The 72,089-nt window shown below is 34.9% G+C and overlaps 2 protein-coding genes across 3 annotated transcripts in view; both read right to left on the bottom strand.

The window, feature by feature from the left end:
- Nucleotides 1-14,104: 14,104 nt before the first annotated feature.
- PRPF4B_1 (Serine/threonine-protein kinase PRP4) lies at nt 14,105-42,209 on the bottom strand (the record flags this gene model as incomplete). 2 transcript variants are annotated; one of them, XM_051210735.1, is made up of 16 exons in its annotated part: nt 14,105-14,671; nt 14,872-15,063; nt 22,287-22,603; nt 24,921-25,026; nt 27,469-27,582; nt 28,633-28,952; nt 31,926-32,234; nt 35,266-35,461; nt 36,612-36,844; nt 38,435-38,841; nt 39,023-39,170; nt 39,508-39,756; nt 40,188-40,374; nt 40,421-40,508; nt 40,541-40,879; nt 42,141-42,157. In XM_051210735.1, 16 exons carry the CDS (start codon nt 42,155-42,157, stop codon nt 14,480-14,482), a joined length of 3,414 nt encoding a protein of 1,137 aa, XP_051070751.1. In that variant the 3' UTR covers nt 14,105-14,479. The 2 variants fall into 2 exon arrangements, with proteins under 2 accessions (XP_051070751.1, XP_051070750.1); XM_051210736.1 differs by lacking the exons at nt 14,105-14,671; nt 14,872-15,063; nt 22,287-22,603; ... (2 more) ...; nt 28,633-28,952; nt 31,926-32,234 and adding an exon at nt 35,974-36,127 and having other exon boundaries at nt 34,104-35,461; nt 36,612-36,850; nt 42,141-42,209.
- A 14,686-nt stretch (nt 42,210-56,895) lies between these two features.
- The window catches only part of CAF1_1 (CCR4-Not complex caf1 ribonuclease subunit Caf1), a 16,281-nt gene continuing 1,087 nt past the window's right edge, over nt 56,896-72,089 (bottom strand). The window contains exons 2-8 of the mRNA XM_051210733.1: nt 65,012-65,096; nt 64,815-64,972; nt 64,429-64,783; nt 63,096-63,461; nt 61,557-61,634; nt 60,266-60,511; nt 56,896-58,249 (exon numbers count right to left, since the gene is read on the bottom strand). Coding sequence (XP_051070749.1) covers nt 58,184-58,249; nt 60,266-60,511; nt 61,557-61,634; nt 63,096-63,461; nt 64,429-64,783; nt 64,815-64,972; nt 65,012-65,017 — 1,275 coding nt within the window. The 5' untranslated portion in view covers nt 65,018-65,096 and the 3' untranslated portion in view covers nt 56,896-58,183. The remainder of the gene's footprint in view (nt 58,250-60,265; nt 60,512-61,556; nt 61,635-63,095; nt 63,462-64,428; nt 64,784-64,814; nt 64,973-65,011; nt 65,097-72,089) is intronic.

The raw sequence follows: 72,089 nt of genomic DNA, 5'->3' as shown, positions 1-72,089 counted from the left end.
ATTATTAATCTAAATAATCCAAGTTATCTAATGATTAATTCCTTATAGTTTAGATTATAACAAAAATTGTTTGGTTCAGATTTAATGAAAACACTTTATAGAACGTTTCATGTTAATCTTTCAACCTGATTAACGTCTGTATAAGTAAAGTAAATGAATGTATTAGAGCAATTCCATATAAGAACTAACTCTTAAATTGCTACATTGATAAATGCATTTATATTTTACTATGGTCAGTAACAAAATAAGCCTTAAAGTATTATCTCTTATCCATCATCTTCATTAAATTATCTACATAGAATTTATATACAAAAAATGTTTTTTATTAATTTAAGTAATACAAAATATTTATACAAGATAATAACTTACATTTGCAGTGCATTAGCTGATTCATAAATATTTGATATTGTTAACAGTATTAAAAACAAAAGTGTAATTAGTTTCATGTTTTCAACTGACTGCCTTTGAAACGTTTCACAGATATCAGTTCACGCACCAGATTGACTGCTCTATATTGTCTGAAAACCTTTATATATATATATATATATATATATATATATATATATATATATATATATATATATATATATATATATATATATTCACACACATTTTATGCTTGAGTTAACTTTCTGAAATTTGTATTTCTTTTGGCCTCACTAATAAAATGCAATTGGTTAATTCAGTTAGTATTATTTTATTTGTTTCTTTTTTTTCAAAATGTAATTCTTATTTATTTTCATTTGTTTTTCTATCCTTTAGTTTTGTGAGAAAACTTTTGGTTAGGGGAAAAGATAGTTTTTGTATACAATTCATTTCTTTCATGGGATAGAGATTATGTCCCACATAATATATAATAGATAATTAATGACAGATATAATAGTATTTAGTTGGATCATTCAACATGAAAATAGTGTTTGTAATTAGCTCACTAGAAATTTTTTTGTTTTTACTTCTACTAATAAAAAAACAATGAATATGTCGTTGTACCATTTACAATTATATTTGAAAAGATAACATCTTAAAATGTATAAGATATAATGTTTTATTGTAAAAACAATAAACAGAATACATATGATGTTTCTACATTAACTGATACAATTCGATAAAGCTTTATTCAGTCTTAACTTCTCTTCATGTTTTGTGTATTGTGAATGATTGAAGCATAAGAACAGTTGATGAAGAGAACACCGTAACATTTATTTAGCTTTAAAGGTGTTAACCTTATCGTTATGTTTTGCATGCCTATAAATAATAAGTTAGTTGAAATATTTGGCAAAATTTAACCATAACTACACACAGATTTCCATGATCAAATTTTATACTCCCCTAGTGATAAACAGATTGCTTAGTTTTAGTCGTTTGTGATTTTTAGAAAACTAATGTGTTAGTTAAATGTTTCAGTTAGAAATCACTTTGTTTGCCATCTTAATTCAAACATGTGACTGTCACTTAAGTGTTTTATCTTTATCAAAATAACCACTAGACATTTGATGTTTATATGAAGAAAACATTCTACAATTCTCGAAATATAAGTTATATCCATAATTTTCAATTATATTTAAAATCTTCATTAGTACCGTTTAGATTAAAAAAGTAGTTCGTTTTCAAAACTTAGTAGTAGAGAAAAATTGAAGATAATTGGTAATACTCAATACACAAGTAGAAAAAGATAATTTTAATATTTCATTTACTGATAGCATGAATCTTATATTATGAGCATGAACCACTGGTTTCAGCAGGATTGCTTGAGAAACTCAGATTGAAAACTGATTATTCAACTCACTGTTTTATTGAAATATAGACATAATAATTTGATAAAGTAAGCTTTTTCTTTAACTGCATAATCTACTAAAGATATCACTATAAATATGCCTATATAGCCTTAATAATAAGATTTCTATTATAAACAGCCACACAATGGTTGTACTATCTTCAGATTAAAAAAATCGACTGAACCAAATTCGAAATCCAATTATAAACTTGCAATATACATTTTATGCTAAATTATCCTTGTATTATTTCGTGTTTGTCATTACAAAAAAAGGGCAAAAAGAAGTGATTCATATGTGTAAATGACATGTTCTACATCACTCAGAGTGTTAAAGAGCATATATGACGTATTCGTTCAAATAAATAAACTGTTTTGAAATGTTTATATTTTATAAAATACTATTGTCAGTAATCGTTTTTTGTGGTTTATTAGATAACTCCTACTTGTTTGATTAGAATCAATCAGAAGCAATTGACAGTTAGATTTTGGTTTACTATAACTTTTTAGATTATATCAATACACCGATTTTACTTAGACATATGGTTATTATTTATGGCATCAGGAAAAATAACTGCTGTACTTTGGACATAGCTTCTTGTTATGGCTGTTGATAAACTTCTGCTTGTTACTTGGATAGGATAAGACTGATATGACTCAGAGCAAAAAACGAATGCAAGACTGTAGAAGGTTTATTTATGCACCAAGCACTGATTCTAAAATCCGGTTAATAGTTAGGTACCAATGTATTGAACTGCTATTATTTGGCAATAGTTAATTGATAAGTCAATGCATGTACATAGTTTACAAAACTAATAAATTAATTGATTTCAGTGACAATAATAAATAAACTTCTGAATTACATTTTTCTTCTTTCTAACAATGTTAATTTATGGAATAAACTTCAGTGATTCTTAATGCATCATGAAGAAAAGTATTCAACTAATACTACTGAAGTAATTAAAATTTTGTCAAGTAATTTGAGTTAAATTATTTATGTAACATCGTTGTCGACTTCATAAAACTCACCAACTGATTTTCAATGTCTTTATTATTCTAATCAGTCATTTTATTCCAGTTCGTAAAGTTTCGTGATAGATTACTAATGATTTAGAGCTGGTATTAATGTTCGTTAACGATAATTAAGTTGAAATTACATATCTGTCATATAAAAAGAAGTCAGCTTATTATTAGTAGTAGTATTAAGATAACACACCGTCTATATAGTTGGAAGCGAAACACTTAGATCTCAAATGGTCAACACATTAATCTAGAAAAAATAGGACGAGTTGAAAACAGTTCATGTTTGCTTTTTACATTTCGGAAAAGCACTAAATCTCGATGATAATAATAATAATAATGATAATATACCATCTAATCTAATTGATATAAAAACATATACTGAAATGCGGAATGTAATTTGGGAAAGAATACTTGAACAAAATAAATATCTAAATTTACGTAGAAATATTAATTCTTCAAACATTATATATGTTTATTTGCAAGATACATAATGAGCAGATAAAACATACTTCATTTTACTATAATACAGGTTATTTCCATTTCCCTAAATAAAAGTCACTGATTCAGTGAAGTCTATAAATGTATTTTCCACAAATTACACTTTTTTTTTACATTCGAAGAACGCAATTGAAAATGTCTTTTACGATAGTTATCCGATAAAAATGATTCAAATGGTTATTGTAAAGAAAACATGTTGTAAAAGGATAACACTTCACATATTAAGAATTATATTAACAGAGGTTACCTTTCAGAGATCTATTCATTGTGAAAATTGTGTCTTTTAACTTGACAACTAATATAAATAGATATTTTTGGTCTCGTTTTTGAATCCCCGCCAATTAGCATTAGGGCTCCAAAAAAAGATAAATATTTCTTCCTGTTTCATTCAGAACTGGAAATTATAAACATATTTTTACAAGCAAAATAATAGTTTATATATATGCACTCATGTAATTTGACATGTAGATATGTGCTTTATCGAGCCAAACTGTACAGTTCATACTTTAAAGATATTCGATACAAATAAATAATTGTTTTCATTATGAAATCATAATATTGACAAGGATTGTTATAATGAATAACATAACATCCTACAAACTGACCACTTTATAATTCCATATTCCTTTCGACACAAACGCATATCTAAAAAGGGAATTCGGTTGCTACTTTCTTTCTCATATTTCATTACGATATTATTCTGTACTCTATTGAGTTTATCTAATAACTGACAAACATCAAAATCTTTAGGACAAATGTGGTGTTTGCTACTTGCCTTCGACATAAGTAGCATGTTACACCAATCGGGAGCGGAATGCCTATTAGAAGAAGGCTAAGAAGATCGAGGTGAAGAAAATAGGAGGGTAAATAGGAAGGAATTGTAAATTGTCAGAATTATACAGAATGTGAAGGACAATTGATGAAAATTTGTGAATGAAGTATTTAATGTATGGTTCGCATATTTTACGAAAATATTCTGCAATTTTAAATTAAATAATAAATTGGTTGTTCCCACCTTAGATCTCGTTCATTACACATGTAACTAATATGCCGTTCCTGTATCTCCTATATAGAGTTACCTCGTTGATGAGGTCACTCATCATATTTTCAACATATGAGATAAATATATTAGCTAAGAGATGTCCCTATGAGCTACCCATTACAACACTATCAAGTTGTTGAAAATGTTCACCTTCAAATGTAACTTGAACTTTTGCAGTAGATAACAAAATCAGTTATTCCAACAGTGTTGTCTGAATAAGAAAAAGGTGGAAATTATTCGATCTATGGTCACAAAAGAAATCAACAGTCTTGATTAAAGGTACACTCGTAAAAAGAGAGTTTACATCAAAAGAGTGCATGTCTTTTCTTTGAAATTAATATTATCAAGAAGATCAATTATTTCAAATGTGTTTTTTAAGAAAAGCTTACACAGTTTATTATAGATTTGGTTTACTAGTTCATGTGTAGATGAACCTCACTTAGATAATATTGGTCGTAATTGATTATTAGGATTATGAATTTTAGGCAATCCATTCAAATTCAGGAGAACGGAACGGGTGGGTTTTAGCATGTTAAATTCTTATTTGTTTATGACATTCATTTTAAGGAGCTTCATTAGATTGAAATTTACTCTGGATTTCAATTTTCTAACATTAATATCGGATGGGATATCCACCAGGAACTTACTCTGATCATCAAGTATAGATAACATTTTTACCTTACAGTTACATTAATTCATAAAGTTTCTAAAAACACTTTCCGCGGAAGAAGAAAATTATTTTTTATGTTTACTTATAGCAGGTCTGATCGAATGGAAACGATAGTATGTTCTCGCTGAAAGTGAGGATTTCAGTTTCACATTATTTGGCGTCTGTTAAGTTCTTTTTTATAAAAATGATGAGAAAAATAACTAAACCCAATATCAGTTTTATCATACATTTCTTTAAAAAAGATTATGCAGCCATGTTAATGAAATATTAAAAGACTGATAAAAGACGAAGTGGTTTTGGTGAACTACTCTCAATTAAGTATTCTTATTCTTGTTAAAACAAGATAACGTATCCAGCCATAAAAAGGAATGAGATTTCAAAACACAGCAAGACTGTTCAGAATAACTTGTTGAACCTAACCCATTGATTATAGTTATATTAAAGTGGTGACAGACACGTCATAATAGAATCACAACTGTTGAGATTGACCGAACAATACTTCAAAATTATATTTATGAATAGTTGAAAAGGATTTTCTGTCAGGTTAATGATTTAGGTAGCGTTGTGTCCATTATCTTTCCACATACTATCATCGACACAATTTTTAAGAATTATGAGCCTTTTAAAGTTTGTGTCAATGATATTGTTTATAAAGTTAATGAAAGACAAAACAAACTTTTCATTTCAGAGAACACACTACCGAAACTTTACATTCAAACATATAACTATTTATTTGTTTAATTCCGTAAACGCCATTCGTTACACAGTAATGACAGTACATCATGTCAGTTATACCATAAACCTATGCTGATTTACTAAAATAAGAATTCCAGTATAATTAGTTAATGAGGTACCAAAGTGACTATAGTTGAGTAAAAATTAGCTTTGTATCAAGTTTTGGATCGTATGATCTGATTAGTATTCACATGTTGGCATGTTTGAATATATAATTTTTATACAATATGTACATTTTTGATAACAGAATACTAATGATAATATATATCGTATGTAGCTATGCGATTGTGTAGTAACACTTAACAAAATATTTAATCAATACATTAAAACAGAATAGGTCATAAACGAATGATGATAATGATTGAAGACTCAGTTCTTACAAGCTGAAAAGTTAGACCGGTACGTGGAATGTATCTTTTACAAACTTACTGAAATGATACTGACTACCTTCAACAGTTCAACAAATCTGTCAAAATATCTAACCATACAAAGTATATCAAACAGTTTCATAAGATTTTTATTCAAATATATCTCATGATGAATAGACTGAATAGACAGAACGAAATTAAATAGGTTAATTTTTTTTAAAAAAAACATCACTCCACATGCACATGACATTTCCAAAATGGAAGTCTTCTAAGTACAAATTTGCTTTTAGTACAACCATATCTAAAGACTATGAATTCAATTTACTAAGTATAATATCTAGTCTAAAAATGTTTTCTAAAGTAAATAATAAATTTGGAGGTTTGTTCTCTTTCTAGTTCAGGACGTTATGATCCAGTTATTTATCTTGTTTTACCATTATATTCAGAGAAGTAAAATGCACATGAGCAAGTAAACTAATTTTATTAACATAAACAAATGGACAATGTGTTAAATGTTTAATTTAAATGAGATAACTGTGTTTACAACACAAATGTATTAAATATTTCATTAGGTATGTAATTTTTCTGATGAATAAATGAACTATAAATTTGTTTGCATTTAGTTAATTAATAAATGGAAAATTTTCAAATAAATTGCTTTCACAAAATGTTGAGAAATTAAAAGCCTATCAATTTGTAGATCCCTTTGAACATTTCCTCATAAACTCCAAGAATATTGCTCTGGTTAAATAATCTTTCTATATTTCTATTTGATAAGAATATACAATTTAAGGTAGATCTGGTTTGTGCGATTTCATGGTATTTATTTTGGTTGTCACGAAAACCGGATTAAGTAGTTACTATTTTCATCCTAAAACTTTAAAAAAGTTAGCTTACGTAAACGTATAAAACATTAATCGATGACTTGTAGTGATTTTATGAGCACAAAATCTACAGGTACTTGCTTGTGAGTCTTACAATGTATTCATAATTATTGATTACTGTTTACACTTAATTCTCAACTTAGCGAACTACCAAATACTTACATGATTCAGTTAATTGAATATCAGTCAAAATATTAAGTTGATATTTTGCTATTAATCTTCCCTTGTAATAAAGTATCAGCAAATAAACTAGTAAATCACAAGATTTCTGAAGACATTAGACAAATGTAATTTTCTGTTAAGATACTTGTATAATGTTTTACTTACAAATGGTACTTTATACTAACATCTCAGTATTTCTAGTCATTCCTAAGAATTCAAACCACTTTGATCTACTACAGTGTTATGCATGAACTGTAGGAGAATATAGAAAGCAACTATGAAATATGACCGTATTTACTATCATATATTAGTTGGATCGTTTTAACCAATATATATTCTTCACCGTTTTTGTACACTGACAAACATAATAATATCATAAATGTCGACGTTTTTGGTGTAATTCTATGTTTTATTAGGCGGTTGTGAGATTTTCTACTTTTTATATGATAACACGTTCGCTGATAACATATCTCTACAAAATATCTTTCGGTAATGTATAGTTCAAAAATCTATTTTATTTAACCATCAAAGCCACTTTGCTTTATTCTGCCAAGTGTACTAGTAAGTCGTAAAATAAAGTGTAAAGGTGATTGATAAATCTTCCGATGGAACGCTCGAATCTATTTCCTAGATGCTCCTAATAACTCCAGACTAAATATGCACAGAAATGTGAATACAAAAAAGCCGCGAAGTATGAAAGCATTGCTTTACTCCAAGGTTAGTCTATGTACAAAAAAAACGAATATTTCAGTTAGCCCGGAACTTCTGGAAGTTTCTGGAACCACACTATATTCAGTAGTAGCGTAGGTAATTATCCAGTCACAAACGTGACTGTTCACTTTTTTAATATTTCTGGGAAGCTTCTCTTCAATGCTGCTTGGATAAAATGTACCCCACCGTTTTCTGGGCCGCTTTTACTTTTCAAAGGAATCTTTGGATATATTCAACAGTGATCATTATCAACTTATTCAATAAAGTATCTAATCAAACCTTTATTTTCAGTAAAGAAAACGAGTTATTAAGACAGTGGGTGAAGTTCTCAGTGTTTGATGTCACTATACGAACGTCAAGACAGTTCTACTGTACGGAGCTGAAACTTGGAGAACTACCACAGGCATCATCGAAAAAGTACAACTATTTATCAACAATTTTCTATACACGATACTCAGTGACCGTAGGTCAGATACCGTCAACAACCGTTTGCTATGGGAGACAACAAACCAGCTTCTAGCTGAAGAGGAAATTAATAAAAGATGGTAGAAATGGATAAGACATACATTGCGAAAATCATCAACCTCCATCACGAAACAAGAGCTAACTTGGAATTCTGAGGGTCAAGGGAAAAGAGTAAGACCAAGGAACACATAGCGTCAGGAATTGGAAATTGAAAACAGATGGAAAGAATTGGCCAGATCAGAGTTTGATGTAGAAACCAGGTCGAGGGCCTATGCTCCTCCACGAGGGGTCACAGTCGTAAGACATCGTTCGGGATATTTACGTACACTTCAGATCATTTACGTTTGTATATTAATAATAATAATCAAACGATGCCAACTAATAGTTTTTCATTCATAATGCAACAATGATATCAAAAAGTTAACGAATACTACAAGGGTCTTTTTGACAGCTTGGGTCTGCCTACTAAGGAATAAGTAACACTAATATAAAATTGGGTTTAAAACCGTTTAAAATATAACTATACTGTGCACAATTTCTTGTAAAGCTTTAATCAAATTGGTTCACTGGTATGAAACATTTATTTGATGTAATGATAATTTTATAGTCAGTTTGTTTTTTTACATATCTTAGTTGAAAGAGTTAATTGATGAATTGCCAGCACCTGATATTGTTGTGTTCTGCTGTCTAATTCAGTCACTACTCTCTTTGTTAACTCGACCAACAAACTAAGCAAAGAAAAACTAAGGCTACGTGGTGGTCTTCATTACCGAAAGGTAAATATTAATATCTACTTTTCGTTTATATTTCTGCTAGAGAGTCAGCAACTCGTGAGTAGTGACAGGTAAGTGAATAATATATATGCTCGTAATACCACACCCACACTTAACTTTCATGTTGCTTTGTGATAGTTTATGGTATATAATGCCCTATCAGACTTAGTCTAAAAATATTTTTCGAAATTTAAATTTTACTGAGTTCTTAAAGCCTCTGTAAACATGAATACTGCATAGAATGTGATTTTTTTGTATAAATACAATTCTCACTTACTAGTCGAAATCGTCCAATCGAATTTTGAAAATAAGTTGCACATACAATTGTTGCCAAACACTGATTTTAATTCATAACTGTTTGGCACCATTAGAGTTATAAATTGGAAGAAAACTGCTATTCAAAGCCCTATGCCATTCATACTTCTTCAGTTGATTATTATATTTGATTTAAATCATCTTTAAAATATGGAAACCTCAATAAACTATTTATTTGAATACATAAATTTTAGTAATTAGTTTATTATTGTGTATGTACATAATTAAATTATGAATTTTTTCCATTTGTTTTGTTAATTCATATTAGTAACAGAATGCTCAACTGTTTATATTTTTCTTTGAAATGACATATTTGACATCACCAGTATTCTTTTTTATTTGTATCATAGAAAAACTAGTTAGACCTAGTTTCTGGCCATGATTTTTTTAATGATTCGGTATTGCTTATAAACTAAGTAGAGAACACAATTGATGAACAAAAGTCAGCTATTAAATTAACATTGATCGCTAAAGCTGTAGATCTCACTTCATATGGATGACGCCTCAATCAAAATTCCTGCAATGTCCGGTAAAATTTGAAGGTAAGGTAATCAGTGTTAATGGTACATATGGAAGTGTTTGATTTTGCTGATCAGGTATACAAGTGTTTTCTTTATATTGATTGAGTGATTTTGATAATATTTCAACCGCTCATGTTAGGGTGTCCTTTTACAGTCTTGACTTTTCAATCCATACAACATTATAAATAGGGGTTGAAACCATTTAGGGTACCTGCAATACCTTTCAACCTCTCTTAATGTTTGTTTCATTGGGTTTCCAGACCATCATTATTCTGTCCTATCAGTTTGACTTAGCTAATTTATTCTACCAAACCTCCGAAGCACGTTTTAAAACACTTAATCGAAACAGATGAGTTTGATGACTGAATTATTCTGATAAGATCTATGATCTTTTGTCACCACTGCAAATCGTGTCCAGTAATATATTGTGCTTAAATATTATCAGAACTATTCTGTAAAATTATTTAATTCATGGAAAATCACTTATAAAAGCATCCTACGAATAATAGCAACGGTCAACGCTCCGACAAACTTGACAGTGGCCCAATTTTTCATTTGCTACCATATATTTAGTGCTAGCGGTTAAATCTTTCACATCACCGGATAGTTTACCAACATTAAATTCACTTTACGCGTCATCAGCACATCATCAAGACATCTAAACGTTATCTTTTTTATTACCTTATACACTCAGTGCAAGTGGGACAGAAATAACTGCTTAATGAGCAGCTTAAAACAGTACATTTAGCAAATATTTATTAAAATATATATATCGAAATTTCATTCGCTCACTTTTTCAAGTAAATATGCATAAAAGCATGCATCAACAATTAACTGAAAAAAATTAGAATGAGCAGTAACCACACCACCAAACATCGTTCGTGCTTCATCTAAGTATTCTATCGGTCAAATTGATTTAATTAATCTTTAACAACAAATGAATGTATATGTTATTTTATTTAAATTGTAGCAAACAAATAAAGAAAAGTATGTATATATTTCACTGAAAAGAATCGAATTAACAAATGAATGAAGCAATTCTATTCATTCATCAACAAATATTGTTCTCATTGATTAGATCATTCCATTCAATATTGTTTAATGAAATATGGTCATTAATATTCTTTTGATTTAATAAAAGAACACCTAATCAACAAAACTTTCCTTTCCATTCAACAAATTGGTTGCAAAAATCTATGGAATGCAATACTGAAATCAAACTGTTGTATGCTGGATAATGTAATCACGTTTATACAGTGATTGGAATTATGCTGGTCTAATATGAACAGAACATTTTCATTGAATCCATTACTCATATAATGGATATTCAAAGATTGAATAGATATGAGTCACCAGCTTGAGACTAATGACTTTATTGTGTTAGTCATAATTATGTATCTAAACTGAATATTAGAGATGTTTTCGTACTATTTTGTATCAGGGATGGAATATTTGATGTGGACGTATCCTAGCTGCATCTTGTCATTCAACCATGAGCAATAACATAGATTACATCAAGAAGATATATATATATATATATATTTGTAATATAAGAAGAAATGTACAAATTTTTGGAGAGGGGTAGAATATCAATGTAAAAAAGAACAGATAACAGGTTAATTGAATTAGCGAAATTGCTTATTTGACAAACCAGCTTGAAGAGTTATCCAATAATTCTTTGAATGTTTACATACCTATGGATCGATTTTAAAATCCTTAACATTTACTCAGTTTAAGTTTGATCTTACAATCAATAGCTTTTAACCATTTCAAAGGTTTAATTTTCATACTATTACTGTTTACTTATTTTTAAGTCAGTATTCTAGCAGTATTATTGAGTAGTGGACAAACAAAATGAATGAATGTACTATTTATTTATCCATGTAATAATAATTATGAGCTAGTTTTCAGCACGAGCTACCTTTTGGTGGTACACCATCAAAAACCAATTGTTTCGTCTTTGAATGGAACTGATTTGGAAGACGATTTTACAACAAACTCATCAGATAATAATAGTGTCCTTATTACTGGTTAACTTTGAGATTAATACCGAATGGTGTGATAAGAAGTCTTAGCTGATGAAATTTAACCACATCACCGACTAGGTATTACCAGTGATATGGAATGGTTGTTACAGTATATCGCGAACTGAGTGATGTTAAAAATATGGGCAACAGGGTATTGATCGATTTGTCTGACAGGAATACACTCCATTCGAGAGCTGAAATTCCTCGTACGGATACTGAGAGTGCACTACTAAGCAGTCTCGAATATGAACAATATAGATGTCTGAATTTTCTTCGTTTCTAGTTTTTCGGAAGCTGAAGTTTATTCATTTTGATTTTATCTCCACAATCAACCAACTAATTATTAATGGTCTATTTACTAGACACATCAAGAGTTATGATAAATTTGGATTCTAAATCAGATGAATGAAGTTCAACTATGATGAATTATAGTTTATTTATTTTCAGAATAATTTTAACAATGACTTATGAAAAACAGAAATGTGTTAGGGAAATCTAGATAAAGTAAACCAAAGTTGAATATACTATTGGAAATGGGTTTTTTACATGAAAGATAACGTTTACTGACTACTTCCATGACAACGTTTAAAACGTAATCCTAAACCGAATGATTAAGAATGTTCACCAACTTGAATATAGAATTAGTGAATATATTTTATCTAGAGAAAGTTAATTAAGTATTTAAGAAATAATTGATACAACTGTAAACAGTCTAGTTTCGTCTGCTATTGATTACAAATGTAAGTTTTCCAAATACTTAAACTATGTTACCCAACTGAAGAAAGCGAATATTACTTATTAATATCTACCGAAAATCTATATCCTTTCACTTTTGAAGCTTTTTGATCCATATGCAATATTATTTCTACACGGTATAACTGTGGTTTATATATTTGATCATTTCAAGTCAAACTTTACATTTTACGATAACAAGGGTACATCCAATAATCAGGAAAGAACAAAATGCTGAATACTCTTACTATTCTCAAATAAACCTGATTTTTATTCGTTTTAATTATTGGATTGTGGTTGTAAATAAATGAAATCGTGATGTGTTTTTCGACAGAAATAACCTATGACAATGATCGCTGCGCTCTCCACTTTCCAATTCTGAATGCGCTTCATCGGTTCTTAATACTAAATACAAAATCATTTTCACCTTAATGCTTGCGTCCTATTTCACCATTAGAGGTGAAAATTTGTCTCATCTGTTTACGCTTTATGAAAATATTTAGACAATTATCTTAATTATTTTTATATCCAACCTACAAACCCCTCACGAAATAAAATTAAAATACTTATTCGTCCAAAAACTAAACTTAAGGATTCATGAACCGTCAGAATCAGTATATCTATTTTACTACATAATTTTTAACTGAACCTAGTTAATCTCATTTTATATCATAGACAAATCAACAAACTACTAATTTGTGGTTTTGTGGAAATTGTCGAATTTTCAGTTGAAATCACAAAGTGAGCCCGCATCCAAAAGTGTTGATGTCCTACTTCAATCACTTCATGATATTGCGCAACCCTCGTCCACAGCCTATGATGGATAACTGTCTCACAATCGTCACAGGTTGAACTTCACTGGTCATGGTTAATCACTAGAAATCCATAAGTTGGATCTTCAAGGTAGTCACCAGTGAGCAGATGGTTGTTATTAGTTGTATAGGGGGATTTATGGTTAAGCGTTCGTGCGCGAAACCAAATGTACGGGGTTCAATACCTGGATGCGGGATTACCTCTGCTGAAGTGTTCCATACTACAAAGAACCAACGGTCTAGTGCTCTCATGTTTTTAGTAGTAGTTTAGCTAAGATTAGTTCGTTATTTAAGTTTTGAAAATCAGAAAATGATTATCTACTTATTAGTGTAATGCTTGATGTAGCTATGATGAGTATAAATCTTCTTTTTATTGATTTAGAAAATATCCCTGAACTTTGTCTGATTGTGATGATTACAAATCATAACAGAGGAAGTGGTTATAAACTACCGGACTCCAGATTCCCATGCTGTCATCACTTGTGTCTTTCAAGGTCATTTTGACTTTTGTTCTTGCAAGGTCAATTAATATTCTTGTTAAAATGAAGCCTAAACGGAGTATAATCTTCACTGTAATAACAAAAGTTATAAATTAACATAATTTATTTAAAGACAAGAGTAAGGAAAGAAGAAAAACCACTCATTTATTTGTCTTTTATACTGAACCACTATTTACATTAAAAGTGTACAACTGACTTGTTGAAAAAAAGCTGTAATAACTAAGTATTATTACTTATAAACTTGTACAATAGTATTCTGCTTATCTATTAAAAAAATTCAAGTGAACCGAAATTTCAGTAGTACATTTTAGTTAATAATTATGTCTCTGCGAATAAGCTGATGGTTAGAATGGATTAAATCTTTTATTTATTTGAGCACTTTTAACCTGTAACCCATTGATTTACTGTATTTTTATGATTAATAGATTTGACATTTTGATTAATACAGTAAAAAATACACTTGAGATATATCATAACGTCTTGTTTAAATCTGGACAATGGTGCTTATACAAATTTAGGAATTTCAATAATATAGCTACGAATCCCACATAAACCAAAGTGTATAACATTGCGTTTTCACTCCATTGTGTAAAATCATTCCATGTTATTTCTGAAATAGATGCATTTTGTGTAAAAGTTATATTTGGTTCACATAATCGTACCTAAGGTGAAGTGAAATGTAAACATATATAAATAATTGTCAAGAAACACCAGAAAAAAGTTTTGCGTTAGTTACCATTAATTGCATAGGTAGGCGTTTTCTACATATTACATGTAAAACTGACTTATCGTTATGTTTTAGTAGCTCGACAGAGAATAGTTATATACGAAAGAATGTATTTTAAGAAGTCAAGTGATCTACCTGTTCCAATTCACCCACACAATCCTCTTCATTTTCATATAAACATAAACGTATCCTTGTACTCTGTCCAGTAGATCGGGAATCCTGTTCACAAAATGTCCACTCTGACCAATGTGACCAAATACTTCTAGGTATATCACATTTTTCACCTCTATATCCTTCCTCACAATCACAGACACTGTTAGTAAGATCCTTCAAAAAATATTAATTCATTACTTAATTAAATAATCAAATTATGATCTGAACACAATAAAAGATATGTAACTTCAGACAATTTTATTTTATAATGATAAATTAAACTTCTTTTGCCAGCTGGAAAAGTTTAACAATTCTATTGTCCAAATAAACTTGTCTTCAACCGATGAAATTATGAGCTACCCAAAAAGGAAGAAACGATATGTTCAGTTGGTTGGTTTTAATGTGATATATTTTGTAATGACTCGAAACAAAAATAATATCCTTGTGGTATTGTAGTGTGTGCTACTGATGTCGACAGATATAAGTAGCATGTACCATCGACCGAAAGTGAAAGGCCTGGAGGCAGAGGGTTAAGAAGATCATAGAAAAGAGAACGAGAACAAAGAATGATTGGTGTGGAAACGAAAGGACAATGAAGTCTGAGACGACTGATTGACATTTTGCAAATGAAGTATTCACTGTATGGTTCTCAGATTTTACTAAGAGGTTCTATAATTTTGTAATCAGTTACATTCGATTGTCCCCACTTGTGTTCTCGTTCACCACAGTATTAGTTGAATTATATCTCGGTTATTGCTACCAGTACGACTATTTACTATGACTGCAGAATAATGGCTACCATCTACTTGTTGAAACGGAACGAAACTGTTATGTCGATGCAAAGAAGTAAACATAATGTTGATGAAGACTGCTTTATTCAGCAACCACTAATTAAACGAAACCCACAATAATAATTGTAATTGTACATAGTTTTAAATGTTTAGTCAATAAATAAAACCGGATGAATCGAAATAGGAGTTAGTAAGCAATTTTATTTGTGTATATAATTCGCAAAATAAACTAAGTAACTGACTTACTTGGGACATATACTTCATCCCTGAACTTTATATTTGTTTCCTTTTGAACACAGCCCTATTGAGCCAACTAGTTTTATACGTGTAGTTTCATGTAAAACTGCAACTAAGCTTCAAGGAATCAGTATCAACGAATTTATTATAAATCCTTATCTGTTTACTAATAAATCACATACCACGAATAAGATTTAATAAAATATGGTTTAACTATTTATGTAAAATGGGAATCTGAGAGTTCGTTTATTGGTAAACAAAGTCAGAAATTTAATGAACGTGAATACTTTTTACAAATTTATTGATAAAAATGTGAAATATTGTCTAAACTACTAGAGGCAAAATGTTGAATAATAACCCACCTGGGTCACAGACAATGTCTGCATATTGAAAGGAAACACATACTTCTGTGACCTTTATTTATAATCTTTATCAGGTATATGCTATTTGGTAAGTAACACATAATCAGAGTATACTAGTTGAATATTTTGCGTATAACTGAAAATTTTGTTTTCGCGACTCATATTAAGCTTTAAGGAAGCAGTTATTTACTCTAAAAATCTATTCCACAAAGATTTAGGGAAGAACCAATTCTACCACCTTATTGTGCATATAATTTGACCAGGATTCATGTAAGGAATTTTCAAATCAATCGACCTATCATACAGTTTACGTAGAATTTAAGATAAATAGTCACTTCGGTCCCTCCTCTGAATAACTAAAGTAGCTATAAATACTGTTTTGTTTTAATGAACTAGTATTGAGAATCAATTCAAACATGCTCAAGAATGAGATAGAATATCGTCCATATTCTTATCAATGTTCATTTTTAAAAATTCCTCTCAAATGTCAGCGTTAATTTTACAGTAAACGTGGTTGAACATTTTAAATCTATTCAACTGAGACTAATCATATTATCGGGACATTAATGGTGTATTTTATTTATTCGGTAAATACACAAGATAATTCCCAAGATAAAATCCCTTTGATTATAATCTGTTCCCAAAACCGATAGCCTCATATCCACGTTTCATATATGAGATATGATATGATGGGAGGAAAAAGAAATCAATTTTCGATTGATTTACTGATTACGAGTTTTGTTCAAGATTACTTTCGTTTTCATTCAATATAATGATTACTCAATGTAGTAATTGTTTTTCTTTTCTCTTATGATATTTTATTATGTAATAATATACGATATTCTTGTATTCCATTGACATGAACTATACTCAGTAAGTGATTTGTTATATGTGAATTACATTCTAATTATTAATCAGAACTGAGTGTAAAATCAATATATAAACCAGTATATTTTAGACTATTTTGATCATCGTTCGTCGTCGTGTTTAGGGGCTAATAAACCATCACTTATACCAGTTTCGTGTTCATACTTCGCATCGTGGGAATTGCAGGGATCCCTCGTTCCAAGTATAAGTGATCAGCAATCAGTACAGCAATCAGCGACGACCAAATACAACAAAATCATACATCGGAAAAAGTCGTTGGGAACCGGAAGTCATTGAGAAGAGAATGGGGAATGTTTTATACAAAGTGCGTTGGACTTTCGGAATGTGGTTTAGACATATTATTCAAATACACAGAGGGAAAAGGACTCTAGATAGAGAAGATAATCAAGTGGGGCTTCCATTAGATATAATTACAGACACTACAATGACGGGAACCCCAACAGACACTCATGAACTCTGGAGACCAAGAAAGTCCGAACGCCTCAGGAAACCAGTTATAAAGCTGCAAGTAGACCCGAAGAAGAAGTCTTATTTTTGAAAGGGGGGAGTGATTTGTTATAACTCTAAGTATTTTTTCATATATGTGAATTACATTCTAATTATTAATCAAAATGCGTGTAAAATCAATTTATAATCCAGTGTATTTTAGACTATTTTGATCACTGTCGTCGTCGTGTTTTTGGGGCTAATAAACCATCACTTATACCAGTCTTTGTGTTCTTACTTTCGCGTCGTGGGAATTGCAGAGGTCCCTCGTTCCGAGTATATGTGATAAGCGTTTCCGAAATAACAATCAGAGACGACCAGATACAAAAAGTAGCATTAAAAGAGCCAAGACATTAAGCATTCAGACGACAAGTTATAACAAATACCTTATTAGATTCTCTAGAAATACCGTTTCAATATTATAATTAGTTAACTGATTTTTGATCGAACAATGAACCATGGGATATCATAAGCAAAAGATTTTCGTTTGAATAATAACGATTACGGTTTCTTAACACACAGTACTCTGTCATTAGGTATTGCACTAAGTTAGGTTTTTCTCCCAAAAGGCACCAACTAAGCAACACAAAATTACAGTAGACTGTGATAGTCATATTTTCAATTTCTTTCATGAAAAAGCTTTGGTTGTTTTCATTTAAACCATAAGTCATATATTCTACAACGGCATATGATCCAGCTAGGATTAAATAATCTATCTTGGGAATGATCCATCTTGCAGTAAAAGTGAAAACACAAATCTGAAGCAATTGCAGTAATCAATATCATCCTGAATATTAACTCATAAAACTAGTTAGTCAAGCTTGTAATCAGTATAAAGTGATCTTGTGCCAATAATGAACCGATATAAGAGTGTTTATTGATTACTATATACTGCGTCTAAACTAGTAACCGTGATTACCAGATGTATTTAATACTATGAACAACGTTGGCTGTTTGAATATAAATTAAAATTCAAAGTCTTACCGAATCAAGTTAACTTTTTCGGCAAAACGGATGGAACTACTTAAAAACGACTCGAGTAGTTGAAAATATTCCTAGAATGATTCTACACCAAATATTTTCAGATGTAATGTTGTACGTTTCATAGAATTTCATTACCACAGATTATGAGATAAGATTACTAAAATCTAGTCACCATTGATTTCAAAGTATTTTAATTATTGTTATCTGCGTTTTTGTAAAACGAGGTCAATATCTTTATTAATTTTGGATTGATTATTAGATTTAACTTATTATGTACACCTTTATATTTAGTTTAAAATGCTTTGGAAATGTATAAAACATTTCTTGCAATTCTAGTTAGAAAATGGTCACAGTAAGAGTCGTCCCACTATTAGCTTTAATTAGCTTCTTAAATTATCTGGGCCGTGCATTTTGATCAAGAGGTAGTTAAGTTGAAGCCAACTGCTCATTCTTTCGAATATACTTAGAGCCAGGTGAAAAAGGTAAACAAATTGGATCAGTTGTATAGTAATCAAATTTTAAGTAAATACAATTATTAATAATCCAAGAAATCATGATCTTTGTGGTGTTCCATTCTCTGAGCTGAATGATTTAATTATGAAGCCTCAGATAGAAGCTAGATGCCCGAATCTCCACACATGTTATGGATGTGGTTTTGATTTGGTGTCATTGTCCTTGAAACTGTCCGTATACTTATTTCGAAAGTCTTCAACATTTCACCTGGTTCTTGTTTTCATATTCCCCCAGGATGTTTCTAATTAGTCGGTGAATCTCACTGATTTAGGTGTGCTTATTGATTACTGATTGACCTGAGTGACAATTTTACAAACATTCTTTAATTTTCTTTGTATTCCCTCCATCCAAATTCTCAGCATTTTCCCAGTCAAACGTTTATGCATAATTGCCAACGACCACTGAAATAATGGAGACACACCACGGCGCTTGCCAAATAGATTGTGTTCATTCAGACGAAAATGAAGAGTGTAACCACTTCGTTCGATGTAATGTTTCTTTAAGTTGAAAAGGTTCATTTTATAGATGATGTTTGGCTTTTCTTCTTTCATCATTCTTTTATTCTTTGATTCCTACCAGATTGATTGAGATGATTTTGCTGATTTGTGGGCTATGCCTATTCTAAGCAGCCTTAGTAATGTTACTGTAGTTTTTATTTGCCCTTTATATGTAGTAAAATGATCCGTTTGTTGATCTCCATATTTGATTTTATTATTGGTACATTCCTGATGTCGATGAAAATCTTCAAAAGTGAAAACTACAAAATACTTATAACTAGTGATTAGCTGTGTTAATTGATGCTGATTACAGTTTCTACTAGTGAGTCAGGTGAAACCACTCTTTAAATTAATCAATATAGAGGGACCATTTTTTAGTTTGTGTTTATTTCGATTATCATCTGTAGAAATCATTTATTTCTGTTATTGATTTTGTGACAGTCTTGTTTTAGAGGATGAAAAACTGAAATAATAAATTAACTTGTGGATTCTTTTGAAATGATTCAGCGAATATTTTTTCTTACACTGGCAGAATCGTGATACTAGTATTGAGATACATCAGATTGTGTTATGTGGTCATAGTTTGAAAAAGCAACATCCTAATAGTGATTATTAGTATTGCAGAATCATTGGAAGAATTGGTACATATTTAAATAATTACCTTTTTCTAATAAATATAAGAAATGATGTGAAAATTAAATCTCATCTCAAATTACGGTTTTTGAAGTTAGTTTTATCTTAAATGATTTCATTGATAAATGAGGTATTGAATTAGGATGTTCCATATCTTTAGGAAGACAACTTTAACTCAGTAAAAGTAACTGATGGAAGCAAACCGTAAAATAAGAACTTTTGTTGTTCATTTATAGAAGTCTGTCATTTAAAGGTGTCCAATACAATATATTCGCCTACGAAAAAATTTGCTCAAACACTAGCAGTTTGTTTCCTATGTAGAATTATCATTTAAATTGACTGCATTAAGTGATGTTCATTGAAGCTGTTCGAATTCACAAATTTCTACTTAGTTCTGTTATATGGATGCTTCTAGAGACATTGCTTTCTTCATTCGATTCACCAAAGATTTATCTCATGTCTGAAGCTCTAAATTACACAGATGATGTAGTTCTATTTAGTAGACGCTGAAAATCCTCAATCTTAGAAATGACGAAATAAGTTCATTTCTCACCTTTCAAGTACTTGTATGAATCATTACCTAATCCAATCATTGGGGAGTGGAGTAATCATATGCACTGAAGAATTCACTTGGCTTGGAAGCCTCGACCATGATGGATTGATAACTGATAAGATCACTGTGTAAATACAAACATTCCGTTTAGTTGTTACGTTTACATTTCTTGTGGTGCAAGCTAGAAATCTTTCTACCTGACATGAAGCTAGCACATTGTGTAACAGTTTCCTTTGTACTGTTTTAAGACTAGCTTTCGGTCATGGATCCCTTTGAAGTACTGCTCACATATTGGTGGAAGCCCCAAGTAAGTAGTTTTGAAGTTAAACATAATGTATAGGTAAAATATGTAAAATTGATTAGTAAGGCTTCGAAAATTTCATCGACCGAGTTGGCTAAGACACCTATATCATGAAAAACCTTTAGTTCATCCTAACGATAGTCAGGATAGCTTAAAAGAAGACTGTGAGTTGCCAGACTACGCATATGAAGTCTCTGACTGCTAATATGAGCAATATGGTGTGATTAAACTATACCGCGATCTAGGTCGTTTGATCAAGTTACAAACAGAAAACTTTGGAATGACATCAGTAGCCAGTTAGTATGGAAGAATATACAAGCGTAAAGAGATTTTAGCGATCATATGTTCATTTGGAAAATAAACTGAGTGATTTGTGAGGAAAACATACATGACAGTATTTGTTCAAGTTATCACATCTCATCTCAGTACAGAAACAAAAAAGTTAACAGAATTGTAGATACATTATTAAATAGGTAGGGAATTAAGGAAGAAAACTTTCGCACTGATGGGTCACTGAGTGACAGCCAACTTAATGCATAATTAATACTCAGTGTTGAAAAATTCTATCGACCAGTTCGGAGAAAGGCAACTAGTTTAACTGACTCTACGTTTAGTGCAATATTTTCGATACTAAGTGAATATAAGCTATTGACGCCAAGCCTTATACTTACATTGACACTACTTAGCACTGGGTATCTGTAATCTTGATGGAACCGATGGTGCTCGTCAGATTTGAATGAGCTTCACTAATTGTCAGTATTATGTTATCACCATCTGAACTTCTACTGACCCTCCAAAAGAAACGAAATACTCGCACAGATTCATCTCGGAGTAGCGATCAATATCGTATTTTTTAGTACGTCGTAGTGACACGGATTCGCTGGCAGCGTAAGTTGTTGGCGAATGTCAGCTAACATTAGAATTATACCAAGGGCTTCTCATCGACTGCCTCCAGCTACCGCATATTGAGACAAAAAATTTCATTATATTCAAGACTAAATAGACGATTGTAGTTGCAGCCAAATTTGAGTTTACTTACCAGTGGCTTTCAGTCACTGATTTCTAAATGTAATCATATGTTCAACTTGTAATAAATGGAATTGTAGATGAAATTTCAATAAACTCAATGAACAAACAAATGATAAACCTTACTTTTGAACTTATACATTCACCATGCAAACATAAGCGTGTATCACATCCATCTTTTTGTTTCAAACAGTTATCATATGGTAAAGACAAATCTCTTGTATATCCTATACTGCAAGTACAATTGTAAGTTAACATATCATTCATTGAATTGCATTTATTAGTTGGATTTAACAGAACTCCACATGCTTCATATCCTGATGGTATATATGGACTAGCGTCTAACGGATTCATTTTCAAAGTTGTATCAAATATGCAAGCGTCGAATGGTTGATTACAATCATATCCGGTGTAACCAGTTTTACAAATACATGTAGCTACACCTAATTATAAATTGAAATAAATTATATATATATATATATATATATATATATATATATCAAAGTGTCAACTGTAAGTTGTGGAATGCTGGTCAAACAGTCATGTATTATTCCACTACGTTACAGAACTAAACAATGGCAAGTAAAAGAACTTTAGGAAGACTAGAATACTATGGAGTTAATTGACCTGTGACGAATACAACTAATTTTGTGACATAGCAAATAATGTGTATTATCTTTGGTTTCTTTGATCATATGAATAAATGAATTCTATAGGCTTGAACTGCTTAGTATAGCAGTCTACAACAGTTCCTTTTTCTTGATCCAGTTACTCTAAAACTTTCTCCATTCTATGCCGCCAACAGCAAATAATGTTAATGAACTGATCTAAGGTCACTGAAAGCTTAGATTGTTTCCAGATCTCAATGAAATTAAACAACCTCCGAAACCCCATACTGATAACTAATGTATTACATAAATACAGATGATGGCCAGATTCATGACTTATATTCTACCTAATTCAATCGATAATAGTTAAAACATTATTGATTTACTTGCTATTAAGGTCACTTATTATAGTTATTAAGATCATGGACCGATAAATTTTAGACCACCATTAAAATCCGGGAAACATTTTAAAGCCATTTTATCCTAATGGTCTAGAAGTTAAGCGTTTGCATGAAACCGAAGGTCTTGAGTTCAAGTCCTACATGAGGGATCGTGGATGCGCACTGTGGAGGAGCCCCTTAATGGAACTACACGGCCGTCCAGTGCTTTCAGGATTTCAATGATGGTCTAACATTGATCGGCTCAGGATCTCGATAAAAACTCAACAACCTCCGCAAGCCTATGCTAATAACTTATTATATGTGACACGAGATGTGGTTTGAACGCAATTTACTGTCAATGATCATGTCACTTTGATATGACTGTTGGTAATCGATTCTGTTCATAGAATAATTCCATAAATAAATATTACTTTGAAGATGGATTTAATCAAGACTAACGTCAGTTGTAGAAACACTGATCACCAAAAATTGTTTGACAAGTATTTTATCAATGTTTTGATATACTTACTAGTGTTCAGTCAATACTTATACACCCCAGATTTATTCTTGTGTAGGGTCATGAATGAAAACTGTGGAGTAATTTAAGACTAAAAAGAAAGTTTTTTGATATTTTCTAGTAATCATGGGTTTACAAGATGAAATTAGTTAGTGAGGAAAATTTTCAGCTTATGCAGTAATCTACACAAAAGCCAGCTAAATTAATAAACGATACTATTCTATAAGATATATATATATATATATATATATATATATATATATATACCACAGAACTTAAGTTTTGTTCTTATGGTATGAAGCTTTTCCTCATCTTCTCTCCGAAAATCCCACGTTTAATGTTAACACCGGTCATTTGTCCCTTTACAACTCTCATTTCATGCTTTACATGTACTTCCAATAACCATACATTGTTCATTTATAACATCTATGTCGCATAACCGTGTAACAGAAATCAACAAATCGGTTCACTAAGTAATACTTAGTGAATGATGAAATTTTCTATTCTTTAACATGCTGTAAATGGAACGACTGAATGAATGCTCTTAATAAATACTTCTGTTTCAATTTGTAGCTTCTTTCAATAATTGTAAAGTTATAAAAGGTAATAAAAATGAAGATGGATTATATGGGAAAGTAACATTTCAAATAGGATTTTAGTAAATAATTTCCTAAAATTATTACTTCATTTGAATTATTGATGCTTCACACATTTATAAAAACAAAAGATTATTTGATCATTTTATTGAGTTCTTCAAATCCTTGTTCGTGTATTTATATTAGAGCAGATTAAATAGTTTAAGTACTTTTTTTCCCACTTGAAAGATAAAGTAGTTTAGAAAATATTTGGTCATTAGACATTTTATAATTGAATTTTCTTTATAAATTACTATAGTTGTATATGTAAACTTTTAATCAGTGAAATGAAAGTTTTAACTCTGCCTCACTTGTTTAAGTTTAGAACAATTACAATATTAGTAACCATTATGAAACTGTTAGATAACTATACACTTATATGAAATGTGTAGAATGAATTTGTCTTGTCCTTAGGTTAATAAAGTTTAGATTATATTCATATTGTTTGTGATTGTTCAATCAAAAAGATACTGATTATGGTTGCATATTTCACAACAAATTATGACCCCAAATTGACTAAAAATCCATAAACACTGCTACATATAATCCTTTTAATCATAAAAATTTACTAACAGTGATCAAAATAAAGTGAGATTTCTTCAAAATTCTTTCTGTTTTACCTGTTGTTTGATTAAGAAAACAAGATTCAGTTGTCTCATGATTGCAAAACACTTTGCATGTATCAATTATGGTACACAATAATAGGTCCTTTTCCCATTTGTATCCCTTAAATTAAAGAAAAATAAATAGTGAAAATAGCTAAACAAGCTGAAACCTGGCATAGATTAAAAGAACTAAAAATTAAATTTCAACTCAGTTATCAAAGGGCACTGTGGTTATTGTAAGACCCGGGAGATATTAGTTAAATCCTGTGTAAGGTATTGTATGCTAATTATTAAGGGTTCTTAATGGTTATGCAAATTATATTGGTTTAAGATGAAACGTGCGTTTGAATTGTACAAAATTTTCACACAGATGAATTAGGAATCAACAGTAAAAAAATATAGAAAATAAATTCTGTTTAACCAACAGTTTTTATTACTTTTCTTTAAAAAATTCCAAAATTTTTCAGTGTTAAAAGTTGAGAAGATATAATTGAACAGAAAGATTATTCATAGAGGAGATTACTGAGGAAAATGTACATGTGGTGCGTGCTACTTATATCGATATAAGTAGTATATTATGCGAGTCAAGAATGTATTGTCTGACAGCAGAAGATGAGGGAAGATCAAGAAAGCAGGAGCGGGAATAGGATGCAATTTGTGTGAAAATGTAAGAACAATGAAGTATGAGGTATTTTGAGACAATTGGTGGACATTTTGCAAATTAACGATTTAATATATAGTTCTCAGATTTTATTGAGGTGCTCTGTAATTTCTGTCTCCGCCTGTGTCCACTAACTACATACTACTTAAATCAACAGTGTGTTAAATAGTTTCATTTGTTAGACAATAACGCCTTCATCAGCAGTTGATAAAAGTCTAATGCCATCTTACTAGTAATTGTATATCCTTTATATCGTCAACTTTATCACCTAACGAATTACCTCGCATCCTGTAGTCATATATTCTGTCTTTTCTTGTGTAATTGAATGCTATACTTCACGCAATAATAAGTTAATAGTCTGTTATAAAGCTTTTTGATATCCATTTAAACTGAATTCACAAACAGAGTCACCTGAAGCCCTCTAGACGTTGATATACGCAAGTCGACAGAAAGAACTTCACAACCATAAAGAATCTATTACCTAATTACGATACTTAACACATTACACAGACAAATAAATTCAAATAACACATATATCAGACAAATAAAATACACAATGACTAGATAGATTTCCCGATTTTTGAGATGGTATTTTCAAACGCGACGTAAACTACTTAATTTCTAATTTCCACCACCTTAGGTTCTGAGTTACCGTTTAGGGTAAATCAGAAATGTTACCACACCCCAAAATTTCACTACAATAACTTTCTTAGTTTATTTGTGAAAGTTATTGAGCTGATGTTTCTGGAAATAGGTGGTTAAACGCTGTGTCTTTAGGCTACCAGTGTTGATATAGATAATGAAAGCTATTAGTTAATGATTTAATAACTTAAATAAAATCTGACCTTATTTTCAGTGAACTGCTTTACTTTATCAGATTAATTAGAATGCAAATATTATTCTGACATCAATCAACACGCTACCCTGATAAGTTAATATAATAATCTTAAATGGTAAATTTAAGACTAAGAGATCTTGCTCTGAATAACTAAAAACAAAATCCACGAAATATGTATCATCATTCAATTCATTGATATAAGTTTAAAATATAATGTTTAACTGAAACTAACTACGTACTATAGACAATAATTCATATTGATAAAAACAAGTGTAAATAGCTTTCAAAATTTATTTTAAAAAATCCAAAACAGTTTGTGCGTTCAGAAAAAGGAATAACTTAGTAAACTAATCACCATGTCTCCAATGGCTAACTAATTAAGATTGACCCCAGAATTCCGTTGCATATATTCATGCGACACCTGAACATATCTTGAGAATAATGAATCTAGAAAGCCTGGGGATATTTCAGACCCAAACGAGGATTTTCCTATCTGATCTTCATTGCCCAATAGATTATCAAGCTCAGGTACAATTCACGGTGTTAAGTGTTGGGCATCCATGGTGTGTGGGCTAACAATTACTAATCATAAACAACTATTCTTTATTTCATAGCACTATGTCTTAACCCAAATACCCCTTTCTTTCTCTACTAAAATGTTTTTGGTAAGAATATAGGTGAGATCGAATACTTGCGTCAGCTTTGTTGAACATCTTAGCAAAGGAGTAAGCAATCTTGACAAGCTGATTAATGCTGATAAGCTATCGAGGGACCAAGAAAACGCGTTGTTTATGAATAAGTAACCTCTCGAAAACTCAGAATCATGGAAGTGAGACCAGTGACTGTCTGAATTTTTGGTGTGCTAATAATGTTGAGATAATTTAGTTTTTGAAGCCTCCCTGCTTTATGGTTTGAACCATCTCGCAAACTTCAAAGACTGAAGGTTTAAACGATGCATGGAGTTTGAACGTAGTTGGATTATTTGTTACATTTGACAACAGTCATATATATTATTACATATCAAACTAAAGACCATGTATAATAAAATACTTTTCTAAACATACTGATTCACATAAACATTCATAATCATCTTTATGATAGCCACGACGTTTACAAGAACCACCAACTGCATTTTGAATATAATGACATGGTCTTCGCTTACATGGATTTGGACATACCTGTGGTAATTTGAAATACAGGAAATTTGAAAATTGTTCTCATGAAGCTATAAGTAAGATTATTATCTGTTTTAATTATTGTGTATTTTAAATATTTTATTAGTATTTGTTTTCACATGTTAGCGGTTGGGTTCAATAAAGCCTTCCAGAAATTCTTATTTTTCAGATAAGGATTTTATTCTGCCATTGGAATGGTCTCATTCTGACAAGCATTGCTCTTAATAAAAAATTAGCGCAGCTAAATTTTCTTCATTTTCAAATCTAAACATGTTTCAAGGTAAGAAGGACTATTATTATCATCAATATAAGGTGATCTTAAATTTAATCATCAATTAACGATACATATTTCTGATATATCAAAGAGCAGAAATCGGAATTTTTGACATTCCGTGACTTAGGGTAAATAAATAAACACCCAAATTAAATTTATTTAAGTTTAAATAGTACAGAGGAAGCAAAGCAGAATATTTTTAGTACACTCATAATCAAAATAGGTCCGATCATGTCAACGTCATGTTGTTTTTTGGTCAAGATGATTCTGTGCGAGACATCGCCGTGTACATTTGCATGTAAAGTACTGGATATGGAAAATGGTGTAGTTGAGTTGAGTTGAGTTTATGTGTTGTGTGGAAAACAAAACAGAATGAAGTGTAGATGTTTGGATAAACAAGCCAAGTTTGGTGAATAGTCAGGCCTTTTTTATTAAGCGTAGGGCGATTTAACATCATATGAAACCATCAAACCACGCATTTAGCTCAGACATGTAGATGAATCATCTGTCATTAAAAAAGAATCCCCTTAGAAATTTCTCTGAACTGATAAACACTTTCTCAGTCCATATCAAATTCACTTTCAAAAGAGATGAACATAGTGAACTGCGATTCTTGGTCTGTTTAGTTAAAAGGAATTCTAATGGAATTCCACAATTTGAAAGTTTGAATAATCTGGTATTATTACAATACTTGACTAACGACGAGAGTTTTATCCATGAAAACACCAGTTCAGAGAATAACAGAACTACAGAAAAAAGGGAAAATTACGAAAACTCACTTCTAAGTCAGGAATAGCTTCCTTTACCTCACCATAAAGATGACATATGGTATATATGTATATTAAACTCATTTGATCTATTGTCCTTAAACGATAACATCCACCACGTATAATTGGTGTAATGAAGTGTTTATTTGATAATCTCTCAAACTCTTCACCGAATATTTGTTTTAGCAAGTGTGGATTATGAGAAGTAGGTTGCATCAATGCTAAAAAATAAGCCCATGAACATCTTGGATGTTTGGTTTCATCACATAATGTGACTATGTGAGGCCAATTCACATCAGCTAAGTACATATTTCCATTATGCGGAAACATATCTGAATTAAAATAAAATGTCCAAATATACAGAAAAATAAAAACTTGATTGAAGTAACTTATTTAACTTACAATTGAATAGTCTGGTGAAAATAAGTTGGAATTAATTAAAATCAAATAGAAGACTGAGATAGTTAAATATTTTTTGTGATTGTGAATATTAAGGTCTTGATAGTGGTATGCATTAGACTAAGTTTGATGATAGCATATGTCTCAGTGATTTTTCTTATTGTGGATTTTTTCTATTTCATTGAGTATCTTTCCTTAAATTCTTTAAATTCTTACTACAGAAAAATTTGCTTCGTTTATAATGATGTCAGATTAGTCAGATTAGATGTAACATTAACTTTTGTAAAAGTATTTAATTCATGGATAAACAATGGTAGTGTGATTACACCTCAATCAGAATGAGCCCAAAATATTAGGCCAGTCTCGATACAACTCAAGTTATAATAGATTTACAGAAGTTATTAATACTTGTCTAGGCGACTTTTATCTTCACCAAAAATTAGGTCATGGAGTTTGCTGTTTTTAAGATAAGATTTATGCGAAATTTCCCTTGATACAATTGCTCATAAACGAATATATTATTCACACAACTTCAACGTACGAAGACACATGGGCTTATTGCACCTTTGTATCAGCTAGTTCTGTTTTAAGATCCATCTTTCTTCAGTGAATTTTACTGAATCCCATAGATCAAGATGTCCAGCTTTTAATATAATTAAATTCAGATAGATGATGCACGATTTTTCTTGCTTGATTCTTGGTGAATCTGCTCTTTTCAGCTAAAAATATGAAGATGTTTATCTTATTTCTAAATCTATTCAGAATCACGTAAGCAATTACCAAAATGTAGTTGTTGATGCAACATTCCAATGAATTTTCTAAAGTTTCTTCGTTTAATTTGAGTCCTGAGAATGATGATTCATATTTAGCCGAAAACCCACTTTTCAGAGTAACATTTTAAAAACTTAAGGCAGTGAAACCAAGATTACTTTCGTAAGGCCAACCTATTTCCCATAAAACATGCAGGGCTAGATTTTAGCGTGATGAGAGAAGTGAGTACATACTTCCATAAAATTTGGAAATAAGAGAAAAATTTAGTTTTTATATATCGGTTATTTTAATCTTTCCATAGATTTTCAAGACTACCATTGATTAGTCTCTCTTGGCATTTGTAAATCCCGTGTGGATTGTCTCAATATTCCCATTAAGTCACAACCATTTTTAAGCTAAATGGACAACAAGATGGCGTTTGAAGAGAACGGTACTGGGCTGGAGTCCAGGAGTGATCATCGAATTCTGGGATGCAGGTGCATCTAGATGACGAGTCTCAAATAAAGTGAAAGGAGCGTTCTGGTTTTCACTGGTTTCCACTCGTCTCTGCTCAAAAGAAGAAAATTCATTCAGTGTCCCCTGATAGTTATTTCAATGGTATCATCTAGTGATAAAAACCATGTTCAAACAACTATTTGATTATGTGTTTCTGAGCTCTATATGAATACAATTTTTAGAACCAACTGGGTTTCAAATGAGTACAAAGGAAATTTAGTAGGTAACTGTAGAACTTAAAGCCACTCATGTCAGTAGTGGAAGGGTTGCTCAGTGATGACATTAAATGATCATTGTTCCAGATCTCGCTTTATATATTAATATGGAGACGATACTGTGAGCTTTTACTTCATCTTCTTTACTAGTCTACGTTTCATATTATTTTTGTATTTACATATAACTTATGCACAATCAGTACGGGAAGATCTAAAGATTCATTGAGAAAGGCATTATTATCGTTTGTTGTCATATGAAATTATCTAAGGGAATTAAATTTATTTCCCTAGTTGAGTCCATGTTTGATGTCGATGAGGAATTATGAAATATAGTTTCTTGATTAACTTGGTATATTCATCGGCTTAATCACGTTGGTATGTAACGGAATACAATAAGTCAAGCAGAAGCATTTCGGAAACATAATTCATTCATTCGTTAATGCAGACAGATTATAAAAGAAGAGAATATCAGAGAAGACAAAATCTTACTACTGAAAATACCACTCATCACAAGCATTAATAAAATCCGATATAGGGAATAAATAGTGTGAGCAAGTAGAGAATGATAAGTGTATAGACAAACACAAGCACACAAGAATAAAATTAACAAGGAAATGAATAAAAGAGGTATGTTCCGCTACACCATCACAACAGCGATATACCATTGTCGCTTTATCACTTTTCAAATTGTACTAACTAGTTTGACCTTATTTATAGGGTTTCTATAGATTTAGGGAACGAAGATATTAAAAAAATTCAAATTACAAAACATTTTGTAAGTTTAATTTTCAAAACAGTACCCAATCAACAGGGTTCCGAATTCACTCTTTGATGTTGATTACAAGGTGAAGATAGGTTAAATATTTATATTAACTCGTAAAGATTGTAATAAGTTCATAACGTTATTCTAATCAAATTAATTAATGAGATATCAGTGTTATTTCTTTAAATACTAAACTGATATAATTTAAATTCAGTGGTAATGAATGATAAATATTATTTAATAGAAGCCACATAATTCCTAACGACATTTAAACGAATTAACCAGACAATTATTTTTCGTGACGAGCTAATACGAATATGAATGGTAACTGAACATTGCGAAGCTGAAAGATTTAACGGCGGACAGAGAGTAGATATAGGTTATGAATATCACTCAGTAGCTCAGATACTAAAGTGCCAACTATAGAGTTTGAAGTTGTTACAGAATTATTAGATGAGTTGTGGCTGGTATTGCCATAGAAGACACCTGTTTTGTCTTGTTTATGAGTCTGAAGTTGCTGCGTTCCATCTTTGATGAAGTCACAATTCTCAAACTCTCTCAGAAATCAAAATGAATCCTCGATCTCTAAATCTCTATTGAGTCAATTTAAAAATAGTTCAATGCCAAAAATTGCTTAACCCCATGGTCCACACACTACATACCTTCATAATTATCCCGACTCCAGTAATGATACCATATGGTAGTAGGTATAATAGAAGACCCATAAATACCAGGTGGGAAACCATTTTCATATTCTCTGTATTGTGGATTACTCATCTGTTGAAATGTTCGAAATCCAATAGTCTCTTGTATCGAATATCCCTTCACATCTTGTTCAGTGATAAAATCATAAACTCTTTCTGATTTGTTGGCGGAAGTAATCACAAGTAAAAATACACTGACAGGACATATAATTTTATCCATCAATTCATATATAAGTCGTGAATTCAATTCACATATGTTAGCAGTCACTGGAAGTGTGTTAAATCAATATTATCAATTTTAAAGCCATTGACACTGCATTTAAAAAGATCGTTAATCTCTTTTGTTTAAACAGATAAATTGCGACTAATAATCGAAAGTTAGTTCCCATCAAAAAATATGATTAAATGAGTAAATAGGCAATATGCAATTAACTTATAATATGGACAAATGTTTATAGAATTACACAACTAAATATGACCCGGTTGATGTTCGGCGACCGATTAGCATAGTTCACAAAGAACTTAATTTTTCTATCAAACAGTCTTCGTTGGGCATAGCCGCTTCCATAAATTAAGGTCACACTCGGTTTATCTTAAGCATTCTAAATGGAAAAAAACCCGACAAATATAAGATATAATCTAGAGCCTTTCACCATCTTTAGGGAATGGAGTTCCGAGGAAATTCTAATGACTGTTACAATCACTACGTAATCTAATAATCTGTTGTTTTTGTACTGTGTCAATTACTTAGTTTGTAGTCGTACTTATAGCTAGTTTTTACAAATAGCAGCTTACAATAAAACAAAGGCGAGTCCCGCAATTCAAGAAGGTTATCAAGATCACGAAGACTATCAAGTCATAAGTGGTTTAGGAATATAGTAAAATGCTACGCAACGGCCTAGACACTGGTGGAAAAATTATAAAATGAAGGGTATTTACAAGACAGAAACAAGTGTTTCACTAGTTGAAATCATGAGTCAATTGAAAACCTGGAAGCACTGGGCGGCCGTTTCGTCCTAGTACGGTGGCGCAACTTCGTGGACTGGTTGAAGTTAGACATAAACACTGTTGGATGCCAGCTAAGTGGTCTAATGGTTAGGCGCTCGCGCGCGAGACCGATAGGTCCTGGGTTTGAATCTCGCGAGGGGCGGGATCGTGGATGCGCACTGCTGAGGGATCCCATACTAGGACGAAACGGCCGTCCAGTGTTTCCATGGTGGCCTAGCTTCAATTAACTCATGATTTCAACTAGTGCAATTTCTAGAAAATCACTTCAAAACCCCTTCTGAAAATAAGTGTTTACTTAGTGATTATGAAAAGCAGAACATCCCTCCACTATATTGTGAAATACATGTAAAAACGGGCAATAAATATGACCGCACAGGCTACGTAAATATGGTCCGGAAGGAAATTGTCCCCCTCCCATTTGTCTTCAAATTTTAGTAGTATGATGTTTCTCTAATTTTTAATTTTATTAGTCTTGCCTTCCAGGCATATTCAAAACACTCACGTTAGCTAACCAAACAAGTAACACCTTTGTGCAAGTTGAAGGGATGTTGACAAATGCCTAAATCAATCACTAACCTTGAAGACAGGGGTAACCAGTACCAAAACATGTGAGCCACTGACTGAAACGTTATTGCACTACCGGCACTCGGCTTTTTGATAGTATTATGAAACCATAACTTGGCATTCTTTTTTCAAAACTGTGAGGACTGATTCACATCAAAACTACTCATCTTATTCCACAAGACAAACAGAATTTACGCGTAGTACTCGAATGCTTCATGCTTAAAGCTGTCACAGAAATACCTAGACTACCGTCACCACCGTTCACCAAAAATGAGCTTTTGTCAGCTTCTATCGTCACCGTTTTAGTTCGGCTATTTTGTCTTACGCTTATTGCGTTTTTGATATCAAAGTTACAGCTAGAAATTTTCATGCTTATTTGAATACTTTCGTGGTCTCATCGGTCTGTATTGAATAAACAATCATATGCTATCTAAACTGAAGGTAAGATTGTAGGCATGCAGAATCCGTTAACATTTGATCGGATTTAAATTACCAGATAAAGCAAATGTAACGGAATATTCCTCGTAGTAAAAATATTAATTGAAACATAACTACAATATAAGAATCCCTTCAATTTAAGCATAAATACACACCTACAAGAAACAAATGTTTCGTTACTTAGTCAATCCTCGAGGAATCTAGGTACTTCAGCCGCAAGACCGTGGTAGAAAAGTACTATTTAGAGGCCACTGCCCCAACATTATTCAAATCGACTCCCAGCTCACTTCGCCGTCCAAACGTTTGAACGAATTCCTTAAGTGACTTGTCGTGCAGACGAATAGAAAGCACATTACCATCTTGTACTAGCTGAGAAATCCTCTTTTCATAAGTTAACCATCAATGGACAAAGAACAAGCCGCTAATCTACATAATGTGAGTTTTGTAGCTCTTTCTATATTATATTCACTTCTGTATTGTCCATTTAGCACTATTAAGAGTGATGTCAGTTCCTCAGCAGGGACAATAAACTTATTGGAATTGAGTGACCCAGATCTTATGGGAAATTCTCGATGATAATCACCAGAAATGGTTCTCCATGTGTAGTTTGATTTTAAAATCCTTAAGTCTGAACGCAATATGAATGTATGAAGGCGAGCCTCAACTAAATCTTATGAGACGGGGTTCTTAATCACCCGATAATCGCTTTATGTGCATCATATTCAGATGTATCTAAACCCCGTCAAACACCTGTCATGGAAGAATTATTGCTTGTAATGTATCGTTTGGTTGAGAACGTATAGTACGTAACTCCGAATGCAAACGAAAACACAGATGTTTTCTCCAAGGTGACGTTATTGTTGATAAACTTGTCGATTAGTTCATATGCACATGGAATCTGCAAGTTACATAGCCAGTAAAACCTGGAACTGATAGTCCAAGCTGTGCGAGAAAGCAATCTATCGCGAACACGGTATACTTACGAATTCATACCATACTTTTCACAGAATCCTGACCGGACACATTCCTTAAGATACTTCATATTTTAAATGAATTCGATGTGACCTTACGAAAAATAATGTACTGAGGAAGCACTAATATAATTTGTAAATAAATCCCCACAAAGCAAAAGTCAATAAGCTTTTAAAGGATTTTTGGCATATTTACAGTACAAACTTAGGTTTTGAATAACGAAAATTTTTATTTACATTGTATACAGTGTAATTGCAATGTGAACAAAAACCACTTCACTGTGTAGGATTAGCTGATTCTGTTGAGGCAGACATACGCTCGGTAATAAATGGGTGTTGCAAAGCTTCATTTAAAGAAATACGACGAGTAGGATCCAACATTAAAGTTTTTTCGAGAAGATCGCGAAACTGTGTTACTTTGCGGAAGATTGGTTCACTTAGCTTCGACTGACCAATAAGATCTGTCATTAGGTCTCTTGTTGGCTGCAAATTACGAATTACCGTCATTTTCTCCTAAAACGAAATAAGCAACATATAGACAACTAATAATAAGTAGAATAGCGTTCTCATTCCAGTTAATGAAAATCTTGAACACTTTCTATTAAGCAGCAGTTTGGCAAATAACTAAATTTTCAGTAAAAATGGACGGTGGCTAGCAGTGGAATCCAGGACGCGCGTTTCATCCTATTCGAGACTCGTCAACTGAAAGTTCTCAGAACATTTTATGAAAACGAACAACCCGAGGGAGTGGTTAAGAGATCAGATAAAAAAATAAACATCGGCAAATTATTTAGAAACATACTTTACATATACTAGACTTTCACAACTACTGAATATTGTTTAAAATTCAGGAATGATACGAAGAACACTGAAATGATTGACATTGATTTATCTGAAGTCTTACAAGTACTCGATTTTTGGTAAAAAATAAAAACAGGATATGAGAGTTGCGAACTACAACAAAATTTTTTTAGCTACTAGGTTGGAAATCTAAATAAGCGTTGATATTATATACATTAACTAACCTGGCAAAATTTGCAAGGTAATTTAGGTAGATCAAAATTGAGTATTTGTGGGAACTAAGATCCGAAAATTATCTCTCAGTGCATGAAATTATTGAGAAGAGTGGAGACAATCGTCATATTAACTGCCTGATCTGATTAACTCCAAAGATTTTACCTGATAAGCGAGACAATTGGAAATATTAAATTATGAAATTACAGCCATTTATCCTAGATGTTACATAGTTAGTAGAGTGAATTTCTTAATATCTAATCTTATGCGCATTTCAATGTTACGACATTGCATAGATGGTGCAACATTATATTATCACAAATCATTAGCCGGCCAGGAACACAAGTAGTCACATTTATCCCAGGTAAATGTACCAAAATGATAACCTGTATGTTAATCATTTATTAATAGGAATAAAGCACATTTAGACAGCATGATTAACTGAAAATCTAATAGATCCACACAATTGGAAAGTGGTAGAACTTAGATATACTTGCATGGGAAGCGATAAAACCATTTGACCTAATAATAGTAATAATAATAACAATAGTGGAAGGGATTAAGAACAACATCAATACATGTATGAGATTAAAATACGCGTTATAGCTTTTAAATTCATAAACATAGATCTTTACATAAGTCAGCAAACCTTTTGTGTTACTTTGTCCACTTCATGATAGAGGAAATTGCATTGTTCATCAAAATGCTGTGCGCGAAACATTCCACGGCGGATCACGCGACCTGGTATACGTCCTTTGACTTCCATCATTAAACGCAACATTTCATTGTTAGTCTTTCCTGGAAACATAATTTGTCCAGTATGTAACTCAAATAGAGTTACGCTGCAAGACCACAAATCCACATTGTAGTCGTAAGGAACACCTAAAACTAAAACAAATTTCAAACACCAAGATTTTGATTGAAAATGATTTTGAACGATCCACGGTGACTCGGTTATTATGAAAACATGTCCATCAGGTTACATCTGTAGAATCAAAATGTAACAAAAGTCTATCTCATATAGTTATTAAGTGAGATGAACAGGCGATTATATCTCGACATTAATGTAAGCCATTAACCAGGTACGGATTCAGGTATCCGACTGATGGGCTACACCTTGTGGGAACTGGCGACGCTACGCGGCAAGAAAAATGTTGAAAGTTGAGTCCATCAATCACTAAATTGTTTTAAAGTCGTGTTAGCCGATTTCAAAAATATGGCTATTAAGTTATTATGTGTGAAATCTTGGAGAAATCAAAAGGAACACTTTATTAAAAAGTATTTCAGATGACTTGGTGAAATGATTGTTATTATTGCACACAATAGTTGGATAGTGAATTGTTGTTATACTAATTTATAAACATATTGGACAAAGAAACAAACCAACAATTTTACATAGAACGATATTACCAGCCAAAGACGCTCAATTAGTTAAGTGATGAGAACAGTAATATAGCGAACCCCATATATTATTAAGACTATTATTAAAAAATATACTCAAATTCTTTACAAATGCTTTCTTAAATGAAATGAGAAACAAAAGAACTTTGTAATCATCATCAGCCGAATGTAATAATTATTCGTACAGTACGTGAGCCCGTAACTGCTATGAACTTAAAGTATGAAATAACTATAAATAACCATCACATCTTCACGAAAGTTTCATGGTTAACTAACCGTATGTACTACTGAGGGAACTATGGATACTAAACAAACCAACTAATACTGAGGGCAAATAAATGACTGAGAAGCTGACGAGAACTAGCGTAAATATAGTAACCACGTACTATTCATCTACAGTCAGTAAGATTTAGCAAACTTGACTTTTAAAAAAAATACTTATTAAGGGCATTTGGCGTGTACACTAATCATAAAGTTGTAACTAAAAACAGACGTAATAACATGTCGAGATCCTTTAAACTACATACTCCTTAAAGATAGGATACACGATACGGACTCATCATGCTTGAATGAGAGCTTTTATTCACAAAACATTACCATATTCGCTTCGGAAAACCCATCAAGTATTACGATGTCGATATCACAAGTCAGTAGCGATAAACCTAAGCTAATTAACCCGCTAATCGTGACCATCACAACCTTGTGCATAGATGATGAAAGAAGTCAAGCAGATTCATGACAAAAATATATAAACCAGGAACCCTATCAGTTTGAACTAAATAAGAAAATAAAATGTTTTAAAAAACGTAAAATTCACTAAGGAGCGCATAAGAAAGATTACCCTCGCTAAAGGTAGCAAGAAGACAGCCCCACTAGTATCGTCACAATACTCCATATCTTGACCACGATTATTGAATAGCAAGTTCATGGTGGCGACTGATTTCCATTGGCTGATATCACGCCGAATACGCAAAAAATGCAGAAAGTAGAAAAATGTCAGTATTTAATTTTAAAAAATCAAAGGTAGTATTAAAAAGCATGTTACAAAATACCATATAACAAGAAACTTACTTATTTCTGGAGCACGATAAAAACGTGAAACAAGATAAGGCGTGATATCATTATCCTGTATAGTAGATGCTGATCCGAAATCAGACAACTTAAGCAAGATTTTGTTTTCATTTACAAGTATGTTATCAGGCTTGATGTCCGCATGCAAAATACCACACTTGCGCATCAGCTTCAAAGCCAACAGAAGCTGCTGAGTGTATGAGCGTATAGCAGCAATATGCAGCCCAATATTACGTCCGTACTTTTTCAGAACCTCTCGAAGATTTAGACTCATCAACTCGAACACCATGCATAGATGATTTTTATGGAAAAAGTGACGATAAAGTCGCAGACAATGAAAACGATCTTGTGGGTCAGCATCGTTGAGTTTTTTAAGAACTTCTAGTTCCCTTAGACCTGATTTGTGCCTAAAAATAGGAGCAGATTTAAGCAAATAAAGTGAAACAACACGATTATCAGCGTACTGCCAAAGGACCTCAGCAACTACACTATATTACTAGTTATACAATAAATACTAGTATGATGAATTCAGATTACTTATTGTATATTACATGAAAACCATTGGGTAAAGTAAAAGCTCTAACTTACATTACATCGTTGTTTCTTATTATCTTGATTGCCACCTCTAAATTGCCCCGAGCACTGTCCCTCGCCCTAACAACGTTAGAAAACACTCCGTGACCAGTATATCCGTAAACAGCATAACGCTTGTCCAAAACTTCACCAATGCGAACACCTGGACAATGAAAATTATTTGTATAATACTCATCAAAATATATAAAATGTATATATGTTCCGTCACCTAGAAACACTTATTTCAATTATTAATGAAAATAGCCCCGAATTCGGAGATTATACCATGCTAAAGGTGTAAACATATCTATATTGAGATAAGGATTAGCTAATCATGATGCAGTTCTTATTAACATTCAGAAATGCAACTAAAATTTAACGTAAAGTTCTAAGGAATTTAAGTGAGATTGTTTTGAGTCCTAAAAATGTCCACTGCTCTTCTGCTTTGTATGAACATAAACCAAGGGAATAGCAAAAAAACTATAAATTTAAAAACTTACGGTAATAACCTTCAGCATCATCCCAATTGTCGGAGAGGGCATGATTTTCAGAGGCCATAGCCCCCAATGCCATTGTCCCCGGAGCATGATGCAGCTCGACTTCGAATTCCTCAGCAAACATATCAAATGTAGAGGGTTTGGAATTGTTATGTCCAGAGATATTTGGGTCATTTCTTCTTTTATCTTGAAGTGCCATTGCGGCTGGAGCTTGAACACCAGATAGACGACCACTTGGTGAGCTCGGTTGGTCTGGAAAGATATAATGGAAAATCAAGTTAAGCGAAACAAACCAAACGTACTTTGAACAATTTGGCAGTCATATAAAATTACTAAATAGCTTGAAGTCTACATACTTGAAATGGATATGAGTTAATGAGGTTAATTTTAATACGGAAATTGACTGAAGGTAATATCAACACTTATTTTAACCTCCAAATCCAAATTTAGGACAATTGAATCTGTCTCTAACTTAGTAAACACAATGACACATGCAATTATACTTTTAGTAAGAATGGAACACCATCGAAAGGCATACTATAGATATATAGGTAACTCCAATTATACTAAGTCTGCTAACCGCATAAAGAAATTTTGCGAACTTAACCCGGAAATAGTGCAAACGTGTCAACTAGTAGTAATTTACTTTCGATGTAATGAATTTTAGTATCGATCTTACCCACCTGAGGTACTAGTTGGAGCCATTTTGATACATTCTAACTTAGCCTGGACAAACCTCTCAAAATCGAAGTCCTCAGTATCATCAAACGTGACCATATCCGTCAAACTGTCTGCCTGAATAACTTGAGGATTGGGATCGCTGTCGAGTTTAGTGATTGGGGCTTCTCCTTGATTTCCGACCTCTAACTTCTTAAATAAAAAATACACAAGAAAGTTAGATTTATTAGATACTAACTTCTAACAACTTTTGTCTTTCAATACGTCTTCGTCTGATAATCTCTTCCTCATCTTCCTCATTGTCAACTAGTACTAAAGATTTGTTTCTGTACAAAAATAAAGAAATTTTGTGAGTTACTCATTGCCTGAGATAGATTTATGATTATCTTCGGGATGTTTCCTAGTCTTGTGAGATTTTTTTTCATGATGAGATCGTTTAGATTCATGATGTGTATCACAGCTGGGACTGCGGTGTTTAGACTTTTTGCGACGACTAATGTGGTCTTCTTGTTGGTCGTATGACTTTGGATACCTATTTCGGTAGTAATTATCATCGTATTTATCTACATGTCCCGAGTGGTTGCTGGATTCTTGATAATAATAACTAGAACCATAGTGATATTCTGATTCTTCTCGATGGGAACGACGTTTCCGATGCTTCTCATCGCGGTGATCCTTTACTGAAAGCATTGGTAATCTGAAGAGAAAAATTACAGGGTCGGTAACACTTATCCATATAAATAAAAACCATAACAGTAAGGTCACTTACTATGAAAATTTTGATTACATAACATAGCACTTCAGTCCAGCAAGTTTTTAGATAAATTACATATGCACAAAACTTATCTTAAACGAATTGCTACAGGTTCTCCCCAAGTATTTCTACGGAAATGGGAGCCGTAACAATGCCTTTTATCTTAAAGAGACAAACCTTATTCCATAAATAGCTTAAATCTCACTTGTAGTCACAATATCTGATTATGGAAATACCACTGACCTTCTTTGTTTATACACAAATCTGTTACAACTAAGCATCAAAGATGGGATGTGCCATACAATTCTAGGGTTGGCATAAAAAAGGAGTACATTCGGATAGAGAAATGTACGAAATGAATACGCGAGAATAGTATGGAGCAGGAAGTACAATTAAGAACCAAGAGCCTTCCAATGGTCATAGGAGTTGCCCTATATTTTATGTTAAGGTGAACTAACGCAAGACCCCCATTAGCTTTCACTGTCTAATGACATTTTAAGTCACTTATTCGCACCAACCCTGATTTCAGCTAGCGAGTAGTGAGGAACGAAAGGATGTCAATTTTATGCTTTCCTCGAAACCAAGAGGTCAACGCGTAAACTGATTATTACTCCGTTCTTACTACTTCTTTCCGAAGTCAGAAAATAACCTATGGTGTGGAAGTTGATGTAGTGACATTCACGACACATGTCCAAGCCACCGAAACTGAAACATTAGGATGGTGACATTACCCCCAAATTACCTTTATTGTGCCCATAAACAAATTACCGAGTCTCAGAATTAACAGGGTTTTGTTACTAGGTGTGCCGAAATACCCTGGTCAGGAGTAGGGGAAACGTAATTTTCTTGAAACCCTCTCATAAGCTTACGTGTTTATTGCCATTTCACAATGAGTATCTCGGTGGTATTGTTCAAGAAACTGAGACGATAAGCAAACGTCTAGTGACTCAGCCGAGTTGACTGTTACAGACGACCTGCCCGGAGCTGAAAAGCCTTGATTTCAAACCAATGACGCAAACGAGCTTCAGGATCATATGGGATCGTTTGACAGATCCCAGCTTAGTTTTATCCAACGAATCGTCGGCAGACCTGACATCGAGACAGCTGATTCTAAATGAATTTTATTGAGGTGCGTGCAAAGTTTATGCGGTAATTGAGTTAATTCCAGTAATCCGATTGATACGGAAACGGGAAAAGATCTAACCTGGCCGACTCTTCCATTGTCAAAACAAGCACAAATTCGTAACGAGTGACATGCACTAAAACAAAGTATAACTAAACCCCTCTTAAGAACACCTGATCCAATGCAATTATTTCCTGTCTCTATAAATTTATTACTATGAGTAGGCTGAAATTATGTAGAAAATTCATTTAGTGTATTTCTTAACACATTTGAAATTTTATTAACTGTACGCTCTCGTTGTTTGAATGCATCATGAACTTTTGAGATTATGTTCCATTTATTAAATTTTTGGCTTGCCAGTATGCTTGATTCGAATTAAAAATATAATTCCTGATCAAACAATATGCTATGGCGATCATAGTTATCGTTTACTTAAAAGATACTCTCGGATCTAGAATTACCATAATTTAGTCATAGATACATCCCACATACATTACACAAGTGATGAACCTATGAAAAAGACAAACACCTAGTATTATAAATAATCGGGGACTACATCTCTGCATCGTACTGTAACATCCAGTATACGCGAAACTGATCTCATGAAGAATAACATTACCATTTTGACTATTATACCATATTTTTGTGCTTCAGCTCACATTTGCAATCCTAATCCTGTGCTCATTTTTATCTTTCACATGTTGATCACTCATTCCCATCACAACGACTACTGCAATTTATGCATTTATTTTGACGTTATACTTCAAGAATCTTCTATTTCTACCTTTGCTAAAACGTTGGATACTCATCTATACCTGTGTCAGCCTTTAAGGCAAGCAACTCTGTATTATTTTTCTCTAGACGTGGGGACACTTTGAAGCCCTTAAAATTACCAGTTAAGCAATAAAATTCAATTAGACACACTTCGCGCTACCGGGTGATATGATAGGACAAGTGAGCGATATCATACTTAAACTAGATGCAGACTTTCCATCACATATTATAAAGACGAAAGTCGTTAAGGCTACTTTATTCGTCTCACCATCAGGCAATCTGATCAGCCTTCAGCTAATGTAGAATTAGGTAAAAATTGAATAGATAGATGGCGTTTTCGTAAATAGACACGTTGAAAATTACATACTTTATCGGTCATCGTTCAGGTAATTTCGCGAAAAATCCCTCAAACGTTAGCACATGATAACGAAATGTTTATTTAGACAGACTCGCAAAAATAACAGACAGATTAAGCGAGAGTATAGGAACACAGACGGCATAGAGGCAAAGTACCTCTACAAACAGCCAACTTGTTGGTTCGCCGTAATTAGTTAATATACTTATCAAACACGTAGCTCAGTAACATATGCAGTAAACATCATAGTTAATGTTTTGAAACGGATCTAGGGATAGGCCTACGTTTGCTATTGTCAGGGAAATCTAGTCAAGGCAGCTAAAACTATGTGAAAACAAAGGTAAATAGGTGTGATAACAGATGATCGTTTGTAGCTTTACTCATCAGAGCTTTCAAGACAATCGACTTCTCTGTATCGCATATACGTACCCGTGTGTGATTCTCTGCATGCGTATTTGATGAATCACATCCTACTTCAGGAAAGTGCTCCATACTGGATTACAACTAAAGTATCACCTGTTTTTGCACTCTCCAGACGTTCCGACCTTAAGAGTCCTGCACTTACCAAGGTTTGATCTAGCAAGATGAGAGATTTAGGCACATACGCCTAACATACGAAGTGTTAGAGATTTTCCGAAATTGCAAGCATTCCACCACTTTCCACTTCATCCTGATAAGATTTCGAGAACTACAATTATTAGTCAACTTGGATAACACGAATTTGTCCGTATGCCTTTCAGCACTTCATTTTTTAGGTATCACTCAATTTATATTGACCAAAAAACGACTAATGGGGCTCGGTCAAGCATTCCAAAGGACCATGTTTGGGCTGGATGCTATACACTACGACACCCATGCTCACAACAGAAATATATCTTCTCAACTTACCATCCATTACTTAATAATAATTTATCGTTCTGCAACTATTCCAATAAAGGATACTAGAACATCAGTATTATCATATTCCGACGTGCTAAAATCCTACGTGGTCCTAGGTGGTTTGAAACACTAATAGGTAATCTGTGAGTCGGTACATCGCCTCTATTGTTTTTCGTTTGAAGAAAGTGACCCATGTTGTCATGAAAAAGGAATCAAAAGAACTCTGTAATTACATTATTCTTTTCGACAATACCATTCCCCCAAGCTATACAGACAGGTTTAAAGTTAACGTACAAACAAAATCATTTATTGAAAGATATCATATCATGCGAAAAAAAGTTGCTAATTATCCAAAAATTGAAAAGATGTTAGGAAAAAATCAAATATGAGGAGCATAATAATCCGTTTAGCAACTATGGGAAGGGTGGAGAATAGATTAACAATGTGAAGGTGATAATAACTAACAACTAAAGCTAAAAATAAGAAGAGCAAAATCATTACAGTCGTGTGAAGCGATCACACAACTGTCCATAAAAATTAAGTGCTAAGACCACAGAAGAGTGGTTGCACGCACGTAACTGTTTTGCTCATTCCATATTTAAAATGATGGATCGCTAGAACCTCCACAGAGCAAAGATTATCAACTTGAGCTCCTTTCAAACCAAATCGTCTGAGTATACAGATGATTTTAAAAGTCTTTCAGGTTAGGCCGTATAGCCATCTTTCAAAAGAAGTCTAAATATTTAACTGCTGATCGATTCAAATTTACCTTCTGAAAGCGAAGTCGTATGATGCTTAAAATGCAAAGGGAAGCTCCCTTTTTGTGTGGTCTACATATTTATTAACTGTGACATCACGTCTTTGTATCCCCATGGTTCTTATTCTTATCGCATAACTACTGTAATCACGCTCATCCTTATTAAAATTAGGTCTCTAGCGTCATCCTTTTGACGTTGTTGCCTGAAAATATCGAAGGTTAACTTGTAACAACTTAGGTTGATTAGTCAAACGTTGGCCGCAAACATCTTAGTTGTAAATAACCAGCCTAGATGATCTGTGTCTAATGATCGAAGGCCTATTTGAGTTAGACGGGAATGGTGTGACGAACCAGCTAACGTCGAAGTCACACCTCGTGGTCAGCACCTTACGTGGAGTACCTCGTTGGCGTATCAAGGTACTATAGATGCTGTGAAGAATGTACAACACAGAGAACGTTATTACAGAAATATATTAGTTAAAGTACGTACAAGCGAAAGTAAGACCACTGCCGCATGGGCCAGTCCATGAAGTGCGATTAACTGATGCGCGTTGGTTGTCCTTGACATTGACAAGGATCGATTATTTGTTCGATATTCAATGACCCAACCTCAGGATGATTTGGCTAGGGCTCATTGAAATTTCACTGGCCCTACATAGTAATGTCAAACCATTATAGCTCAAGTATTTATTAACTTCTCTATACTGTACAGGCATTATATTTCCTATTATTTTACAATAAGTGCTGAAAAAATCTGTGTTTGAAAAAGACAACATTACGCACGATCTAAATAAAGACATATTCACTACCAGTCTGGTTTGTTCTTTCGATAAACGAGGGTTGCCCGACTGCACGAAACGATCTGGCATACAGAGAAAGATTTCACAAACGAGACGTGATGTTCTCATTCTCGCAGCTCATTGCAAATATTCAAGCACCACCGTGTAAGGCGAACAAGTATAACACATCGAAAAAATTTCGCCACAACAACCCATTGGAAGGGCTGCTCTTAAACGAGGAGATCTGACTGTTTAACAAGGGCAAAGAGAATCATTCCACAATATCGATTTGGGTCAGAATTTGGCAACAGGACGGCAGGTAGCCAGTGGACACACCTACCTGTCAAAACTATCAGACGCAATGATGCAAATTGCTATCTTGCCGACATTGGAGCAGGAATCAGTTCCCTTTTTGAAGTCTTTTATGATCGTCATTCAGAAAACATGTTCAACCAACGCACATAAAAAATCAGTCGCTAAACACAGTAGAATTACCACGACCGAAGTGTGAGCAAATCCATTCGCCGAATCTTAGTTGTGCTAGACGTGGCTATCCCTATCATTAGCATAGATCTTCTAGAAATAAAAACCATTTTTTAATCCGAGAAAATGAGGGTCAGTTGATGGAGGCACTTAACTATCTGCTTGCGTAACTCCATTTTCGACAGAAAAATATGACCTATCCAAATCAGAGATCATTACGGCCCGTACTTCTAGCCAATAATTGATGAGTGATTGGTTCTCTGTCAGTGAACATAGACTATCTGATCCGTAAACAAACCCTGACGATTGCATCTAAAACACATCCACGACGAAAAGCTCTCATTAAAACTTAGGACGGAATTTTCAAAAATAGACTTGGATGAAAGCTCATATTTTGGTGACTGATGACGGCCTTCCGACAATAAAATTAACCTACTCTAATTAAATGGATTTCGACTCAGTCCATTTGTACTGAGAACTATATTATCAACACTTTTACCTTATTATGAGGGATATGCTTGAAGTCTTGGTTTGTGTATTCATATGTTGACGAGTCGTTTCGTCAATCCGGGTTAAGGGATAACTTCAATATCTATGTTAATTATTTGAATTAATTCAAGAAATTGAGATGACTATGAACGTGCGAAAGAACCAAAATAGCACCAAATCATTGAATCTCCTTGAAGAGAACACAGTTACATAAGGCGTTTGGCTATTAGAGAAAAAGATGTTGACTATTCTGAATTGCCTGTAATAGACAGTTAACAAGTAACTCTTAACCTTAAACGGATTGGGAAGTTTAGTGGTGTTGATCATGACCCTACAGTGCTCAAAGCTGAACGTGAGATAACCGGGAAAATACATGTTTAAAACTTAACACGAAGAGAATGCCAACAATGGTGAACGCGGGAACATTCATTTGAAAGTCAGTTCAAATGGTTCAAATGGTTCAAATGGTTGTGGACGGAATAGAAGAAGCTTTCGCTTAACAGGCTTCCGTGTCTAGTAGCAGGGGATCACCAAATCCTCCAGGCAGGAACCTAGGTATGTTAACAATAAAAAAGGAAAAGAAATTGGTAAATCATAATGTGATGCTGTCCTTGGTCCTTAAGAATAGGTCAAGTCGCCTCTTGAAGGACTCCTGAGAAGTCGCTTGGACTAGCTCGGCCGGCAGCGAATTCCAGCTTTTGACAACTCTTAAGGAGTAGAAGTTGTGTCTACATTCCGTCTTGCTATGTTGTGTTTCCAGTTTCTGGGTGTTACCCCTTAGATTATTATTCGAACTAAGCTTAAGTAGGTGTTTAAGAGGATGTCCAGAAGTGTTAAGAATACTATAAGCCATTAGTAAATCACCTCTAAGACGCCTATATTCTAGTGGGTAAAGGTCTAGTGAACGGAGGCGTTCTTCGTAAGGCTTAGATTTGAGTCCTCGAACTGATTTCGTGGCTCGCCGTTGGATACGCTCCAAAGTGACCTTGTCCTTATGGAGTGAGGGGGGGAGTACTATGTTTCCGTACTCTAAATGGGGACGGATGAAACTATTGAAGATTGTATGGAAAGTTCGTCCGTCAAACTGTCCAAAAATGCGCTTCAACGTTACCAGTGCAAGGTTTGCTCGGAAGGCATTTTTGTCACAGTTAGCGTAAGACTTTAAGTCATGGGGCACCATGGCATGAATCAGCCTCGCAGATGTGGCCATTTTGTGTAGCTTGTCTTTACTCATACTGAATATATCAATCGATCTTTAGCCAAAATGTGTTCTTCAAAAGCGCTAGACGTCATATTGCTGATTCTTACGATACGACGAGTTTGGGTAGCTAATGATGAGACTGCCATGTAAGATCTTATAGATAAGGTAGTCACATCATGACAAATCTACAATTTTACGACAGGTCTATCACTATGAGAGTACTAATAACGAACCGAGACCATAATTCTACAGAGCTTCTGTTGACAATTCTAACATGAAGGTTCAGATCTCACAAGGTTCCTGACAGATAATTTTGTGTGAAATCAAAAAACCAAAGCGAATAATAATCGAAGAAACTCAGGTATAATGTCGTCACTCAAAAACATTTATTATTATTATTAAGGTAGATGCATCCGATTCAGTAGTCAGTAGAGGCGTAAATTAATATGTAAATAATATAAAGCGTCCACCAAGTAAGATATTTGGAACTACTGACATGCGATCGTTCCTACTGGAATTACGTGGCCCAGCGTCCATATGTAGATAGTTGTTAGACCAGAAGACAATAGTGAGCCTAGAAACTAGAACCACTAAATATATCTATTGTTGTTACTTTTATATAGGTATTCTGCGTATCACGGACTGTTGTAGACGACTCTTACTTTGTACAAGTGAATGCTACTCATGATTACCTGTAATGAAACTAAAAACAGCACAATTACTTGTTTGTTTTTAATCTTAGAGAGCGGTAAAAGGTTATTAAAGAGTATTATAAGTTTCTAACTCTTGTATCAACTGGAAAACTTGGCAACCCCTGGCATCCTAGAGACGATTGCAAGAAAGCAAACTGACTTATAGCTCAATATGAAACCCACTTATGTGCTGTGTTTGGTAACTCTTTTGACAATATTGAAGGCCGTGAATTTATAATGTTCGCAAACCATAAACCTTTAATGCTGTCGTTTAATTCTTCCTCTGTGAAGTACTCGCGCCAACTAGACCAAATTTCACGGCTTATGTCCTGTATATGATTCACATCTGGTGGGTTTAGCTGTACATAAGTAACACGTATCATTTCCAGGGGATCAACTCTTCTCAACTCCAAAGGTTAGTGATATAAGACTCCATTCTGGTCAAATCTTGACCCTTGTTGCTACCTTGACGTGGTGGTCGGGTTAGCCTATCGTGATAAAACAATCGAGCTATACTGGCCGGAACATATGTTCCTATAGGTTCTACCATGCCAGAAAGATCGGTTGAAGAACGGTAGGACTAAAAGCAACAGACCCAAGGTCCGGAGGCTAAGCCGTACTGCTGACTGTACAGAGGTGTGACGGCAGTAAGGTGTTTCCTTCAGACAACCAGCATGACGGGTATGCCGCCTTCTCATAAGGACGGGTGAAGTTAGAAAAGTTCGACGCTAAAAATACACACCTCTTCTTATCCCACGGATAACTGTCTCCGGCGGTAAGGTCTCAACAAGTACGGGCCTAACACAAAAGTTACCCGCAAAATGGTCGTGTGTGACCGACCTCATGCAGTTGTCCCTTGGGCACTGCGGTCACACTCCCAGGTCATTAAGACCACCTCTAATCCAACTTCCTTTTCTGGTACCTTCAGAAGAACCCTCCCACGGTGTGGGCAACCGGGAAGTGATGACCACCCTCACATCTCCAACAGCAATCAAGACCACTATATTCATAATCAACCCCTTTCTTCAATCACTACGATTTTTCCTACGTCGACTTTCAACACTAAACTTCCTCTTTTGGCTTCCTCCTCAATTGTCACCATAGCCAACGATTGTAGTGCTCAAAACACTGTCCCAGGTTTACTGAAACTTCGCTCCAAACTACATATTGGAGCCTTCAACGCACTCACCCTTTGTCAAATCGGTCAGCAGGACTCCTTGGCCGAAACCCTAGAATCTCGTACCATTGATGTATGCTGTGTCTTCGAAACACGCATACAGGATCGCAGTGTGGTCATTCACTTCACCTCGGCAAAACGGAGAGCCGACGAGATATACCATTCGTGTATCTGATGACCCAATGGCTATTTCTCGTGGATTTGCAGGTGTGAACATAGCAGTAAATACAAGGGCAGAACAAGCATTATTAGAGTGGATCCGCGTTAGCAGTCGTCTATGCGCTGTTCGGCTTAACGGCTCCACAAGAACTCGTAAGGATAGGGACACACGTCGTTGCCTTTTCGTCGTTTCTGCCTACGCTCCCACTGACTGCAGCTCTGATGAAGTGAAAAATGACTTTTACAGATGGCTTTCTGAACTTCTTCAGAAAGCTAAACGTTCAGACGTAGTGCTTGTAGCAGATGACTTAATGCCCAATTAGGTAGCTTAAACCAAACAGAAAGACATTTGAGTAGATATTTTGATATTCCGGCTTAGCGAACAGATAATGGTGACTGTCTGCTGCAACTGTGCTAAGACAATCGTTTATTTCTAGCAAACACAAATTTTAAGCACAAGGCGAGACATCATCTAACATGGCGACCCCCTGCACCAAACCAACGATGGACTCAAGTAGACCATATTGCCATCAGTCATCGTTGTGGAGGGTCGATAGGAGATTGTCGCTCGTTCTGGAATACCTGTTTGGAATCAGATCATGCTCTTATACGCGCAAGAGTCTGCTTGCGCCTCACTGGACGCAAAAATGCCACACTGAAAAGACCCATTAGAATTGAAGTGACAAGAAAGCCGAAAATAGATTCCAGGAAAAACTGAGGTCACACTTGGGTAGTTCTGAAAACTAGGCTGACCCAGATGTTGCTTGGAAAGATATACAAGCAGCTGTGGAAACAGCAGTGACATCTATCAATGATTTGAACCACAGGGTTACGAAGAACCAATGGATTTCTTCAAGGTCTGTTGCACTGATGGATTCTCGTAAACTCATCCCATCAAGCACCGAACATGATGAAGAGCGAAAACAAATCAGATCTAGGTTAAGCAAAAGCCTAAGAAACGACCATAAGCAGTGGTGGGCAACGAAAGCAAAAGAGATGGAAAAGACGGCGGCTATAAACAAGAACCTATAATATACACACGTATTTGAATTATCGTATAAACTAGGAATCCAGTATTAACGCAATTGAATTAAGAAGTAAGACACAAGCACAAACGAATGTATTGTATTTGGAATTCGAAATCAAGCATTCAACAAGTGCAAATGTATCACTAGTTCATTCAAACACCAGAGAACAGACACCTCTTCAGACTCATAAAAGAAACTGGAACTAAAAAGTCAAGTATAAGTGGGACTATCTCGGAAAAAGATGACGCTTTTATCTGTCCTCAATGCAGACGTTTAGAACGATGATCGGAACACTTTAAGGAGCAGTTCAGCTGGCCTTCAGATACTCTACACCCACCCATCATTTCCAAACAGCCTAAATTGAATAGTGAAATAGGATCTCCGATTCCAATTGAAATTCAAAAAGCTATAGTTAATCTGAAACGAGGAAGAGCAGCTGACCCAGATGGACTAACTCCATAAATCTGTAGCGTGGCTTCGAGTCGCAACTGATTATAAACACCGCTACAAAGAAACATGTGCCAAATAAATCCATAAAATCCCCCGGAAGCCAAATACCAGAAGGCAATTAATGGACCAAGTCGAGATATATTCGCTGGCGATCTCGTGGTATCGAAAGGATACCAAGATCATGCCAGGATACAAGCTTGGTTACAGAACGTAACCGAATTCGCGCGAAGTCACAATCAAAGTGTAAGAATAATGGATGCTCTCTAGCACAGTTAAACAAAAGCACATCAAACAGTCACTGGTACAATAGTTATAATAATTGTTTATAATAAACCAATTGTGAGTCACTGCAAATCTTAAAGGATGGTGGTCCAGTTTTAGCGATTAGGTTGACTAATATTTAGCTAAAATCTAGGAACTGGACGTAATCCCATCTGACTGGTCGCAATCACTGATCGTCCTAATATATAAGAAAGGATCGAAATCATCCTATGATAACCATAGACGAATTAGTTTAACTAGTATAGCATCTAAAATACTGGCCTCAATAATTATCGGGCACCTAAGACTCGTGAACTGCAAACGCGTGGAAATCAGGCTGGCTTCAGATCTAGTCGTGGCTGTATCGACCATGCTTATCGGCGTCCGACAATGGTGGTCTTTCTTGACCTAAAAGCAGCATTTGACTCTGTAGACCGAGAGGTTCTGTGGCAGTGTCTGTCATTGAAAGGTGTACCTCAGAAGTACACAAACCTTGTAAGGGCTCTGTATTCGAACACTACTAGTCGAGTGAGAGCTTATGGCGAACTGTCATCTGATTTTGCAACTTCAAGTGGTGTCCGTCAAGGCTGTCCACTTTATCCATTTTTGTTCAATTTCATCATAGACCTACTTATGGAAATAACGTTCTCGTCGACTGAGTTCTCGGATATTGAGCTCCTTTCAGGAGGTCCACTTATCGACTTAGAATACATGGATGACATAGTCCTGTTTGGTGGAGACACTGATAAAATGTGGAGTATTTTGGTAGCACAGCAATAATACCAGGATATTTGGGATGCGTTTCTCCTCCTCTAAATGGAAGTTATTGCTTCAGGACTGGTCTGCGTCAACACCTGAACTAAACGTAGGGAGTGAAGTAGTCGAACGCATCGACGACTTCGCTTATCTTAGAAGCCTGATCAGCCCTAATGGGTTGGTGTCTGGCAAAATCTCAGTACGGATTCAAAAGCTTGTTTGGCTTTTGCCAACTTATGTTACCTTTGGCGAACGCGAGATATCCGTCTTTCAGATAAAGGATGAGTATACTGTGCAGCAGTTCGTTATGTTCTACTTTACGACTGGGGAACATGGCCATTAAGAATAGAGGATACTCGTAATTTACTAGTATTTAATTACAGATGTCTTAAAAATATTGTTCGGATCTGCTGGGATCACCGGGTAAGTAATAGTGAGGTTTGATGCAGGGTATTAGGAAGTGATGGTAAACTAGTTGATGGGGTTGTGAATCTTCATCGACTGAGATGCTTGGGCCATGCGTTACGTATGCCTGAACACCGATTACCACGACACGCAATGCTGACTAGTGTTGGAGACGGATGGAAGAAAGTTAGGGGCGGCTAAACCAAAACGTGACGTCAGTCCATAAAGCTACTAAATCCCGGTCTGAGCCACGTTGGTAAATGCAGGGTCCGCGTGACTATCGTAACCACTGGTTAGAGACTCTTGGTGACATGGCTTAGAATCGATCACTATGGCATGGGTTTGTAGCGTGGCTTCGAGTTGGGATTAACTATGAACACCGCTACCAAGAAACACGTGCCAAATAAATCAGAAGGCGTAGGTTGAACGTAACCAAAGAGATCCATAAAATCTCCGAGAAGCCAAATACCAGAAGGCAATTAATGGACCAAGTCGAGTTATATTTGCTGGCGATCTCGTGGCATCGAAAGGATACCGAGATCGTGCCAGGATACAAGCTTGGTTACAGAACGTAACCGAATTCGCGCGAAGTTACAATCGAAGTGTAAGTATAAGAATTGAAGCACAAAATAGCTGTCATTAGCACAGTCAAACAAAGGCACGTTAAAACAAACACTGGTACAGTTGGTTACAATAATAATTGTTTTTATTAAACCAGTCGTGTTCTCGTGATAAATGTGAGTCACTACAGGTTTATAAACTGTTTGTCTTCCTTTAAACCGTGAGATTAAAATTATTTCATATCTTTCTTTCTACGAGCTGATTCTTTCTTCCTGTATTACATCCTTTCCTTTATATATTACACCATTTAGTTAATTGCTTCTATGAATTTGGTGTTCATCCTGCTGTGCTAATGAGGTGTGGTTACTTGGACGGATGCACATATGTGCCTGATCATGCGTTGTAACTGACTGACTCTGGTCAAATTACAAGTCGGACTGAATGTATCACTAGCATAGAAAATTTATCGACTTACACTGAATTGTTTTTTAAGGTTGCTTGACATCAAATTCGATAAATGTTGAAAATTTGATGTTTTACTTTACGGAACTGATTTATCGAGAAGTTAGAGGCCTCATGTACATAATCACTCTTTCGCCGTAGTCTCAAACGAACAAGATTTCACCCATCCCTTTAGAATTCCTTAGAAGCAGGCTAGCATGGGCACTAGGTTATGGTAGGGTGCTTGAGGGGGTGGAAAATGGTGTGGCTTCGATGTAACATTATACAGCTTAAGGACTTACATCAGTTAACAGAAGTAGATTGAGATAATCCAGTGAATAACGTGAGCCTCAATATGAGTTTAAGTCGTGTGCACATGGATAAGCATAACAAAATTACTTAGACTGTTATCGCCATCAATTTTAACTACCTTATTCTGTGAAGACTTTTTGTTTTACTGCTGCTATCTCATGAATTTATTTACCAGTGCTCATATAGTGTTCTAACTTGATATTGACTAGTATTCGAATTCAGTTAGCCAACCCACAAGTTATTATTATTATTTAGCATGATATGTTTTTCAAAATATCAACCTCTTTCGGGTGGAGCAACAAGACAACTCATTCACATATCTATCTGTAAAATTTGTACCAAGATTTACACTGAAACACACAGACGTGACAGGTGACCAATTACTACAAATAGCTCAAATTGCTTGTACTCAACACAGTAGTACTCCAATGATGAAATCATTAGTGCATTATTAGCCGATGTTGGTAGCAATGCTAACATATCCTTAGAGAAGAAAATAAGTCCATGTCGTTAATGGTATTTTATCTAGGTATGGTAAATTCCGTAGCAGTAATGTGTATGGGAGAAAAAAATAAAACCACGGAGAAGAAATCCCAAGTCCTGTTCAGGTTAGCTTAATAGGCTTAACTTCGGTTGTTAACTAGTTTATATATTTACTCGACCTCATTGCTATTACTAAAGATCCGGCTCATCATCGTAACACCAAGAAGAAAAAGTAAGGAAATAGTCAGGTTCATAAAAATTCGTTACAAACATATAATTCAGAATATAGATCGTGAGTTTGCTGTTAGCTTCATTCATAACCCCACATTCGTCAATCTGAAGCTACTTTCGGTCCGGATCAATATGAAGGAGGACCACCAATTCTACCTCATGAAAGCAACCTTTCTACAAAATAAACAAAAATAGAACCCAGAAAAACGTAACAGACACCGCCCTTGTAGTTCAAGGGTTCTCATATAGGAGAGTCATTAATTCCCGGAGTGAAAGTCTGGAACCAATAACGTTAGGTTGTTAAAAACATTGCCACTTGTTTGACTGTACCAAAGGTTAGTATTCCGGAGCATATTCATCCATTTTGTTGGATTTGCTCCGGACTGTCATGATTCGGTTCGTGCAGTCGTGGCTCGTGTTTACTGAAAACAAACCTGCATCCCATATAACCACTAACAGTATCCGTCAGAGCGATTTGAAGAAAGGCTCGGGAATGATACTATAAAAGTAATTGTTGACCGTTTGTACATCAGGTACGAAATCAGCAGTCACCGAAAGCAAAGAGATCTCACTTGTGAAAATATAGGTGAGCGGAATGTCCAGAGAATGTAGGACGTCCTTTCTGTTAGAATCAGAAAGGATTATAAGGACCATCCCCATGAGACTGCAGTCTATTGGATAGAACTGCTCAGAAAAACCTGTAGAATTATAGCCTCACTTGGTATTAGCAAACTTGTTTATAATATTTGGGTAACAGAACTACACCACAATCGCAAATGTGCAGTGATGTGACTACCTGATCTACCAGACATTACGTGGAACTCACATAATTTTTTATACTCACTCATTCTGTTATGACAGTAAATAGTTGCGGCTGAGGACTTATGGAGAATACATCTGGGCTAGGAAGAGAATAATATATTGAATCGGAAAAACGAGTAGTCACATAGTGCCGACCAAATCATGCCGTACCGAACAAGTTTTCCTAGTTCACCATTTCTGACCTCTGAGTGTTAAATGTTGAGTGTGAATCTTCCCAATTACCGTATGCTCGGCTTCAAGGATAATGTAGTTGAGAGCCGATACCATTACAGCATAACCGTCCTGATAGAGGACTTGAATGTCAAGGCCAGGATGGGCAATATTTAATATGAATGATTCAAGTGGCAAAGTGGATCGGAAAAAAGCAACAAGAGTGGTGGAAAACTGATAGATCTATGTACTTCCAGTCACATGATCACAAGTGGTAGAATATTTTCCCTTAAATATGCATACACGAAGCTAAATAAGTATAATAAAACCACACTACTTAATAACTGATCGGTCACATATACAAAAATAAAAAATACGTGTCAGTGTAAGAATTTAGAGCACGGAATGGACAAAATGTAGCATCAGATCATCATGCAAGTTAAAGAATTGTACAAGCAGAACTATACGAGTTTCGCACAACCTTACCCATAGATGCTAACGGGTTTAAAATATCTCTCAGCAACGCACTCGAACCTTCACACGGTCTACTAGATGATAACATTATTGAGAGCGATTGTTAGAAAAATTGAAGTACCGACTACACCAAATCAGGGGACTCCAGAAAAGTCTACTGGCGACAGAAAAACACATGTGCCCCAAGAGGAGCACCAGGACTAAACAAGTAAAATAGTATGTCCACCCACATTTCATCGAAAGATTACTTGTCTAAAGTAGTTCAGTGGTGTCCAACGTCACATTGACAATCCGTGTCTCATTTATTCAAATTACACACGAGTGTGTCCTCAAATTATGAAAACGAACTTGTGAATATACTAAGGAATCGTTGATAGCGAATAAGACTGAGAAATTCATAAGAATATTTTGCTCAGTGTAATACCACACAGACGAAATTAACATTACGCCATTCACAGTAAAAATACGCAGATATACACTGCAGGAATATTTCCACAAGAACCCATGAGATCGATTGATGTAACGGCAAAAAGAATTCCAGCGTTACATCCAGGCCTTTGAGAAATCACCGTTTAATCTGAAGAGCGAGTGTCACTTGGTTTAATCAGTGATTTACATTGCCTGAAGCGGACTAGTGAGCTTCTGAGGAACTTACTTTTCTACAAACTGACCTTCTATAAGTCAATAAAACTGTTGAGCATAGAATAGTTAAGTAGTCAAGGCCGAGACAAATAAGCCATTTGGTTTATAAGACTTCAATCTATTTCTAACATAAAAACTAACGCAACTAGTGCGAGAAGATAACGTTCCTAGAAAAACAGGAAAATGCCAACCAGGTATGTGTTCGATCACCTACATAAGAGTAGACAGCAATTTTTGAAAATCTTCCTCTATATCCCATTAGTTTTGAGGCCAGTTTGTATGTTAACCACCTCTTTGATTTTCAACTGTCGCTTCGTGAAAAATAATTTTAAATTAGAGAATCTCTATAGAGCCCCTATGCAAACGACACAAAATAGGGTGGTAACTGATACAATTATAATTATTCCCTTTCGAGTAAAACTCTGAATTGTACAAACTTGATGCTTGCTATCTCAGTAACACGTGCATTTGTTATTGATAAGATCCCTCTTTAAAGAAATGATGTGAATTTAAGAACACAGTTCAAGACTGTCATTCACCACTGGATATATTTTGATACTCTACTATCTAAACACAATTTTAAAATATAGTTAGGTCTCCGAAATTAGGGTTTATGTCGCAGAACAAATTTCTTAGAAATACTAGTCTACGTATCAACTGAAGCGTGTAAACGCCACTAGACCAAATGCCAACAATTTTTAACTTGTCTTAAGTCTAACCACAGGCTCATTGTAATTATCTTCAATTAATTGTGAGATGGACTGCGTTCATTATCGAACATGCGAAAGCAGTAGGTTGATATCTTCGTTTTGACGCTATGAATACTTCATCAAGATAGTCGTATTATTTTATATCAACAAATTGTATTAGTGAAACAGTGCTCTCCAAAATCCTGATAACCATAAACACCAAAGAACCGCAAACCGATGAATCTAACCGAGAAACTTTCCTATAGTTTTTTAAGTGTCGACCTAAAAGAAGACGGAGTACTCACCCTAAGAATAGTCAATTTAGTATGGAAAAAATGAGTTTTGATAGACGTCTACTGAAATGAAAAATATTATTACAAATAGCTGGTAATCACCAAGTAGGGATCAAAAAACATCTTGATGTAAACGTACATATTTAAATTGTGTGGCTTAATGAATATTACACTAATAATCAGGGCCTATCACTTTATCAATTATAATGATCACAATTCAAAGTTAAACGTTTACTCAATAGATGAATTAGCAAAATAACAACCATGTGTAGAAAACACAAAATTTGATGTTTATTTCTTGGTGCATCTTATATACACAACGTTAAGGAAACACACAGAATATACGAAAACATAAAACAAAATGGATTAGAAAGTAGCGAGCTAAGAATGCTGTTCAAGTTCTGGATTCCCCATCTCTATTTCATCATCATTGTATATATTCTCAGCCTAAAATTGAATTAAATGTTTAAAAACAACAATGGATATGACTAGCTTTAAACTAAAGAAAAACAGAACGAAACAAATGTATTTTATGTATAATATATGGAATTTGTCGGGTAGTATAATTCAGGACTCGCGTGACGTCATATTTTGAACTTGTCAGCTGAATGTATCTGCATCTGAGAGTCAATGTTCACTTCATGAAATGTTATTCACTTAGCCACTGAGTCCAGATAGCCATTCACTTGTATAACAGGTATCAATTTTTAATTTGTCATGGCTCGGATTGTCCAGTTGTTCATATTTCGACCAAATTTTGATCGGTCAGTGAACATCGACTCTGAGACTTACGTATATCCAGCTGACAAGTTCAAAATAGCACGTAACGTGTGTTCTGAATTATACTACTTGTCAAATTTCATAAATTGTATATAATTTTGAGATAATGGCTACATCGATCGAATCCGCATAGGATGCACATATGCCGGCTAAGACTGATCAAAATTCAGTCAAAAATATCAACAACACGATAATCCAATCGATTACGAATTAAAATAAAGAATATATTTTGTGTATTTATTGATCAGACTTCTCATCTTATATGACTAGTCGATTTCTCGAGAATTGTTCTACCATTTCTTCATTTCTATACATAAATTAAACGAAAATGAGATTAATATTGTCAAACCAGCGGTAAATACTAAGTTCAGTTAACAGATATACCGCCCCCAAATGCCCTGGTACGGCCGAGAGTGGGGAGAGTCCGCTCTCCCTCTCGAAATGCTTTTACAAGGCCACGTGCATACAACCACCTCCAGGGAAGTGCTACTCATTGTCTTCTCGAGGTGGGGGTGTTGTTTACGAAATTGAGAGGACGAAAAGCGAATGTCTGGCGCTTTAACCGGATTAGTGGATGCGAGGAGTCCACCTAGGGGAGTTGGAAAAATCCGATTCAAAACCAATGGTGCACATGGGCTCCAGTATCCTGGAGGAACAAATGGAGTATGAACCTATTGTTGGTCATCAGCTACCATGGGACTGCATCTCCCGATGTTGCTCCACTGCGTTGTGTTGGCGGGACATAGACTGGATTAAAGCATGCTCAATGCACGATTGCTTTGTTGCACGCTGATTGGATAAGAATTAGCCAATCAGCACTAGTCGATACTTGGAGAATACTCTAGAATCTTTTTATGTAAAAACTATAAATATACTAACGTTTTCCCTATTGTGCTTCTTACTTCCATCTAACCTTGTTATTTGGAATATAATCTCTTTCCTGTTCAACTGTGTTCTGATTTGGGGACTTGTTGAATGAATCGGTGTCCAAGAATACTAAGCAATAGGAATAGCTGGGTCATAACCGTAAGAAAGAGATTATAACACCTTGTGAATCAGACCTTTAGGTCAAAGGCTTCGGGTGTGACCCCCTAAGAAAACTACCTGCTTCGGTTTGTGCACCCGGGCAGTATCCCAGCCCTCGCACAAATAGAATGATTTATGTGACGCACATCTATTTAGTGCCTCCTTGTACCAATGTTTATGTGCTTAAATAAATAAATAAAATAAATAACAGATATACCGAATACCTGGGAATCTAGAGACACTTTAACTGTTTGACATTAATGTACGCAGAAAATCTTTAGAAGTTTACGAATAATTTTATCACTGGATTTATTTATTTTACAGTGAAGAGTTGAGCAGGCATAATTAGCAATAACTCGCGAGGAAAACTCTAAGAATGTCACGTCAACGTTTCATAATAAACGGGTGTAAATATTGTGTCAAATAGCATTGATTAGTGATTGAATGACTCAATCTTTAATCAGTAAGACGGAAGTTTTAATCACTCTTAACTTAATCCAGTTTGAACAGCTCCAGTTTCTCTAATCTTCACTCAGTGTGGCTCAAAGTCGAATACAAAAACGTGTACTTGGTAAATAAGTTACATTTAGTATGACAATATTTTTGTGTCAAATTCAACTTCATAAACTGAATGCATACGAAAAATTAACAATTTACCATTTGCCAGATCTGTAAAATATTATCCTCAGATACAGAGCAAATAGCCCACGGATCATTAATATTCCACGAAAAATCTGAAATCTTTGCTGTATGTCCAGCATGAATGAACAATAACTCAGGAGGTCCATCATCCGCATCTTCAGCAGTCTGATCAATACCTATCTTACTTAAATCCCAGACATGAAGACGACGATCAGTCCCTGAGCTTGCCAATATAGTTTCATTATGTGGAGACCACTGGACCTAATGAAAATACATTACAAATGGTTTTTAAAAAAATCAGATTCAACATTTCATTAAAGTAACCTTTAGTGGAATACGTTCAGGCGATACAACCATGTTTATACCAAACATCAGTAGCACTTAAATAGAAAATAAAAGCAGCTGAATACCAATTTTCATAAAAAAGATCGTTTTCACAATATTGGGGAATTGTTTACCTTAACTTTAGTGGCATTGTGCTTAATGTTTATGCCTTCAAACCAACAGTCCCAAGAAGCAATATATTTTGTAAAATTTTATATTACATTGAGAAGTCAATACACTAGTGTTGTGAGCAGCCTAGTTTTCTAATACGATGACGCTAAAAAAATATTGAACAGTCTTTTCCAAGCAATATTATTGTTTTTCATTTGAATACACCTGAAGAATTCTAGTTTAGCACATTTCATTCATGATTATATATCTGGTATTTTGTCAATGTTCAACGTAAGCTGATTTATTGTAATGTTTTAACTATCGACTTAGTAAGGATAAAAGCAAACCTACGATTTAGAAATAAACCGTGAATGGTACGTTATGCAAAGTAGTGAACACAATTATTTACTTTTCAAATGAAACAATAAATTATGCGAATATGTAGTGATAAAGGTTACTCATGTGATTATCTTATTTAACTAATTTCTGCTACCCTAAGATATATCTAACAATCATATCTGGATCGTTTTTAAGAACGGAAAGGTTTGATGCTGTAAGCAAATATATTAGGCGACCTGCGTTCCTAAAAGAGTAGTTACATGAATTAGATGATCGTTACACAATGTTGTAATTCAACACAGTCCAGTAAAATCAAATAGCAAGGACATAAAATAGTAATCTTAAAAGCTAGAATATTTCATCACCTTTCTCTTTACTTTTAACTCAAAGCTAAAAATGATCGAAAAACTAGGTAATACTATCAATCTGAATGTGAGTTTGTATAACGTAGTAAATACATTGACAAAACAAATAAACTAATGTGATAATTAGGAAATTTCAAAGATGTATTTTAAAAATGCTGAATTTCTACCTGGAATATTTCATCCCTATGAGATTCAAATGAATGTAGCTTCAGCCGAAGATTACGCAGATCCCAAAGAGCAACAGTCTACAGATATTTTTGGATAAAAAAAATGCTATATTAAAGGCATTGGTTATAAATTGCAAATAACACCTGATTTTAGATAACTGAAATATTTTAAAGCCAACTGCATCTTGGCACGGATGGGGGGTCATGATATTAATATAACAGTGGTACACATATACTCCAACATACAGCTCATTTTCATAACAGAATAATGAATTCATTTACTGAGAATCTGACAAAATAATCGATGTAAAAACAAACACAATAAAATTAAGTATGATTAATTAGTTAGTCCCCGCCCAACTAAGTAATAAAACTACATAACCACAGTAAAATCATTAACTGCACTAATGTTACTCTAACTGACCAATCAGTACACGTATAACCAAGAAACAATCTTGTACCATGTACACAGCAATAAATTCAAACAACATTTATTTCTCTCTTTCTTGATGGATGAGTCATAAATAATGAGAATATTGGTCCTGAAGACAAAGACTATCCGAACGAAGTACAGTCAGTTCATTTGAAGTTGATTGAGAATCAACTTCTTTTAAAATGATTTACGGAACAAATAAATTAACAAGAGCTTTGTTAATCTGAAAACTAACTAACTAACTATATATATATATCCACACTGATTTTTGAAGCTGATGAATGAGTTAAAATGAACTTAGTCACTTAAATAACGAACGTCATAGATACAAGAAACACCTCAAACTAACGTAATAGGAAAACAAATAATAAAACGTTTGCTACGTATGCACAACCATCGCCTACTTTATTGTTCAAGGATAATTAGTGTTGGAAGAAACATGGGAGAGGACAAACGAAGACGTGGTAAGTTCATGAAGTTACACTGAAACGTGTAAGTAGATGTAGATAACCTGGTTAGTACCCGAATGATCTTCGTAACCAATGGTTGATGTTGGATGACATCGTTCAGAGCCATTCGCAATGGCCCAGGTTCACTAACTCTTAGTATTCCTTTAGAGCATGAGTCCCAATATCTTATACACCTTTTATGCACATAAACGTCTTACTACTGCTACCGTTGATTTTGTTATCACAGCCACTATTCCGGAAATTATCTTTTTAATGTTATATCACTGTGCTGATGTGATGTTGCAACTTGAACCGATGCATATGTGGCAGGTCCTATACTGAATGTGGCTGTTCGAAGGACATGTAGTATTTCTAATTACATTTACAAAACGATTATCACTGTCTCCAGATTTATCGCGAAGTAGGTGAATGGCTCGAATCTGCAAGCTAATGACCGAAAGCTCAGTACTTTTAACCTCTAAGCCACAGCTCTACGGTTAATTTTACTGAATTGGAGAGGACTAAATTGGGCTAATAGAAATAAATATTCACAAGTTTCGCAACATAGTTGACTTAAAAAACCAATGATATTGTTTCATGAATGTTATTTGGTTATTCACGTTTAAAAAGAGATACGAGGATAAAATACTTAATTACTTTGTCTGCACTTCCCGTCGCAATAATAAACTCAGAAAACGGATTAAAAGCAAGACAATTGACTTCGGCTGTATGAGCATCTACTTGGTGCTGAGGTTTTGTACGATTTGAACTCCGTGTATCCCAAACCATAAGTTTGTTATCATCTGCTACTGAACCAAAAATATGTCCATGGAAAAGATGCCAAGAAACATCCTCAACTACTGAATGATGACCCGTAAAGATAGCCATCGCATCTAGATCACAGCCATCTAAAGGAGCAGCATTAACATCCCACAAACAAATTGTCTGATCATCAGATGCTGAAAGGAGATGACCATTAAGAGACACATTCCATGAAAGACCATAACCTTCTTTTTGATGACCCTAAAGTGAAGACCGAATAGAAAAGCAATGCAATTGCTCAATAGAAGGGACACGTAATCCAGTATAACATAATAATTGGTCTCATAGTAAATGGAGAAAAATCCAAGACAGTTTGTTAGTTACGTGAAACCAAACTCCATGTGAGTTATTAAAACTTACGAACTTTATGGTTAAAGTAAATTAATCAGTATACCAATCAAACAATTTTATGCAACATTGTTGAAAATAGTCAACCTCCTCACAAAATAAAGTAAAAATCCCAAACATGGTTTGTCTAATAACAGAGCACGAGAAAATAATACGAGTCTTGAAGTCGAAAACAGTTACCAACATACTGGTTCATCTGCCAGATGGCATCTGAACTTTAAAGTATGTCCTAGGATAGAATAATTTCAAGATTTACGTGAAAATAATTTCATACGGTCACACAATTATAATTTTTGACCGCCATCTAGTGGTAATTGTTTTTCTCAAAACTTGTTATCTGGCACTGAAACTGAATTCGTCAAAAGAGAGTATTTATCTAAACGGGTTACAGAACACTAATTACGCACTGATGATAACTATGAAATTTCATGGAAAGAATTTTACATAATTACATTATTCTTTGATTAATTCCATGCTGATATGTCTCTTTCCTTACATGTTCATGATGTTATGGTATTCTGAGGTATATTTCTTGATTCAAATGTTTTAAGTTTGTCTAAATGATAGCTAATCAGAAGAAATTTTCCCCTGGATTTTTTTTCAATTTGAGGCAGTTGAATATCACACATTCTCTATGAGACTAAATCAAAGTAAGAATCTCTGAATGTATCTTTCTTAGTTTAATGTTGGTGACAGAATTATGATATGTTTATTTTCAGCACTGTATTCTATGGTTTGTTCTATGTGGTCACACATACTTTATTATATACTGGATTCAGAAAAGGGTAATAAAACGAGATGAACACCAATAGTATAGTACCTTGAGACGTAAATCAGGTTGGCAACCACGGTCTGATGGAGTTTTCGGTGGATGTCTTGGGTAATTAAATATTAAAACATCACCACTTGGTGTTTTGGTAGCTATTATGTCTGGATTCTGTGGCATAAACCGAGCACGATTGACTTCACCTTCATGATTTATTTTCATTGATATTTCCAACTTCCCAGATGGAAAATAAAATCCCCCGAAGTCACCTCGTTCACTATCATAAGCACTTGCATCAAACTCTGCCTGGTCATTTGGTAGATGAACCGTAACTATCAATAAATGATTTTGCTCATCAGATGTGTGAGTCCCCAGTATTAAACGATGAACGGAGTAATCTCGCCCAGTCCTGTAGAACATTATTTGAGAAAACTACCTACCTTTCCACAGATGGCAACCACTGAGCAGTTAAACTTGGCCATTCCAAGCAGTGTGACATCAGCATATCGTACAAGAACGGAGTATTCCTCTTCCATATCTTGTATTCTTCATTTATTACTCTCTCTTCGACAATATCTTCAGAATCTGAAGGGTGCAACTGTCATTTTTGACTGAAATAATTAGTAAGTTAACTTACCATCATTTTTATTATAGAATACGCTTCAGAAACGGTGTAACTCCCTTTGAATAATTACACAAATGCTTCGTTAAGTGTAAACGGTCTTAGAATACAGAGAACATGAGAGGAATTAGGAAAGAATTACGAGTATTCCAACAGTAAAATACAAAACTATGGGAAATAGAATTTTCATCGTTGTATGTCGAAAGTAAAGTGTAGTTATTACATACCCAATACTAGTTTCTTAAACCGCATGATGAATAATACAAATTTATGTAATCGGCTTTGAGCAACACTTATGAATAAGGAAAACTGACAAGAAAATACTCGGTCGCCCAAACGGATGTACAGCGAGGACGAGGGTTAACCAGAAAACAATGGCTCGGAGTCAAGAACTTCGACGACTAAGCTACCAAGTCGATAATTTAAATAGCAATTATAAATACTAAATATGCTTTCCTAAAGAGCCTACATTATACAAATATATTAGGTACAAAACAATGTTACGACAGTAAATGTAAAATCTATTTAAGGCATTCGAAACAGTCTCTTCGGATGCGAAGCGGTAGATCAAACATCTGGAGCATTGAATTCGCAGGTTAGAAACCCACTCTATCTACTTCGATTTGAGAAAAGTACCATATAGATCTGATTCAAACCTTAGGACAAAAACCTGTACCTTATTACAGAGTTAATATTTAACTGGGATGTAGCCGATTTTTGGACACCGTGAAAATGCATAAAACAGAAGTCTTAGTTTAATTAGGTGGGTTTGTACAATCACTAACCAGAATACCTTGGATGGTTTAGGGCTACCCAGCTGTGAATTAGGTTTATTGGCATTAAGCCACATGTTTGAACACTCGAAATCATACAAGGTTTTAAAGATTTCCACTTGCGAATAATGAGATAAACCATCGAACAATAACTGATACTGTTAGAATTATTTATTGGAGGCTTTCATAACCGCGAATAAAAACAAGGATCTAACTAAACTACTAGTTATTGAAAAAACTACCTATAGACAGATTTCATCAAACCCTTATGTCCAAAAAGTGATTGACCACCGTTAATCTTTTAGAAAACAAGTGCTGTTTTCTAAAATTACCACTGCTATACCTGAACCAGTACTCCGAATTCAGTTCTTATTCATTTTTATTCCAGATAGACAATGGCTTTATAAATTTTATTTATCCCTTCCGCTGTACATGCGATTGTAATCAACCCATATTATAGACCCAATAAAACATGTTTATTTGAGTTTTATGGCATAACTCCTGAGTAAAATTCAAGACGGTAGTCTTCAGTTACCTAAAACGTAGAACCAGGAACACATATGCATTGGTACAAGTTGCCACACCTCATTAGCACAACAAGATGAACACCAAATTCACAAAAGCAGTTACTTCAATGATAATAAAAAAATTCATATAAGGATACAGGGAGAAAGAATTAGTTCGTAGAAAGAAAGATATGAAATAATTTTAATCTCACGGCTTAAAGGAAGACAAACAGTTTATAAACCCATGCCATAGTGATCGATTCTAAGCCATGTCACCAAGAGTCTCTAACCAGTGGTTACGATAGTCACGCGGACCCTGCATTTACCAACGTGGCTCAGACCGGGATTTAGTAGCTTTATGGACTGACGTCACGTTTTGGTTTAGCCGCCCCTAACTTTCTTCCATCCGTCTCCAACACTAGTCAGCATTGCGTGTCGTGGTAATCGGTGTTCAGGCATACGTAACGCATGGCCCAAGCATCTCAGTCGATGAAGATTCACAACCCCATCAACTAGTTTACCATCACTTCCTAATACCCTGCATCAAACCTCACTATTACTTACCCGGTGATCCCAGCAGATCCGAACAATATTTTTAAGACATCTGTAATTAAATACTAGTAAATTACGAGTATCCTCTATTCTTAATGGCCATGTTCCCCAGTCGTAAAGTAGAACATAACGAACTGCTGCACAGTATACTCATCCTTTATCTGAAAGACGGATATCTCGCGTTCGCCAAAGGTAACATAAGTTGGCAAAAGCCAAACAAGCTTTTGAATCCGTACTGAGATTTTGCCAGACACCAACCCATTAGGGCTGATCAGGCTTCTAAGATAAGCGAAGTCGTCGATGCGTTCGACTACTTCACTCCTACGTTTAGTTCAGGTGTTGACGCAGACCAGTCCTGAAGCAATAACTTCCATTTAGAGGAGGAGAAACGCATCCCAAATATCCTGGTATTATTGCTGTGCTACCAAAATACTCCACATTTTATCAGTGTCTCCACCAAACAGGACTATGTCATCCATGTATTCTAAGTCGATAAGTGGACCTCCTGAAAGGAGCTCAATATCCGAGAACTCAGTCGACGAGAACGTTATTTCCATAAGTAGGTCTATGATGAAATTGAACAAAAATGGATAAAGTGGACAGCCTTGACGGACACCACTTGAAGTTGCAAAATCAGATGACAGTTCGCCATAAGCTCTCACTCGACTAGTAGTGTTCGAATACAGAGCCCTTACAAGGTTTGTGTACTTCTGAGGTACACCTTTCAATGACAGACACTGCCACAGAACCTCTCGGTCTACAGAGTCAAATGCTGCTTTTAGGTCAAGAAAGACCACCATTGTCGGACGCCGATAAGCATGGTCGATACAGCCACGACTAGATCTGAAGCCAGCCTGATTTCCACGCGTTTGCAGTTCACGAGTCTTAGGTGCCCGATAATTATTGAGGCCAGTATTTTAGATGCTATACTAGTTAAACTAATTCGTCTATGGTTATCATAGGATGATTTCGATCCTTTCTTATATATTAGGACGATCAGTGATTGCGACCAGTCAGATGGGATTACGTCCAATTCCCAAATTCTACCTAAGACCTCAGTTAATCTCACTGCTAATACTGGACCGCCATCCTTAAAAATCTCGGGAATGAACCTGTCAGGGCCTGCTGCTCTCCATCGCTTCAGATTTCGGATAGCCTTTTCAACTTCATAAAGAGTCGGAGGACCTACATTAACTTGCCATTCAGGTTGACTGGAGATCGTGGGAAACCGAAGTGTGGCTGAAGGCCAGTTGAACTGATCCCTAAAGTGTTCTGCCCATTGATCCAATCTCCTGGATTGAGAATGTATATTATGTCCATCTTTCTCTGAGAGTGTTTCTCTAACAGTCGGGTTCCTAATACCGGTTTCCCTAACGAGTCTGAACAATTGTGTGCTATTACCTATTGCCGCTGCCTTTTCCATCTATCTTGTTTTCGCTACCCACCACTGTTTGCGATCACTGCGTAGGCTTCTTATCAGCTTGCGCTTAATCTGACTCCGCTCTTCGTTATGTTCATAGCCAGATGGAATGAGTTTTCGAGCATCTATCAGTGCGATAGATGCTGCTGAGATCCTGTGTTTCCCCCTAACCTTATGGTTTACCGTACTTGCAGACATCACTGTTGTTACCACAGCTTTTCGGATGTCATTCCACGCTACCTCGAGGTGGGCATCGCTTACATGGCTGCCCAACTTTTTCTAGTTGTTCCTCAAATATACTCTGGGCATGACTATCATCAAGTAGGACCCTAAGGGGTTTTCTTGCATCATCTTTCCCACGTCCAGTAAGACGTAGACAAATATGCGCTCGCACAGGAGCAGGAACTGAGTCTAAGTATGTGCTTCAGAATGAGCGACAGTCTTCTATCGAGCCTCTTCATCGGTGGCCGATAGCGGTGTGATCTATTTGGGTCCAACGTTCAGACGAATTCGGGGGTCGTCATGTCAAAATGTTTTTCCTTATGTTCAAAGTTAGTGTTTGCAAGAAACAGGCGGTTATCTGAGCATAGCTGCAACAGGTGGTCGCCATTATTTGTTCTTTGAGCCATGATACCATAAGATCCACCCATGTGTCTTTCCCTCTCGCTTAGTTTACCTACTTGAACATTAAAGTCACCGGCCATTATTACTACATCAGAGCGCCTAGCTTTTCGGAGAAGGTCGGAGAGCTTTCTGTAAAACTCATCTTTTACATCATCTGAGCTGCAGTCAGTGGGAGAATAGGCAGAGACGACGAAGAGGCAGCGACGAGTGTCTCTATCTTTCCGAGTCCTTATTGTTCCGTTCAGTCGGACAGCGCACAAACGACTGTCTACTGGGATCCACTCTAAGAGAGCTAGTTCTGCCCTAGGACTCAATGCTATATCTACGCCGGCGAATCCACGGGAAGCAGAATCAGCGCTTCCAGATACACGAAGCGTGAATCGAAATGGTTCTTTGTTTTGATATGGTGAGGTCAAATGAATGACGCTACTCGGATCCTGTATGTGCGTTTCAGAGGCGCAGCACACATGAATGGCGCGAGATTCTAAAGTCCTCACTAAGGAAGCCTGTTGTTCTATTTGGCACAGTGTTCGGACGTTAAAAGCTCCGTGTAGTTTAGAGCGTGGTTTCAGGAGACCAGGAATAACGTTCCGCGTACTCGAATCGTTTGCCCTAGCGGTGCGAGGTGATAAAGAGAGGCAAGAAGGGTTAGTCGTGGAGATAAAAAAGGTATTAGGAGGTGTAGGAAGGATTTGGATGTGACCAACTTGGTCTCATATGCTGTTACGGGTATGAGGGCTGATGTAACTTCCCGGTTGCCCACACCGTGGAAGGGTATTTCTTGAGGAATCTGAAAAGAAAGTTGGATTAATGTTGGCCTTAACGACCTGGCAGCGTGACTGCAGAGCCCAAGGGACAACTGCTTGAGGCCAGTTGCGCACGGCTTTTTTTTGGGAGGTTTGCGACGTGTTAGCTCCGTTCTTCAAAGAGCCTTACCGCCAAAGACGGAAATCCGTGAGGTAAGGTGAGGTGTGACACTTTTAGGGTGGATCTTTTCTAGCCCCTTCCTTCCTTGTGAGAAGGCAGCATAGCTGCAGATGCTGGTTGTCCGAGGGAAACACCTTACTGCTGTCACACCCTTCTACAGTCAGCAGTACGACTTCGCCCTCAGACCTTAAGTTGCTGCTTTTAGTCTTACAGTTCTCCAACCGACCTGCCTGGCATGGTAGAACCTACAGGAACATATGTCCCAGCCAATATAGCTCAGTTGGGTCATCACGATAGGCAAGCCCGACCACCGCGTCAAGGTAGCAGCTAAGGTCCGGGGCTGTCCAATTAGCGACATCTCTACACAAATGTAGTTTATCTTCAGTCAGATAGCACAAATATTTCAGAATATGTTTTCAGATATAACATACAACCCACATCTAAATTAACCATCAAATCGGATGCAGTAATTATGATAGTTAAGGCTCAGATGAAATAATCCTGGAGATGTTTAAGAATAGTGGCTGAATGTTGACGGTTAGATTGATTGAGATATTAGCTATTATTCGGGAACTGGACGTAAATCAATCTGATTGATCTCGATCGCTGATAATTTCATTAAGGGATGACAGAAATCCTCTTGTGACAGACGTAATGGAATCAGTTTGATTAGTCGTTTCTAAATTATTAATCTTGATAATCATTAGACTTAAATAGAGCTCGTGAAAACCAAACCCAAAAACCTAGGCTAATTCCAGACATGGAAGTCGATGTGTAGATCAGATATTTTCCCTTCGTGAGGTTCTGAAACCCAGCCATATCCATCAACTCTCAGTATTTCTGTCCCCAAAGCAACGTTACACTTTGTAGATAGACAGATTTTATGGTAGTCTCTGGGACTGAAAAGTGTACCGAGGGAGTACATTAACCTCGTGCAGGCTCTACCTGGACACTAGTCGGGTTAGAACTTATGGTGAACTGTTATCAGAACTGTCAATCTTAAGTGGTGTTCGTCGTGGCTCTCCACTCCGTTTATTTAATTTTGTCGTAGATATTCTACATACAATCCCCTCATTATATGGCTTCACATAAACAAATCTACCAAGAAATTCGTTTGTCTACTAAGAACAGGCAGATGAGAGTCCTATTCGGCGAAGACATTGACGAGACGCAAGGTCTTTTGGTCGCCTTGAGCAACAATACAAGCACGTCTGGGACGTGTATGTTTCTGTTTGAATACAAAATGCTTCTCCAAGAATGGGCTACTTCGAAGCACTAACTAGTGGTAAAGAATCGAGTAATTGAGCAAGTCGATCCCTTCACTTGTCTTGGACATCTCACTAGCCCTAGTGGGTTGGGGGGTTTCAGAGTCTCGACACGGATTCAGGAAGCTCGGTTGGTATTACCCAACATGTTACTTGGGGTATTGGGGAAATATCTGTCTGCCAACAAAAGGAAGAGTTTACTCTGCAACAGTTAACTCTATTCTAACTAGATATGTGAAGTTTGGTTTTCAAATGGAGAGAACATTTGTGGAATGCCAGTAACCAATCATAGGTTTTCTCAAAGCACTGTTCGTATACTTAAAGATTATTGAATGAGCAATGTTGGTATCAGACACAGGCTACTAGGTAAGAATGTTAAATCGGTTGATTAAATGGTTAATCTTCATCGACTGAGGTTGATGGAACCATCGCATACTTCAACATGAAAGGATGGTTGGTGTAAGAATAAGTTTGAAGAAACATGGGAGAGGACAAACGAAAACGTGGTAAGTTCATGAAGTTACACTGAAACGTGTAAGTAGATGTAGATAACCTGGTTAGTACCCGAACGATCTTCGTAACCAATGGTTGGTGTTGCATGACATCGTTCAGAGCCATTCGCAATAGCCTAGGTCCCTTCAATTTTGGTATTTCTTGAGACGATGAGTTGCTTAACTGTCTTACTACTTAAGCTTCTATCGTATCTCTATGTGCTGTGGTGAGCTTGAACAAATTTACATACGCGGCAAATCTTAGGTTGAATCTGAGTCTCATCGTGCGAATCCTACTTTAGTGATAGCTCCAGCCTCTCGAAAGATAAAGAAGTTATATACAGGTTGTATGAATTAAGTATCTAAATCAACCAGTCAATAGCTCAAATATAGTGCAAAAGTATGACTAGAAACGAAAAATAGTACCCGTAGGAATCGAGAGCGATAGAGTAAAGTAGCTGTAACTATAATAGTCCAAGATTGCGAGTAGCAGATAAGAAACTAGTACGTGGTTTTTAGTAGTCTGAAGCACTTA

Source organism: Schistosoma haematobium, chromosome ZW (genome assembly GCF_000699445.3).
Source record: "Schistosoma haematobium chromosome ZW, whole genome shotgun sequence".
Classification (NCBI taxonomy): domain Eukaryota; kingdom Metazoa; phylum Platyhelminthes; class Trematoda; order Strigeidida; family Schistosomatidae; genus Schistosoma; species Schistosoma haematobium.
This window is presented reverse-complemented; position numbering and strand designations above follow the sequence as displayed.